Here is a 71,409-nt window from a genome sequence, read left to right as displayed (position 1 = left end):
GACCAAGAGATCTTGGACTCAGGGCAGCCAGCCCCCTTCCGGCTGCAAGGTGCTCACACCTGCATTTCCTGTCCTTCTCCGTTATCTGCCTTAACAAGCCGCTGGCACGTTCCCTGGTTTTCCAACAGGAGCCGCTTGACAAGAGTGGGCTGGACCCCAGGGGCAGGAGACACGGCTATGAAAAGAAATCAAAATAGATGCATTTCCTATCAGGTTATTTCTGCTCCCCCCACCCCACCGCCCCATAAACAACATCACTGCGCCTCCAGGTCCTGTGGAAAAGCTCCCTCCACGAGGAACGAGGTGTATGTTCACAGAAATGCCAATATCACAGCCAATTTCCAAAGAAAATTGCCTCTATCCATCAAAGCGGCCCCGAGCCAGACATGCATCGGCGGGGAAGACCCCCGCCAGCCCCTCCAGAGGGTCTTCTCCGAGGCCGTGGAAAGAGAGCCCACCCCGGGACGAAAGGAAACGGGGCACAGGAAGAAAAAGAACCGCCTGATTCCATGGGTGTCCCCCTTTGCCACCTTCACTGGCCCCAGGGCCAGGCAGCCTCGTGGAGTCCTGCAAATGAGCTGCCCACCACCTCCCCGGTAAGGCTCGGGGGCGGTGAGCTGGCCAGAGCTCGCGGGCTGCGTGACCCCGGCTGTGTGGCAGCCGTCCCCATCCCGCTGCTCTGCCCTCCCCTCCTGTCCGTCGGTCCTGGTGCTGGAGGCGAGCAGGGCCACCTGCCCTCGGGGAGATAGCAATGAAGAACTCGGCCACTGGACACATTGCAAGCGTCCCATCTGGCATTCCTCCAGGGTGATGGGAGAGCCCTCGGTCACTCCTGAGAGGGGGAGCTGGCAGGAGCAGCACCAGACCTGTGCCCCTCACGGGATTGCTGGCCTCTGTGGCCACGGAGGACACCCAGCACCGGTCACTGAGCACCACAGCCCCCGCCTTCATGGTCACGCTCGACCAGACGGGGGCTCACAGGCTGAGGACAGTGCCCACGGGCACGGGGTCAGAGGGGGCGGGGCCGGGGTTGAACCCAGGTCCCTGGACCTACCCTGCCTCCCCACTCTGCCTCCTGTCTGAGCCCAGGCCCCTCCTGCCACGGGTGGGCCGCAGGTGTGCCGAGACTGGTGCGGAGATCATGCAGGCAGCATCTGGCCGTGGGCACTGAGTCATGAGCACCTCGTCCCTGCTCTTGTCGGACCACCCAGCAGCCCCTCAGCGGCCCAGCCACCGGCACATGTGCCTCCCTGGGGGAAGCCGCTCCCTCCCTCCTTCCCGCTGCACCCTGCCGTCCGACTCCGGGCTCGCACAGGATGGGCGCAGATGCCGGGTGTCTGGGATTCAGCTGAACCCCCTGGTCCTAGGGTGAACGGGCAAGGCAGTGTGGCCACCATCCCCTCCCCTGAGGCTGATTCTCCCCGGCCCGGCAGGAAAACGGAAGGGTGAGGCCCAGAGAGCTCCTGCCCCCCAAAACAGTCAGCCCCCGGACCCTCGCCCTCCTTCCCCGCACTGGGCTTGCTCAGGCCGCCTGGCCACAGTGCAGGACACACCTCCTGTCTCTCCTGGGGTGGGGGGGGGGGAGGGAGAGGTCGTTCGGGGTTGGGCTGGAATCGGGGGCCTGCCCACCCACTCGGTCGTTCGGATGGAGGGTTTGGAACCCAGCGGCAAGGCCCTCGCAGGCCACCTCTCGGGCCGGTTGCGATCGGACGACTTCCAGAGGGAGTGTCCGCAATCGGTAGGTGATGGAGGCCAGGCGCTCCCGCCGCCACCCGGCAAAACAGCTGGAAGACGAGCAGCGGCATCAGGGTCCTCGGGGGCACAAGGCTCCGGGGGGGGCCGCGGCTGGGGTGCAGCTGCAAGGGTGGTGCTGGGGTCGGCGTGAGTTCCAGCCTCGCTCCTTGTAGTCTCGTGACCTCGGGCACCTCACTCCGACCCTCGGGCCGGCTCCCTCTGCGACCGAGTGAGCTGGGGGGTTCTGGGGTTGGCAGTCACGTGTGCCGTGTCACATGGCCCCACTGGACCAGACCGTGGTCAAACACCTGTCCTCACTCTGCTCTACAGGGCCGTGAGTCCCGTGCCCGAGGCAGGAGGGGATCCAGGTGGTTCTGCGGGAGCTGGTTTTATACAGCCGAGCACCCCACCCAGGCGTCTGTGCAGAAAGGGGGAGCCCCCTTGCTCCACAGGGGGCCGCCCCCCCCCAGGCCACTTCCGCCGACCGCCTCTCAGTTGCCTTCTCTCGTGCAGGCAAACCACACCTGTTTCAGGTGAGACACGTCTGGGTCCGGTTACTTCAGGGAGCTCTTTCGCTCGGAAACACTTAAAGCAGAAAAATCACTGGGAATACCAGAGCACACAGTAGGATGAGCCGTCTGCAGCTGGTAAGACAGTCAGTAACAGAGAGATAGTTTTCGGAAGTACACAGCCAACGTTTTGCAACAGTTGAGAAAACGTGGGAGTCGCACCAGCCCCTGGCCCTGGGGGGCGTGGAGGTGGGCACGCTTGCTCCCGCCCCTCTGCTGTTCTTCACGCAGCAACCTGACCAGGTGGGCCGTCCCGTAAGAGACAGAGCCTTCTCTGGGACAGCGCCGTGACGAGGCACCCAGGGGCACCAGACAGAGCTTGAGTGACACCCAGACCAGGGCTGAATCCAGGTCACGTCACATGAGGCGGGGTGGTTCAAGGTGAACCACCCGTCTATAAACGGGCGTGACCTTACCTACCTCCTAGGCCTGGGGAGAAAGTGTGAGGTAATACACCTAAAACACTCGACACACGGACGCTCTTAATCCGTGGTAATTATTCCTGCAGCCTGTTGGTGAGGACGCCTTCCAGGGGCTCAGTCTGCTGAGCTCTGCAGAGTGAGAAGTCGGATTCTGTCGGCCCGTGGAAAGCTTCAGCCACATCCCCCGAAACGGAAACATAAATCAAAATGCCAATCTCGTCATTTACATTGAGAAACCACTGCCACGCTGTATTAGCTCCCTGTTGCTGCTGTGACAAATCACCGCGGACTCCGGGGCGTGGGACAGCACGGATTTATCATCGCGCAGTCAGGCAGTCCCGCTGGGCTGGAACTGAGCCGTCTGCAGCCACGCTGCTTTGGGAGGCTCTCGCGCAGTGGAATCTGTCTCCGCGCCCGTTATAGCTCCTGGAGGCGGCTGCGTCCCTCGGCCTGCCACCCCCTCCCGCCGCCTGCAAAGCCGGCTGCACCGCGCTGAGTCCTCCTGTGTCTCCGCACACGGACCTCGCTCTTCATCCACCCCACTCTTCCTCTCCTCGCTGGGCCCACCCAGCTCGTCCAGGATCTACCCCCCCCTTTCTAAGGCCAACAGATGAGCACCTTCAGTGTCATTTGCAACCTTAACTTGCCTTTGCCAAGTAACACGGCTTTGTCACGGGTTCCAGGCATTGGACATGAACACTTGGGGCAGGCGGGGGGCATTCTTCTGCCTCTGGCACATGGGCACCGGAACACCGGAGTCCACAGAGCCGACACGCCGGCTCCCTGGAGGCAGGCCTCCCCCGCAGGCGTGGTGAGGGCAGAGCTGGTACCAAGTGACATGGGGACCACACGGCCCAATGTGCCCGCCCCCACAGAGGACGTGACTTACCCAGCAGACCCCAGGGCAGTAAGACGCCTTCCCTGATGAGAAGTGGGCTGGCCGTGGAGACGTTTGCCTCTGTGATGCCCCCTTCCAGTCCTCCACGGCCGAGTCCCCGCCACGGACCCCAGCCTCCAAGACCACCTGCTGACGGATCTTCCTGAGGGGGTAAAGCTTAGGTGGCCTGGTGCTAACACGCCACATTTAGCACCTTCCTTTTTTTTTTTTTTTGCAGTCTGATTTGTGTGGGACTGAAAGTTGAACCCTCGAGGTGTGAACTTACTTCTGAGTACTTGGGGAGCACAGAAGTGCCCCCTGAGAGCAGGGAGCCAGCCCTGTGGGCATGCGTGAGAGCCTCGTCCGTGTCATAGGTGGTGAGACCCTGCCTCGGCATCAGACGCGGCCCCAGCCCTCGGGGAGCTCGCCTGTCCTGAGCCGGACGAGTCGAGGGTGTGACTCGTCCCACCCGAGACCTCCGAGAGGGCTCGGGCTCCAGACGGGGGAGGCGTGTCTGGGCTGAGGGAGCAGGGCCCGGTGCTGCGGCACGGCCGTTGCGACACTAATTGAATCATTTGACTGTGGAAGGCTTTGTGCCATGACCCATTTTTATCGGGCCCAGACTTGATTGTGGGCAATGTTCCCTTGATTTTGAATGCCGACCCAAAGGAAAAGAACAAGTCGTTTGTTCTTATGATCACAAAGTAGGTATGAAACCATATGCTGCGTTTTTCAGCTGCCAAGATTCTTAATTAAATTCTGTAGGTTCTGCATGCTGATGAGTGTCTGCTGTGTCCTTTTAGAATCGCTAAGTAGGTGTGATCTTTTATCAGGTACCAACACCAGCCGATGTTTGCTGGGGGCTTCCGTCACGCCAGGCCCTGCGCCCGGCGCTGTGCGTGCCCCAGCCACTTGGCCCGCACAACCACGTTAGCAGGCAGGTGCTATTATTATCTTCGTTTTACAAACGAGGCAACCGCAGCTCGGGGGGAAGAAGTAACACCGCCGAGATCCCCCCACGGCGCCTGCACCACTGGTGGGGCCCGGAGGGGCGCCCAGCCAGGCTGCCGTCGGAGCCCGAGCGCGTGAAGACTTCGCAGCTTCACGCACACACCCTTCGCCCTTGATGGGAGCAGCCACGTCGCACGCAGACGAGAGAGTAATCACAGTCGTCTTTAAAACTGGGGTGAGGTACACACCCATGACGGGAGACGTACCGTCTTAACCGTTTCTAAGCGCACTGTTCGGGGCGGTCAGCACACTCACGTGGTTGGGCAACAGCCCCCAGCCTCCACCCCCAGACCTTTTTCATCCTCCCAAACTGACCCTCTGCACCGTCCACTGCGAACTCCCCACCCCCTCCCCCAGCCCGGGGCCGGCTGTCACCCCACAGTCTGTCTCTACGGGTCTGACTGTTCCAGGCGCCCCGCCCAAGCTGGCCCGTGCAGCCCTGGTCCTCTGGGACTTACATCACCCGGCATGACGTCCTCATGGACACGGCACTGAGAGCTGGTCCTGGGGCCTCGTGGACACTATAGAGGTGTGTGCCATGTTCTCTTTTTAAATGGTTAGCCAATGTAAAGATTATGTGAACAGAGTATTCGCATAAGGGGAAACTCTATTCCCCGAGACCAGGGATAAACACATCTTCTTTCTGCGCTTCCAAACCCTCGTAAACACAGGCATGGCAAATGCACGACTAAAACGCTTGCTGTGAAACATACAACCGAGAAAATGTCACATGGAGAGAAAAAAGAAATAAACAAGAAACAACACCCTGTTCGCAGTCAAGTCCCTTTATACGGTAAGCCTCAAAGAACAATCGTATATTATGGAGATTTCTTCTTCCTTCTGGAACTTACCATGGAGCCTTACTAACAAATTCTAGCCCTCGCCTTTTTACTTCCCGGGACGGTATTCCTTCAAGTGCAGGCTTTATAAATGCCTGCAACAGAGGGCATAATGGCCTGGACTTGACGAGTCAACGTGAGGACCTTGAACTTAGAGGGACGAGCAGGGGACCTGGAGTCAAGCTCCGCCTCCACTTCCTAAAGGACCCTGGAGGCCTGGCCTGCGCTGCTTGGGCCTCGGTTTCCCTGGTAGCATTAGCTGGCCCCACTGCACAAGATGGGAATGAGGACCGGAAGAGAAAGAGGGTGGGGAGGGGCTTTTTAAATGGCAGTATACCCGACCACTTGCATGGCGGGTGCAGGGGGAGCCCAGGTCGGAGAAGACACCCAACTGCTCACCCGGCGGTCCTCACACCGGAGCTCCGATGGGTCCCCTCCAGGGCTCGTTAAAACAGAAACAGTGGAGGCCGGGCCCCGAGTCTCTGATTCAGTAGGTAGGTATGGGTCGGGACTGGGGAACCCGTCCTTCTCTGCACGTCCCCAGGAAGGCTCGTGCTGCCAGGCGGGGACCTCACTGTGGAGACCATGGCTTTAAAGCTCCCTGGGTAGTTCTGCAGGCGGCCCGAGCTGAGAAACACGGCTCCCATCCCCGCCTCGCGCAACGGATGTCAAGGCCCGAGGCAGCTCTGCGGAGAGGGCATGGCGCCACGCCTGGGACCTGGTCCGAGTTTCACAGTGTCTGTGCCCTCCCCGGCACCCCATGGCACCTTGCAAACCTGAACAGCCTCTCAGGGGCCTCTGCGCCCCCCTCCCCTCCACGCAGTCCATTCCCACACACCCCTCCAGAAACACAGCCCCCGAGTACAAATCCAACGTCACTGCCCTCTCCAAAACACAGCCCTGCCTCCCCGATGCCTGTGGCATGGACTCCGAACGCAAGCCACGACACGGAGGGCTTTTCCCCACGTACTCCAATCTTTTTGCCTGCTTTTCTAGTCGCACCTCCTTCTAAGTAACCCCCCTCCCCAAAACCAGCCCTCTTTGGCTGGAAGAGACCTGTCAGGGTGCAGGGTGCGTGGAGCGCAAGGGTCACATGGTGTGGGGGGAGCAGTGGGGGCTCAGTGACTGGAGGTCTGGGCTCCAGGTCCCGGCTCTGCACCTCGCTAGCCCTGTAGCGAGGTCAGGCTACCTCCCAGGGCATTCCCCAGTCCTCAAGACTCAGGAAGGGAGAACCAGAGTAGTAGTCCTTTCCTCGGTGGGTTGTCAACTGAACTGCTCTGTGCAAAGCCCTCAGCACCGGACCCGGCGTGGGGAGGATTCAGCAGCTGGAAAAGGGAAAGGTAGAAAGGACCGCTGATCCCACCTGCACACTACAGGGGACAGCCAGAGGGGGTCGGGTGGCAACAACAGGACCCCTTGGCACGGACTAGGGCCCGCCCTTCTCTCAGCACCCTACACACACCCGTCCCGGGGAGCAACTGTCTTAGTACTCCTCTTCCCCCAGACCTTTCTCCCTTGCTGGACTGAGACCTCCCTGTGGGCGGGGACTGGGCCTTATTCGCCCCACGGAAGGAAAGCAGAGTCGCCATGGACGAGAGGGGGCGTTCTCAGTCTTGAGCTCCAAAGGCTAAGAATCAAGACGGTGGTCGTTAAGGGGAAAACCTAAGAAAAGCCAGCGTCAGCAAGCCCGGTCTCCTGTCCTAAGACCTGAGTGCCTCTTCTTCTTGGCCTCTATTCAAAGGGACCGCCCCCCCCGGGGACAAGTGTCCAGTTTGGAGCCTCCGGACAGGCTTGGTGCTCTTCCCAGCCAGGACTTCCCCCACTCCCTTCCCTCTCGGGCCCCTCCACCGCGTGCGTATTTACCCAGCTCCCCTCCTAGGTTTTAGACGCTGTTACGAGCCCGTGGGATCACGTTCCTCCATCCTTGTAACGGGGCCATACACAAACATGAAACAACAGTAAGCACCAGGGAACGAGAAGTGTCAGGGCTTCATTCAATGTAAGGCAAAGCTCGCCCGTTGCTAGCGCTTTCCAGGGAGGGAAGGGCGCCTCCCCTGCACGGAGGTTTGCAAACCGGCTCAGTGAGCGGCGACCGGGAAGGCGCAGCACCTTCTGGAGGAAGTCAGAGGTGAAGTTGGTGGGCACTGAAGGGGCTTCTCTGGGCTCTTCACAGCACAAAACTCTGGGTACCAGGGTGAATACATCCTTCATCGACATTCCAGTCCCTGTGTGTGTACAGAGGGAGGGACAGAAGCCTAGGAAACAGCCTCCCCAAGTCAGAGGGTCCCCAGCCTCGCCGCTCCACGGCCCCCAGACACTGCCCCGCTTGGGCCTGGCCGACCCGCTCCCGGGACGCCCTCCCGCGGCCCGCTCCGCAGCAACGCCAGGCAGGCAATCTCCTAATTGCAGACTTGGCAGGCACGGAGCAGGACGCGCTGGCTCCGCCGCCCAAGCCTGCGTGTGGGCAGGCAAGGCAGAGAGAGTCTCAGCCAGAGCAAAGGGGGCCGATTTCCACTTGGCAGGGTGGCGGCCACTTCAGAGGGGATTACAGGGCCATCCTAACCAGCTGCCACAAGGGGCGAGCGCTGTTGTAACCAGCTGCCCCTGTGCGAGCCCTCCTCTGCAGGCAGGCCGATCTTCCCGGTCCCCTGGCCACGCGGTGCTCGCCCCCTCCTCCGCCTCCCCCCGTGTACACGCTGTGCCCTCCCCGGAGGTGCACACACACAGCTCACAGCGCCCCCCACCCCTGCACCCTCCCCTGCCTCCAAGGTCCGACCGAAGCCCCTCTCCTTTCTGACACCTCCCCAGACCCCCGGACCACAGGGAGCTCAGCGACTCCAGAACCACCTACTGGTATTAGACTAATAACCACAAATGTCATTGGTTACGCTCAGGGACGTGGCTGGCACTGTGTGTATACATTGTGCTAACATTCTCCAAACAATGCTGCGCGGGAGGAAGGTGTTCTCACTCTAGCGACGTGGACCTCGAGACCTGGCACCATGTGTGAGGCTGGGGCACGGCGGGGCCGGGGCTGCCTGGCCCCAGATCCCGCGTGCTGTCCGAGCGGAAATCAATCGTGGCTGTTTTCTCATGGGCTCGCCTGGCCCCTGGAAACAGCCCGTGCTCCTCGGAGTCATGGACTGTGTCCCACAGTCCTACGCCCTCCGAAGTATTTACCCTAAGGTGTGAGCAAAACGCCTTCCGATAAATCCTCCCCGGTGCCCGCTCCATTTCAAACTGGGTTTCCGTCACTTGCCACGAAGGGAGTCCCAGAACACGCAGTTTGGGAATTCATCTCCTGCTGTACACTCGTAGGTCCTGGAGTGAGCTCCGGAGGTCAGCGGCCACCAGTGATGAAGATAAGATAAACCCCAGGCGTCCTCGTCCTCATTCCAGGGACTGGCTGTGACCGTGGTCTGTGAATGTCCAGCCGATTATTTTCAATGCTTTGGGGACATAAATGAAATTTCCCCAAACTCTTTTAGATAAGGTGTCCAGATGTAGATTTAAAAAGCGCATTGCCTAAGAACTCTCAGGGGAGCCGGACAATGAGAGGAAATTATTTCAGTGTTGTTCCGACTGTGACGGCTCCACCAGCCAGAAGAAGCCACCCCTGTGGTTGCTGCCACCTCCGCCCTCCCCTACGCCAGCCCCGCCCCGTGCTCACTCCACACCCAGGGTGCTCTGCAGGCGGAATGTTGCCCAAGATGCACACGAAGGGCCCAGCTCTGCACCCGACACAGAGCAGGGCCAGTCAGAGGACCTGTCGGCATGTTGTAAAAAGACCTTGGCCTACCTAGGACCAAGACCATGGACGCCGAGGCCCGCCGAGGCCCAGGGGACATAAGGAGGCACAAACAACAGCCACACAAGCTCCGTGCTGATGGGCGGCCGACCCCAGCCTCCGACGACATGGGGAGACCAAGGAGAGAGTGGGGGGCTGCCCAGGGACGGGTAGCCCTAGGGCTCTGTCCATCTGGCCCGGTCTGCCCGGTTGTTGCCAGGCGTGACTGTGTGGTTTATAATAAGAAATACGTATCTGGTCCTCATCTGTTTCTGGCACAGAGCTCCGAAAACTCTTGGCATTTCCTTAGCAACGATAGGATAAAGGTCTTTTGTTACACGAATGAGGTGACTTTTGGAAAGCACCTCAGGATGGGGGCTGGCTGCCAGGAGAGCCGACCCTGTGATGAGAGGGCCGGGGACTTTCTGCACCCCCACCCCAGCCCGCACCCCACCTCACCCTCCACCCTCCGGGGGAGGGAGAAGACTGGAGAGTGAATGACTCACCAATGGCCAGTGACTTGACTGAGCATGACTGTGTGATGAAGTCTCCATAAAAACCCAAAAGGACAGAATTTGGAGACCTTGTGGGCTAGAGATCCAGGGAGAGGACAGGGGCCCTTCCCATACACCTTGCCCTGTTCATCTCTGCCACCTGGCTGCTCCCGAGTTCTATCCATTTATAAGAAACCAGGAATCTAGGAAGTAAAATGTTTCCCTGAGTTGTGTAAGCAGCTCCAGCAAACTAATCAGATGCAAGGAGGCAGGTCATGAGAACCTCTAGTTTGTAGCCAGTTGGTCAGAAGCACAGGTGACAACCTGGGCTTGCAAGTGGTGTGTGAAGTGGGGGACTGGGGGGTCAGTCTTGTCGGACTGAGCCCTGGACCTGTGGAATCTGACGCTCTCTCTGGGTGGACAGGCATCAGAACATCTTTGAACCATAGGACCCCAGCTGTGTCTGGAGAATTGCTTGCTGGTGGCAGGGGGACACCTTCTACACCCACTGGAACTGAGTCTGGGATCCCAAATAACCAGGTCAAGTCGAGTCTGGGGTTATTGGCCCTCCCCAATTTTTCAGAGAAGCCATAAATCCTTACTCTTCTGTGAAATCAACCCATTTTTAAATATTGGCATCTTATAAACTGTTTTTAAACATTTGCCTGGATCAACAATCCCAGGTGCAGGCTGGATCCTGCCCACAGAGGGCCAGTCTAGGGTCATCCCATAGAAGCTGGACCTGGGTCCAGAGAAGCAAGGCCACCTGCCAAGGGCACATGACTTGCTGGTGGCAGAGACAGTGCAGGGGCTGGACCTCCTAGTGGCCAGGCCGGGGCTCTTTCCGCTCCAGCCCTCCACCTACAGTGTCTCAGCGGGCGGGAACCCCCCTCCCCCAGGGATACTCTGATGGGACACACCTGCATAGTCGTGAAGAGGCCACACTTTGACCAGTGTCCCCGCACGTCACGGCCACGTTCACCCCCCTAACCCATGGGTCTTCAGTGACTCCCAGTTGCTTCTTGGACTCCTTCTCTCCTTTCCACTGTGCTTCTTTCAACATCATTCTCGGCGCTTTGGGATTTGACTCATGCATTCACCTACCTGTCCCGAACACCCACTGCACAGGGCATGGCATTCAGCCCTGGGGACATTAGTCAAATTTTATGTGTCAACTTGGCTTGGCCCTGGTGCCCAGGCATTTGGTCCAACACCAGTCTACATGTTGCTCTGAAGATATTTTTTAGATGTGACTAACATTTAAGTCAGCAAATTTGGAGTAAAGTAGACGGCCCTCCATAATGTTAGTGGGCCTGTCTCATCTTGTTTAAGGCTCTAGGAGAAAAGGCTGAGGTCCCTGGAGGGAGAGATGATTTGGCCTTTGGACCCAAGTGCAATGCCGATTCTTCCCTGTGTCTCCAGCCTGCCTCCTGTCCTGCAGGTTTTGAACTTGCCAGCCTCCAATCCCATGAGTCAGTTCCTTGCTTCTCTCTCCCTCTCCCTCCCTCTCTCTCTCTCTCTCTCTGTCTTTTTCACACACACACACAAGCCATGGACCATAGTCAACACAGGAACCTACAGTCTCGTGAGAAATGTACCGGCTACAGCTCCCTTTCATCACACTGAGTTCACTGCGGACGTGAGGGCACAGGGAAAGTGGGGGAGGGTAAGTTCTCCCCAGACATGTAAGCAACATCCTGCGTATCTGTGCCATATGTATTTTTTGGAGAAAAGCAGTGAAGAATTTTGGACCCACCCCCACCCAAAACTCAAGAGCCACCCCACGTCCTGGCCTTGGACAGCCCTCCCAGCCTGATATTCCACAATTCAGCAGGACATAAGACGCTTCTGCCAGCCTGATATTCCGCAATGCAGTGGGACGTAAGGCGCTTCTGTGGTTGGTTTTGCTCTCACTGACCAGGGTCCCAGAAAGCTTTTGGTGCCCATTCCGTATGAAACCACCAAGGAACGACAGAAAGTGCCCCAAATCTGGAATCAGACACTGGTGGGGTCAAACTCTGTCTCTGCCACTTACCAGCTCGATGACTTAATCTCTCTGAGCCTCGATTTCCTCAACCGCAGAGTGGAAAGAGAGCACCCCAGGGTGGAAAGAGAGCACCCCAGAGAGAAATGTGAGTGCTCGGCACAGGGCCTGACCCCCCGCGGGTGCTCTGCACACGACCCCTTACTCAGTCAACCACACGGATGCGCCCGAGTCCTGGGGGGCCACCACCCAGGGCTTGCAGACTTCGGCACAAGCCAACCAACCCCCAGCTGCTTTCCCTTCAGCCTCGAACACACTCGCGTGCTCAGGGGGTTCGAGCCAAACCACAGGAGAGAAACGTGGCAGGCCTGCTCCTGTAAATTCAAGTTGCCGGGACGGGACAGGTGCTGTTCCCCCATAGAGGTAGCCTCGCTTCTCTCAGCTACCAGCTGGGGATAAGGGCGCCTCCCTGAAAGAATTATCACACTGCCAGGATGTGAGCGCTTTACTAAGTGCCTGGGTCTCCCCTTTCTCAGATGTAAGAGACAGAAACATGTGAAGGCCCAGAGTCTGGGCTCCGGAGCCAGCGAGACCAACCCTCCCGTCCTGCCTGAGACCCCCTGGTCTCGGGGCTCTGCAGTGCCCAGTATGTGATGAGGTTGCTAAACCTGGGCACCTCATAGTCTGCAAGGACTTAGTGACACATGTCCTCCTACAAGGCTGGAGCGCCCTGTCTGGTAGGGACCGGCAGCAAGTAGCAGTATTATTTCAATCACCCTTTTTCAGGGAAAGGTGGTCACTGACGTGCCCACTGTAGATTTCTCCTTGGCCTGACCTTTTTTGAACGGGCTTTCGCTCTATCACCTGCCACCAAAAGAACCCTGGCAAATAAATGCCTTTTGGAAATGTACTTCTCCCTTGACATCTAGGTGTTGAGCTGGGCAGGCTGTTAGCTCTCCTCCCGCTGTCCAGAAGGGACCGCTGAGGTCGGAGCGGAGCAGCCGACCGCCCGGTGGGCCACGGCTGAGAGGCAGTGGCACCCGGCCATTCCAGACCGTTCCTGCACCATCTTACTGGCTGCCTGAGGGTCAGAGGTCGATACAGCAGCCAAGAGTTTCTTGGCAAGAGCTTCTTGGTCAGGGGTCACGGCGCAGTGGAAAGCATGGGAATTCTATCCCTTGTTATGTCCTGTTGAACTTGGCCCTCCCTGGATCCCTCCGGCCAGAAAGCCGACTGCCAGCAGAGCTCTTGCGCTTGGGTGGCCGTGGGGAGTTCTGACTTCTAATTCGGGCTGATTACTCTGGACAAGTTGCCCAGTCTCTCTGTTCTTATCTTCGCGTTTATAAGTCTGGGATAATAATAGCTTCCTCTCTTTGGGAAACATTTCAATGGCTTTTTCTTTTTTAGCAGGGTTACATCATGTGTCCCCTTCCTTTGCTTTGTTTGAGTAGGCAGGAGATTATTTTGAGCCAGCGGCCAGTAATCACTAATCACACTGACCATTCGTAACAAATGAACTGCCAAGTGTAGTTCAAGAGTAGGTCTCTATTTCCTAACGAAACATTCCCCTGGCAGCGGGTTGTAGCCGGAGTCCAGGCACCGCGTGACTCTGGTTAGAGGCCGGACCAGGAGGGAAGAGCGGTGGGCCGAGAATTAGAGCCCCAGGTGGACCTGGGGGACCCTGGGGACGTCACGTCGCCTGTCTGAGTCTCCGATTCTTCAAACATAAAATGAGCACGTCGCAGTCAGAGACCTTCAGGGTCCTCTCCTCCAGCGGTGCTCTCTGACTCCGCCTGTGACGATCATTGAGCAAAAATAGCTCCCAGTCACCCTGGGCCCCCCCAAGCGTCCCCCTTCCCCTGCTGCACCCACCCACCCTCCAGACAGCCACCAGCGTAAATTGAATCATGTCCTTGCCTGGGTGAGGTTCCCGTGACAACAGTGAAGCAGACATGAAGATCACGGTGTCTCGCGCAAAGATATAACATGCAGTCGTCTAAAATGATGTATGAAGAGGAGCTTTTAATAACAAGAGGAAAGGAAGAGCTTAGGTGAGAAAGGTGGGCGGCAAAGTTACGTAATAACATCCCCAATAACTAAAAATGTCTAGGACAAAGACTAGGAAGGAATATCTCAGGATGTTAACAGTGGTTAAGTGACTCGGCCTACTAAGCGCCAGAGCCAGGACTGCAACCCGGGTGGGGAGGCTGCGGGCGAGATGGTAGAGAAGTAGAACGCAGTGATAGACATCAAGCACTTGGAAGCGGTCAAAGACAAAAGAGTGCTGGAATTGCAACGTGCTGACCATGAACTTTACCACGGATCATAATCAGAAAAAGTTAGCGAATTCATTTTTTCCAGATCATTCATTTCGTTTATTTCCTTCAGCAAATTTCCGCACACATTAAGAAGGCGTGTTTGTTCATCCTTCAGATCCGTCCTCCAAACACCCGCGGAGGCTGGGCAATAAATCTCCGGCACCTTAAGCAGTGAATCATTTTATTTACCCCATCAGATCACCATTAGAGATCCTAGGTTATTAAATAGCTAAGTTCCTTGACAGCTCAGACAAAAATGCTGTCCCTTTTCACTGGGCGGGACCACTGCCTTGGAAATCACATTCTCTTTAAAAAGGTGAGTCATGCCCTGGCTGGCATAGCTCGGTGGATTGAGTGCGCGGGCTGCGAACCAAAGTGTCACAGGTTCGATTCCCAGTCAGGGCACATGCCTGGGTTGCTGGCCATGACCGCCAGCAACCACACATTGATGTTCCTCTCTCTCTCTCTCTTTCTCCCTCCCTTCTCTCTCTAAAACTAAATAAATAAAATCTTTTTTTTTAAAAAGTGAGTCATTTGTCCTGTCTTAGCATCTTGGGACCCCCGAGGTGCTCCAGAGCACCAAAGCTAACAACCCCCCTCCCACCAGTCCCCAGCCCCCTGGACATCACCCTAATTGTCACTCTCACTGAATGTCCAGCCCAGGCAGACACATGCCCTGGGCTGAGGGTCACTCCTGGGATGACAGGCAGCAACAGGAGCTGGATAAGCACAAGCCGAAAAGGCAGGTGAAAATTGCTGGTTGTATGATTTCCTTAAATAAAAGGCTCAGCTATCAGTAAAAACTGCCCTGCTTCATGAGATGATGAGGCACAAGGGCCTTGACATTGGAAAACAGCTCTACCTACATGATGGTGGGGGAACTGTTCATTCGAGTAAACTGGTATTTGGTGGGGCCAGTCTTTCAAAACAGGAAAACATGTATAAGATGAGACATCCGGCAGCATTTCCACAGAAATGGCATCGTGCTTGGAATTGGGCAGCCAGGATCCAAATCCCAAGCTGTTACATTTCCTTTGTGGGTTCTCAGGCCACCGTAAGCTTCATTATTACCATCCCCCAAAATGTAGCTAGGAGATACAGCACATGCCTGGCATTTCAGGAAGTGCAAGAGAACATAAACTTACACATTGAAGGGAGAAAATCAATAGCCCTGCTGAGACACAGAAATCTTTTTAAAACAGGACGGCGAGGAACACCGTGCTGCCCATCACGGCACACAGACCACCCATCGGTGCTGGGAGGCAGCGCAGAGCTCAGGAGCGTGGTTTCGACCTGGAGCCACGCACCTCCAGGGCCGTGACTTGCACCCTGTGCGCCCCCAGAATGTTCTCCGCACGCGATATCTGACTGCCCAGCCGAGGCACTGACCTCTTTCCCCTTCGATGGTCAAACTTTTTAAAAAATGACAACAGCCAACACAACAATAAGCTGTCTGATGTGAATGAACCAAAATTATACCTATTTTTTTGTCAGATCAGAAAAAAATACATGTTCCGGTGTGCCGCAGAATTTCAGTGATCGGTGTATGTGCCGGGAGGTAGAACAGGTTGAAAGTGGCCGCTCTCGGGGCCCCACAGGTACACGGCCATCACAGGTAAGATGGCTGTCAGGGGTCTGCCTTCCCAGCATCCACGGCCACAGCTCATGGTGACGACACCCTAATTTTCTTTTGGGAAGCCACCCCATCACTCCACACAGTTCAGGTAGGGCCAACCCACCCCTCATTACAGGGCCAGGCACACAGCTAATCCAGCCTCCATCCCGCAACCCGTAGGGATGGCGTCAGGCCTGGGCGGGACTCTCCCAGGAACCGGGAGAGAGCTGGGCTCTTCGGGTCAGGTTTGTGCTGCGGGTGGAATGCCAGCCTGTGTGGCTGAGGAGCCTGTTTGCAATCACTTGCAGAGACCCTTCCTGAAAAGACAGCCTGCAGCTCAGAGGGCACTGCCCAGACATAGAAAGATACGGGCTCCTGACAGCAACCTTTGGGCTCCTGGATCCAGCCATACCTAAAGCTGCAGCTTCTTCAAACCTTTTGAGGACCATGAACTATTATGTTGCCGTTTGTTATATGCCAATTTGAGCTGAGTCTGCATCACCTGTAGCCACAAAAGCATCCTTACCAATATAAGAGAATGCATGAATTCCTTGAAACGGTATACAAATTTTGTATGAATATGCATAGGTGTATTTTCCCACAGAGAGGATTAGCATTCTTAATGGGTTCCTGAACTACAGTGGTGAAACATTTTCATCCAATGCTCACACCTCACAGGTGAGAAAGTCGGGACCCCAGTCCGGAGAGTAACGTGCCCCAGGTCACGCAGCCGGCCGGGACTGGCGGGGACATCGAGAGGGCATGATCACTGGCTGACCTGTGAGCAGGACCTGCGCAGGCGGAGGCTCCTCGCTCCCGCCCCGTCCCTGGAAGGTGCACACCACCTGCCCTCCCCGCACCGGAAGCTACCCAACAGCACAACCTTGAGACAGCGAGGTGCGGCTGAGACCATCTGGATGGCCTCTGTGACTAAACCCAGCTGGGACCGCTGCGCAGACTTTGAAGATTCTGGTCAAGATCTGCGGACACCGACTTACCCCTGGCCCAAGCCAAGCCTTATAAGGAAGCTCCCTTTATTCTGTCACCCGCCACCTGCCAGTCCGGAGTGGCCCGCCTTTCCACGGTTTCTGTTCACCCTCTGGGTAAGGGCCCCATGTGCAAGCCAACACAGGGGGCGACGGGACAGACAGACCAGAATCCAGTCCTGCTGAGTCTTCCCAGCCCTGCATCTCCATCCTCACCAGGAGCCCACCTCTGGCCACTCAGAATCACCGGGCTGCTGCTAACCATCACCAGGGGCGGGGTCTCCCCCAGCCCGAGGGAAGCAGAATGACTGGGGGTGAAGGTCCCGGCACCGATGGGAGAGTCTCGTGTGCAGTTAGGATGGGCGTCCCCACCTTACCACGTGCAAACAGTGATGAAGAAACACGCACCACCCAACTGTCCAATATTTACTCATAAACGTTAAATAAATACCTCACTAACATGAAATTGAGAGTCTTACTCCGCCCAGGCACCTTGTGTGAGGGGTCGAGGTGCAAAAATTGGAAAAAAAGGCAGGCAAAACACTTCATCTCTTGTGTAAAAGAAAGTAAGAACCATCTACCAAGAAAATGGGCCACTTTCAATCCTCAGAAGAACAGAATTCTTGGCAGCTCTGTCTTCAAATTCTTAGCCACCCAACTCTCTCAGTCTCTCAACTTGAGTAAACAGTTCCTTAAGAAAATACAGTCGAGTGTTTGCGTCTGTTTGAAACAGCCCCACTTAGGGAGCGTGTGGTATTTGAGCATATTTACCAAAATTCTCTTCCAGGGTAGAGTTTGTGCGCGATCGAAGTTGAGTTGCTGTCGGCATAAGAACAGACCGCTGCACCGGTCAGACGCAGCCTGCAAGCCCCACAGGGATGACAGAGGAAAACCCTCCCGCACACTCACCAAGGGTGGCGGCAGCGAGGAGGGAACCAAAGTGTGCCACCGTGGGCAACCCCGGTTCACAAGGGAAGGCAGCAAGACGGCAGGAGCAGGGAAATACTAGGGAACCAGAAAACAGTGAATGCACAAGAGAGCATGAGGAAGTCCTTACCTATCAATACTCACTCTAAACACGAGTAAGTTGGAAGTTTCCTATCAAAGGACATGGAAGGCTGGCTGGATTAAAAAAAAAAAAAAAAAAAAACAAGAACAAGACCCAGATCCCCGCTGCCGAGAGGAGACTCGCGTCAGCGTTAGGAGCACACGTGGGCTCACGGCGAAGGGTGGGAAGAAACTGTGGCGTCCCGCGGAAACCGAAAGAGAACGGGGTCACCTGCGTTCGCACCGTGCAGAGCAGACCTGAAGCTACACACGGTGACGACAGACAAGGCCAGCGTACAATGGTAAAGGAGTCCATTCACCGAGACGATACAACGTATACGTGTACCAAATCCGCACGCTGTGTGCTTTAACCTTATGCAATGCTATGTGTCGGTTTACCTCAATAATGCTGAAAAATTATCTTCGTTGTTCAATTCCCTTTCAAGAGTACAGTCTGTAGGTGAGTGTACCCCCTATATTTTTCTAAAGGCACCTCCCAACTTTCAGTAGAGTTGTCTTCATGACCCCCTGCACACGGACCCACCACACCCCCTCCCCCTCTCATCCCATGAGTGGCCGCCAGCCACGCTGGCCCGTGCAGGTGCACGCCACTCCCATCGCCGCAGAAAGCGCCGCCGCACGTTGCCGACCGTGGAGGAAGCGAGAGGACAGAGAGGCGAGTGGTTTGTCTCCGAGGGTCCGGCGGGGCTCAGCGCACTCAGCCAGCCCACGGCGGGAAAAGGGAAGCAGGAAAGAGAGACACAAAAACCAGTCTAGGCGCGTCAACCCACCGCGAAGCCCCCCAGTAATGGACGGAGCCCAGCCTCGTCGGCGCTTCAGGCACAGCGCCCCCTCGAGGTGAAAGGGAGGTGGGACAGAGGAGCAAAAGCCCCCCTCTGCTTTCGAGGTGCGCATAGCAGCCTCCTATTAACCAAAAGTAAAATTTTTTAAAAAGGAGGACTCCATAGCCCGGAGTAAGTCCCCTTGCTAGTCAGAATACATATGACATCCCAGCGAAGGGCCGACTGGGCCAGTTAGCGTCCGGCGCCCACCCTTGGGTCCCTCCAGCAGAGGTTACCAGAGACGGCAGCCCAAGGAGGGAACGTGGCATGGGAGCAGGACCGCTGCTCACGCAGGTCCCACTACTCCAGGCAGACAGAAAGGCAGGGTTCCGCGACACTGCGGGGGCGGAGGGGGGCTCCCTTATTTCACTGCTCACCCCGTTCAGCCAGTCTGAGCTTGCTTGTTCCTGATTTTCGAGGACAAGGATCCCGTGTCCTCCCCTACGGCCAGCAAAGCATCTGCTTCGCGGTTTCCTCCTGATTCTCAATAAACGCTGAACTGGATGGTGGCAGAGGGCTTTCCGAGCCCTGCCTTGGGCCGGAAACAATGCTACTGTCTGACGCGTGACCTCACTCAAGCAGCACAGCAACCCGAGGTGATGGATTTTATTCACCCCGTTTTTCAGACGAAGAAACTGAGTCTCCTCAAGGAAAAACAACTTGCTGAAAAGTGCTAGATGTGAATCCAAACTCCTGTTGATATGGCCTTTCATAATGCTAAATATTTAAAGTGAATGAGGGAATGCTAATGAAACTGATTCACTTAAATACCAAAAACTACTCACAAGATAATTGTCTAAAATTGAATCCTATTAAAATGCAGATGTGTCAAAGGCCACATGCAAGATGCCTTCTGAGTATTACAACTGATGTTTCCCACGAAGACAAAGACACATTGGAACCATATTTAAGGAACAAGAATGTTAGCTGGCATTGTGTGAAAACACAGCTTAAATAATAAGGGTGTTCTTTTTTTTTAAGATTTTATTTATTTATTTTTAGAGAGGGAAGGGAGGGAGATAGAGAGAGAGAGAAACATCAATGTGCGGTTGCTGGGGGTTATGGCCTGCAACCCAGGCATGTACCCTGGCTGGGAATCGAACCTGCGACACTTTGGTTCACAGCCCGTGCTCAATCCACTGAGCTACGCCAGCCAGGGAATAATAAGGGTGTTCTAAATGGAAACAATGAAATTATGAATGAAGCTGCCTTCCAGCCCTTCCACTCGGCACAGCCAGCCTACTCCTACGCCTCTACCCACTTCCATTCCGCAGCTGACCTCTGACTGGCAATGGCTTACAGTCTGTAACTGATACACAATGAGTACCCAGGGTGCCCTCTTGCTTATATTTCGTTGCTGGAGTCAGTAGCTAAAGAGTAAAGCCAGTCCTACCTTCCTCAATTCCTTATTTTCTAACTCAAATACTTTTTGGGTGTTTGCCTCTCGATACTCTTCCAGTGGCCAACCCTCTAGCCTGTTCCCTGGTCCTAGGACAGGCCTTACACATCCCTCCTTCGTACCCTTGCCTGTGCTGTTCCGGCAGGGGGTTGTTTTCTCACCCCACGTAGGACTTGTTCAGCCCCAGGCTTTCAAAAAGACCAATGAAACCCATGCAAAGTGAGGGTGAACAATTTAAATGTTTCTCTGCCTTCGCTGCCATAGGAGACATTTAGAATTTGGCATAGGAAGAGCCAAGGTGCTGCAAAATGGAGCTCCGTTTTCAAGCCAGGCTTTGTATCAGTCAGTTTTTGCTGTGTAACAAGTAAGAACAAAAAAATCTTGCTGTCATGTGACAGTAAGCTTATAGTATAAGCTGCATCTACAAGACAGCTGGAGTTTCCTTGATCTAGGCTGAGCTCTTTTAGGTTTAATAATTCCAAGTGCAAGTTAGATTCAGGTATGCTCTATATGACAAAGCTATCAAAAATTGTAAGTTTAATCTCTTCATGCTAATCTATACATCTTCTGTAGGGTAGGAGATTCTTAAGGCAGGTTATTCTCAGGGCAAAGGTCAGAGCCATGGAGATTAAGATTGCAACTGTGCAAGCATTTCCCAAGCTTCTGTTCACAGCACATCTGCTAACCTCCTATTGGCCGAAGCTTGACATGGCCAAGGACAAAGTCAGGGAGCAGAGACAGCGCTTTCCTTTTGTGGGGATGGAGACAGGAAGTGAGTATTTGCTGAACCATAAACAATCTCTGCAGACACTGCTACACAGTTAAAATGCCCCTTCTGGGCTGGAAAGAAGTACTCGAAGTCATGAAAGGCAAGGACCTACATCCAAGATTGCTCTATCCAGCAAAGCTTTCATTTAGAATGGAAGGGCAGATAAAGTGCTTCCCAGATAAGGCCAAGTTAAAGGATTTCATCATCACCAAGCCCTTATTGTATGAAATGTTAAAGGACTTATCTAAGAAAAAGAAGATCAAAATCTATGAACAGTAAAATGACAACAAACTCACAACTATCAACAACTGAACCTAAAAAAAACAAAAACTAAGCAAACAACTAGAACAGGAACAGAATCGCAGAAATGGAGATCACATGGAGGGTTATCAGTGGGGAGGAAGAAGGGGAAAACAGGGGGATAAGGTACAGGGAATAAGAAGCATAATTGGTAGGTACAAAATAGACAGGGGGAGGTTAAGAATAGGACGGGAAATGGAGACGCCAAAAAACTTGTATGTATGACCCACAGACATGAAGCAAGCAGGGAGGGGGGTACTGGAGGGGGGGATGAGGCATGGAAGAGGTAGATAAAGGGGAGAAATAATTGGGACAACTGTAATAGCATGATCAATAAAATATACTTTAAAAATAAAGTAGAACAATAAGTAAATAAGATGCCCCCTCTTTAGGCGAACCAGGCCGGAGAATATAACCTAGATAAAGAGGGAGCGCACCCCTCTGGAGCAGGCAGGTGGCGCGGACATGGGGCACAGCTGTAGCGCCCCCAGCCTCTCCTTGGGCCCTGCAGGAAGCAGATGAGCCCTTGGGAGCCCAGTCGGGGTGGCAGCAAAGGGTTCTCAGCAAGGACGTGTTGCTGGCCGGGACTCACAGGGAACCCCACTCTGGCGTCATCACACACAGTTGACAGGACCACGAACCGATGGAAACGTTCTACAGAGGTATTTGTCAGCACGCATCACACTTTGTAAATCACGTGGCCTTTGACCCATGTGCATCTGCCCTGCTAAGGATATGCTCTATGGAGAGAATCTAACAAGCACACACAGATCATACTCATTTGTTTGTCACAGCAAAAACAATTTAAAAATAAAGAAGGGAAGAAACAGAGAAAAATTGAGTGTCCATCTCCTAAGGTCTGATAAGTGAGTTATGGTACAGCTGTATGGCGTGTTATAAAGCTACTAAAATCAATAAGTTAAATCTATATGTAGATTTCTATGCGTGCCAATCCACTCATTCACAAAAACTGTTTGTCGTGAGTCTGCCGTGTGCTAAACCCTGTTCTCGGCACTGGAGACACAGCAGAAAATGGGACGTGGAGGGTGTCTCTCCTCGAGGAGAAAGAGTGGGGGGAGGCGACTAAAAAGCCAGCAAGTAAATAAGACAGGCTCAAGAAGTGATCATACTACATGAAGACGTGCTGGAGGGGGTGGGGGAGGGACCACCTTTGACGGGTGTCCCTGGAAGTGCCTTTCGAGGAAGCGATGTTTGAGCTGAGACCGCAATGACAAGAAGGAGCCAGCCCCTTCTTGAAGAACAGGAAGATGTGGGCCAGAACCCTGCAGGGAGAGGAAACAGCAGGGGCAAAGGCCCCGAGGCAGGAAAATGCTTGGCTTATTCAAGGGAAGGACCAAATGCCGGTGTGCTTACCGCAGAGTGAGTGCAGCCAACGGCGGAACCAGCGGAGGGCGGAGAAACGCTGGGGACCTGCGCTTCTTCTGTTCCGCCTCTTACGCTTGTGTCCTCCATTTCTCCATCGGCAAAATGGAGTTACTAGTCGCGGACAGCTTTTCCCTCCTAGGATCTCTGCAAGGAGTCTGTGCCACAGGCCAGACAGGCATTAGCATCCCCCGCTTTGCAGGTGAGGAAACAGACTCGAAATGTCCAGTGACTTAGCCCCAGATCACCCCTTTGTAGTCACCGGCGCCAGGTCTCAAATTCCGGTCTCCTGGTTGCCATCACATACCCCTTCCCCAGCACCGCACCTCCTCTCCTCCTGTGCACATCAGTAAGGGCAACCCCGCACTCTGGAGTGCGTCTTCCTGACCTCCGGTGCTTTTTAGAGGGCTTTAGTCCCAGTGATGTGGATAAACTGAGTTTCCCAGTCTGCAGCTCAAGGCCACCACGGGTTTTATTTTCAATATAAGTTATTGCTTACATTTTTCTCTTTCCTACTAGAATGCGAGAGGGCAACATGTCAGAGCCCTCCTTGGCGCAGAGCTCGGGCAGGCAGAAAAGTTAGAGGTGGGATACGCAGTGAGGGAAACCAGCAGCGTCCACTTGACATCCGCCGTCATACAGCTTGTGACCTACGAGACCAGGATTTGAACAGTATCTGTCCAAGTCACAAGTGCGTGCTCTCCCCAGCAATCAGGTGGCGCGTGGGAAGGGCCAAGCAGAGCGCCTGACTCGTGGTAACAGCTCCATTAGCTTCGGCTGCTGTGCCGTGTCGTACACTGTGTTTCTAGAAGGGTCTCTCCCTCGTCATCTGGGCTAATGTCGAAGAACCCACCCAGAGAGCCATGGAATTAGACAGTTCGTGTTGTGAGGATTTCAGATGATTCCATGTCACGAATCCTCCCTGCATAATGCGTGTAACAACCCGGTGGTCTCACTCCATTTCTCGGATCGGAGTCTGCAGGGGCCGGGGAGGTGACCCAGACTTCATTAACTCTGTGGGGTACACCGTAGCCTGTTTACCCGTGCACCCGGAGGCGTTATCACAAACCACCAGGATTCAAGCCCGCCTGCCCGAGCAGAGGCACAGCCTGCTGTCGGGCCCTGGCAGCAGACGGCCACGGCGTCAGTGGCTTCGCAGCGGCTTCACTGCCTTCCGAGCCTTCCTGGGCCCAGCAGGCCCAGCTGCGCAGTGCTCCTGTCCGATCGTTACCAGGGTCGTGACCATTAGCCCCGCAGTCCTAAAGGGGTTCGGGGCCCTGTGTGCACTTTTGCTCTCAATAAGTACAGGCTAAGCTGCGTTCAGGAGAGATCAGAAGGCTGAGAGGCGATGATTTGGTTTTCGAGCCACAACTGCTTAAGTCAGAGCCTGAATAGGCCTTAGAGATGCAGAAAGGATTAGTCAAGTGTCCAAGGTCACACAGTCATTAAGAGCAGACCCGGGACCAGAACTCAGGACTCTTATTCTCAGTCCAGTGCTCTTTCCACTCCAATGCCTCTGCCTCAGGGCGTTCGGTGGATTAGAATACATTCAAATCTGTGTACTCCCTCCCGGGAAAGTCCACTGCTTTCCTGGGTTTGGGTCACGAGACTTCCCTCGGCCATGGAATAGAGTAAACCCTTTGCAAACAGGGCTGAAATGTGCTTGCACAGTTGGGCATGCTCCGCCTTCAGCATGAGGACTGTACCCGGACGAGTTCATGGGTCCAAGGGAGACGAGAGACCTGTGCAGCAGACCGTGACCCAGCCAGCAGCTTAGCCTAGATCAGCCGGTCCCCGGCTGATGCAGAGACGCCGGAGTGAAATAGTGACCATTTCTGCATCAGCTACAGTAGTTGGCTGTTTCAGGGCTCAGCCCGCAAACAAATGTACAAGCCCAGTGATGCAGAATAATGCCCTGGAAGGATCCTGAGCTTCGACGGAATTCATTTGAATCCTGGTTTGCGCATTTAGTTATTTTGGGATTCCCTAGAAGGTCATTAAAATTCTGACACATGATTTCCTGAACTCTAAAATAAAAATAATCATACTTACCTGTAGGGGGATACTATGGACTGAATTAGGATCCCCCCCAAAAATCGTACATTGAAGCCCTACTCCCCAGGAGTGAGCCCGTATTTGGAGATGGAGCTGATAAGGAGGAGGCCGTTAAGGTTAAATAAGGTCATAAGGGTGGGGTCCTGATCAGATAGGATTACTGTCCTCCTAAGAGACACCAAAGTGTCTCTCCCCCTCTCCCCTCCAGCCCCCAATCCACAATGTGAGGACAGAGCAAGAAGGTAGCTGCCCACAACTGCTGATCTTAGACTTCGCAGCCTCCAGAAGTGTGAGAAATAAATTTCTGTTGTTTAAGCCACCCAGTCTGCGGTGTTAGGTTATAGCAGCCTGAGCAGACTAATACGGAAAAATTCAGAATTTATACTAATTGCCTAGCACACAATGGGATTGGGATTGCAAACCTCCGGCTAGAGAGTGGAGGAAAAGTAGGTCATCACTACTTGAGAATCAGTAGTGTTAGAATACATTCTTCTCTAATGTGCTCATGAAACCCTGATTTTTAGCTGGACAAAGGACACCCAGAATAAAAACTATACCTCCCAGATTTCTTCGCAGCTAGTTCCAATTGGCTGTGCAACAAAGTTATGCCCAAGAAGATAAAATTGGAAGTGCCATATACAACTTCTGGGACATGTCCTTGAAAAGAGAGAGGACATTGTCCTGACTAGTGTGGCTCAGTGGATTGGGTGCTGTTCTGCAAGGCAAAAGGCCACTGGTTCAATTCCCAGTCAGGGCACATGCCTGGGTTGGGGGTTCAATCCCTGGTTGGGGTTAATATGAGAGACAATAGATCAATGTTTCTCTCCTTCTCTTTCTCCCTCTCTTCCCCTCTCTCTAAAAATAAAAATAAATAAAAAGAGAGAGGACAGCCCTCTGGCCCCCACTTCCTCACTCTTACTTGCTTGAATGTGGACATGATGGCCGGAGCTCCAGCAACTATTTTGGAAGAGGAAATTTCATGCCGCGTATGGCAGCAAGGAGACACAGGAGCCCAGGTTCTGACATCATGGTACCAGTCCTGGACCACCTGCCCACGGACTTCTACAACATAAGAGAAAAATTAGCTCTTAACTTGATTAAGCCACCCACCACCATTTGGTGCAGCCCTACTCAGTACCACGTGGGGACTTGAAAGAAATGCAAATTCTCAGTCCCCACTACAGGCCTCCCAAACCAGAATCTCTGGTCCAACAAGCTCTCCAGGAGGTTCTCCGCTCAGTAAAGCTTGAAAGGCATTGATTCGGGGGATTTCCACTATCTCCGCCTAACCGGGTAGCTGAGAGAGTGGCCCGCAGCTGCGGGTCTTGTCCAGGACTCGGCGGAAGACAGAAAGCCTGGAAGGGCGGGGAAGCCAGTGACTGACGGTGTCGCGATCTAAAGCGGTTTTGACCGAGTGGAACGCTGGACCGGAGCCAAGCAGATGAATGTAGTGGGGATGTAGAAAAAGCAAATCAAAATGTTCTTTTTTTAATGTCCTTACATTAAAAAGAAATGTAAAATTACATATTGTAAAATACAGCAAATAAAGCCATAAATCAATGCCAGTTACGGCCTTTGGAAGGAACAAAGGACAGAGAGAGGACCAGGAAAGGGAACACAAGCAGAACCCAAAGGGATAAGGAGGCCTGGAGTCAGGGGTGGAAAAGGAGAGGTGAGGACCCGGTGCAGGACCCGGCAGTAGGTGGTGCTCAGATGGTCCCTGCAACTGGAGGTCAGCGTGATGATGACTGCAGCGGGTTGTACTGAAACCCACCAGGGGCCAAGCCATGCGTTGTAAGTGCTGTGCGGATGTATCCTATCAGGAGCACTTTGGGGTAAGATCCATTAAGATCACTGCTTCTCAGACGTAAAACCTGAGGCACAGAGAGGGCTAAGTGTCCCGAGGACACACAGCCAGCATGGCTGGAAGCAGGATATGCACCTGGGTGGCTGGAGCTCAGGGCTGTGACCCTTGGCCACCCCAGCATCCTCTACCCCGAGGTGCCACCCCACTCCTGTGACTGATCAGTTTCCACTCATTAGAAGCCTGGCATAATATTAAGGAAATCCATCACCTCCGATAACTATAAGTGCAGAGATCGGGTGGGTTCCAGGTACAGTGGGATTGTCAGCCCAAAGACATCATCAGAGACACAAGTTCTGTCCATTCCTGGGCGCCACTGTCCTCAGCACCTGGCTGCACCCTGAGGCTGACTCTGCTCACGGTTCCAAGGTGGCAGCCAGCAGTCCTGAGGCTTTGTGCTTTCTCCCTCGTGGCCAGCAAGGGAGGCGAGTCTTCACCCCAAACGTGGAATACACTGCAAACTGTATTCTTGACCTCAGCTTTAGTGTACCAATTTACGCAAACGACAATTCTTAGACCACAGGGGTCATCAGTGGGAATGCCGTGAGTTAACTGTGATAGGTTACTCGGGACCAAGCCCTGAAATCAGGGATGGGATCACTAAATCAGGGTTTTGTGGCACCCAGGACAAGTAGGCTCCACTACCAGTTGCTGTGATTCTTTTTTCCTCTAAAGCACAGGTGGCACACACAAGGCCCGTGGCTGAATTCAGTCCTCCACCGTGTTTCATCCGGCCCAGCACCTTGTTTCTACCCAGCGGCAGCACCAAGCTCCTTGCCCCTAGTTAAGGAGTAGTCACATTTACACAGTCCTGAAATTACACTTGGCCCTTTGAAGGCCACCAGGAGGCGGATGTGGGCCCCCGTGAAGATGAGTTTGACACCCCTGCTCTAAAGCAAATCAAGTTTCCTCATTTGTTTGAATCCTAGCAAAATAATAAACACTGAGAAAATCACAAAGTATTTATTAGAAGGACCTTGGGTATAAAACAATAAATCCCTCTCCCCAGCGCTTCAACAGCCTTGCTAACCTCCAGAAGCACCGGGGGAGGGTCCTTGTGGGAAGTAACCTTCCCGCCGCCCTCTGGCAGGGAAAAACCACATTCCGTAGGGAGAGGCCAGCACGTGCGGGTGGTAGCAGGTGCTTTAGGAGGAGGTGGGGATCCTGCGTTTATTGACTGTCTAGGTGCTGAGAACGATGACTCACACTTTATTATTTATTTATTTTAATCATTATAAGGAGGTAACATGACCCTCATTCTCTGGATGGGCGAGCCGAGGCCCAGCAGGGCCGCGCAATTGGCTCAGCACCACTCAGCTGGTCACATTGGCGAGGCGGGTCTCAAACTCGTCTATCCAATTCTACCCACGTCCTTCCCAGCACACCGTGCTGACCCAGCCCCGGACCATTTCCATGTGCTGAAATTATTATCATCGAACCTTTCAACTGAGGTTTCCTGGCCTGCTCTTACCTGCTCTGGCCCGTGTTAGTTGAGAGAACTACTCTCAATTTATAAGAGACTTCATGCAAATTTCTATTTATTAAACACTTGCTTTGTGCCGAGAATTTTATGTGTACAATCACAGTTTGTCCTGCTGATAACCCTGTGATACAGTTGTTTTTGGTTTTGTTTTTGTTTTTTATGCAGAATGCTTTAGTACCTAGTGACAGAATCCCAAGTCAACCATGTGCCAGTGGCCGCATCCACAGTTGCTTTCTGCTTTTGGCTGCCTAGACTTAACTTCAGGTATCTTGAATGTATCGGGCTTCAGGGGGAAGATCACACTTAGAATCTCTTTTCCTGAGAGCCACTTTGTCCAACTTAAAAGATTTAACTGGCACCACCTTAATCAGTTCAGAAGGTTGAAAAGAAGAATCATACCTTCTATTGGGCCTCGCCACAAGGCTGAATTTTAACCAGCCTTTGTCCCTGAAAGGTCTGCTTTATCTTTTATTGTCTGGAAATCAGAGTCAATTACATCCTCTAGTCCTTTCAGTCCTCAATTTTCTGGACATTTCTACTCTCTGCCATCTCTCCAAAATGGACAATTCTTTGTTAAATTCAACTTTCTCTTACAGTAAGTCCTTCATTATGTATAGACCTTAGCACCTCAGGCATGTAAGTGACATCCTGTTCGTGAACTCTTTGCCTAAAACCACAAGCTCATTCAGGACATAGCTATCTTCCCAGTGATCACATGTGACCGTTTTACTGAATGCATCACCACTAGGTAACATGAGTTGCCATTTCTCTATTCTGCAATAGCAATTTTTATTTTGCTTCCTACCCCATAACTTAGGTTTTCTGTTATGGCAACACTTCAATTACAGGTGCCAATTATTGTAGCATCTGCCCAACCTAATCAATGCTGGAGTAACAACAAACCCTACATGTTTATAAAAGGAAAGATGAATTCCTTGCTTACGTCCATGGTCTTTGCAGTCTGGCTAAGGTTTTGCTTCCTGTCCTCTTTTTTTTTTTTTTAAACATGTGCCCTGGCTGGGACTTGAACCTGCAATGCTTTGGTTCGCAGCCTGCGCTCAATCCACTGAACTATGCCAGCCAGCGCTAGCTTCCTGTCCTCTTAATTCAAGGACTCAGACTGAAGATGCAGCCCCTGTCTGGGACATACCTGCTTGTGGGAAAAGAAAAACCAGCACATGCGCCCCTGCTTAGAAATGGCACGTATACCCCTGGTCACATTCCATTGACCAAGCAAGTCACATGGTCAAGCCGAACTTCAATATCCTCCTCTCACAGAGAAGGGCAGCACAGAGACACACAGTGAAGAGAGCAGGTAGTTTTGGGCAAAGAACACAATCTATGCGGCGGTATGCTGGTAAATGTTTAACAACTGCCTCTTGGGGAATAAAAGCCCTGGTTTGCGGCACTTGCCGATTTCCATGGTGTAAACCCACTCGCAATGGCCAATGTCAAGCTACCAATGCGATGTCACGGAATGCAGAATGGGAGAGAGGTGTGTGGTCAGCTCTCGCGAGCCGGCGTGAGCAGGCTACAGCACAGCACTGAACACATCCCGTTCCAACTCAGTCCATTACTGAGCACAAATGCAGCATGAGCTGTTGCACCGTGTGCATATGAAATCTTGCTGTGGATGGAGCAATAGAGGCGAGGGAGGGTGATACTATTCAGTTTCACTCAGCATCAGCCTACCTTAAGCCTAAACTAGGATTTGCAGCAGGGATGAGGAAGACTTAGACAACCCCAAATTAAGCCTTCACGTTATTTGCTATTCCTGTATTAACTGGCAAATTCAAGTGGAGAGGAAGAATGTGAGATTGAAATAAAAATCATTTTTGTCTCTATAAATAAGATTCAGCCCCAGGTTCCTCCTTTGCAGGAATTCTTATTAAGAACTTGGCTCCCCTCCAAGAAAAATAAAGTAGAGATCATTCAAAACCCTCTGATTCCAAATTATTCCTGATGGGAGTCATTGGTGAGTGTACCTGTTTCACATTAACTTTTTTTAGTAAAAATTTACTTAAAATAGCCATGATCTGAAATTAGCTCTCACATACATGTCTTATTTTTTCAGAGCACTCTTTAAGCACGGTGACATCACCACTGTGGTGACGTTGAATGAGACGCTTACATGCCCTGAATTTGCTTCCTCATCTACAAGATAACAATTCCTTATGCATTTCTACTCCTTATAAACTTGCAAGGCTGTTATGAGGCTTAAATATCTGGCATGTAAAAGCACCAAGGTTGTTATGAGGCTTAAATAGCAAGCATAGAGAAGCACCTTGAATGTGGAGGTTACTCAATAAATAATCATTACCATGCATTACTGAGAAAGCTGATAAAGAACCTTCATGGTTATTATTGAGGCACAGAGCTAGAGGGTTTGTTGCTATCTAAAACAGGACAGGGCAGCCCTAGCCAGGTAGCTCAGTTGATTACAGCAGGGTCCCAATATACCAAGGTTGCAGGATCGATCCCAGGACAGGGCACATACATACAAGAAGCAACCAATGAATACATAAATAAGTGGAGGAACAAATCAATGTTTACCTCTCCCTGCAACTCCCTATCTAAAACCATCAATAAAAAAAATAGCACAAGGCTGTATTCGGTAGCCCCAGAGCATTTGGCAGGAGCGATATGGCTGTTGATTTTAAGTACATCTGATAAGAATGACTTTTGCAGCTCCCCTAGAAGCATAGATTTTTATCATAACTTAACAAAACTGACCTCTGGTTGTTACTGCATTATGCCTCTTGGCCTCTAGTTTGGTTAAAACTGTCAGCCCGACAGAAAAGACTGGACGGTTTGCCCCAGGGCAAAATCTGGGCCTCAGGGGCTGGGCCCTGAGCCTCATCCTCAGGGAGAATGGAAAGCTCACTCAGTCATGCTGCAGTTCTTCATACTGATTCTTACTTAAAATATCAACAGGAAATTCCATCTCTACAGTAATGCTGGAGGAACTGGAGGGCCATTCACACACAGATGCCTGGCCTGGCGCTGCACGCCACATAAGGTCAGAGGCCAAGCCTCACGGAGCCATCGTGGTGACTCATAAGAGGAACAGCCCGCCCCCTTCCTAGGGACCGCTCATTTCTCCTTCCCGAGGTCCTGAAATAGCCCAGACGATCCTTTCAGACTCTTTTACGCTTTTTCACTTAAAACACGGTGGTGAGGAAGATCCTGATTTGATCACGATAATAGCAAAAATAGTGAAAGCTGCTTGAGACTCTGTATCTTCTCTGTAACGGGCACATATGTTTGTACGTTTGCACACAGGTATGACCCTATGTATTCTGTGTGTATTGGTTCCTTCTGGCGGCTTTTAAAAAGCTGTCCACTTCTGGAACTGCACATAATTTCCCAGCGGCGACAGTGACTACTACGTGTATGGTCAGGCCATCAAACACTTGGAATAAAACTCCTTTTTGGGGTTTTCCAAAATTGAGACTTTCAGCCTACTTGTAGGAGCAACCTCGCAAATTTGAGGGTATAAATATGGTCATACTGTTTACTTTTCCAGTTAATCCGCTGAAGAAGGCTTACTTCTCGAGCAAATAACCTCCCAAATTTTCATTTCTTTCTCGCTCAGATCGCAGTCCAAGTCAAATGTTTGCACACGGAGGCCAGCCCTCCCCCACAGGGCGACCCCGGGCCCAAGCCTGCGCACACCCTTCCCCGGACAAGCGAGCCGTGGGCTCGCTCTGCTAACGGCGGTTTCCCCGGCACCCCTGGGAGACCCCTAGAGCAGCCCACCGAACCTGCTGGCACCTCTCCTAGCAGAGCCAGGAGGGGAAAAAACAAAGGAAAAGGGTATAGAAAAAGCCTTATATTCGGGAGCATCCTGGTATATTGGACTGTTCGAAACGGATGAACCAGCTGTCACCTCCAGGTTTTAGTGGATAAGCGTCTATCAAATAAAGAGGATTTGGAGAACAGCTTCATACAAAAAATGGCATAAGTGAACTGAAAAAAGCATACGCTTTCACTGTGTAAGAAATCAGTGAATAGTTTTTCTAAAATCTGTAGTTACTGTTTAATACGTTTGTTGAACCCCGCCTTTTGAATCGTGCGTAGAACTTAGATGCTCAATTGTTGTTTACTGGAATAATAAATCTACGAATGGTAGTGATATCAGTCTAATTCAGCACTTTGAAATATGCTCAAGTCTTTAGAGAGAACTTCATACAATAGAATTCAATGAAGTTTTCAGGGGTCACCGGTGGCATTCTATGTGTCAATTTGTATCATCAGACGTATAATCAGGATCACGCAAGTTGCCACAGTAGACAGAGATGTGCCTTGGACACATCACTGAGTACTGCTACGTGTCTCCACAGGTTGGGCACTGCACGGCCCTGGAGGACATCATTCACACAGATGCCCTGGGAAATAGCTCCCCCTAGGGTTGTGCAGAGCACAGCCTGCCCACAGCTTGCTGGCTTCGATGCGTCAGCCTTAACAGGCTATGAAGGCGGAATGGTTGATTCCCCTTCAACAGTAAGGCTCATCCCCAGGACTGATGGAGCGGGCCTGGTTAGCTGGGTGAGTGTGGGCTCTCTCCTGCCCACTTCCTCCTCATTCACCACCTCCCCCTACAGGTTTACGTTCTGATGAAAGATGTTGACCTTCCCAGACAGAGGCGAGTGCCCTCCAGTCAAGGGTATGCTTGGAAGTCTGCTGGAGCCCCCCCTGGAACTCCAGGGGCCTCTCCGTGGTTCTGGGGCAAAGAGCCCCTCCTTCTCTCCACAGAGAACTGAACATTCTTCCCCTCTTCCTAGTGAGGCACTTCTGCAAACACTCACACGTGGCTTTGTTAACCCCACTCCTTAAGCTTTGCCTTTTAAACGCCAAGATTCACCTGAGCTCAACTGACAGCGTCACCAATTCAAAAACGTTCTCACTTTCTCTAGCCTCCAAAAAGGCCCTCAGCTGGGTCCTTCAGGTTCCATGAGGCCAATTCTAACTATCCTAGCCTTACGTGTACAACCGTGGTATTCTAAAACTAAGCAATCATTATTTCTTATAGAAAAATAATTGTTTAAAAAGAAAAACACAACCGCTCACGCAGCCGGATGTGTGCACCCTCACTACACGTGACACAATCGTATTTCCCCCGTCGAAGCACAGGGGGCCCTGACGTTTCCCTGACGCAAAGCAGAAGCCCACGGCCATGTCACAACGAGGGAGGACACGAGGAAATGCACAAGGCAGGAGCGGCAGCAGGGTGCTTGCCCTGATAGTCCATTTCCAAACTAGGGGGACTTGTCATCAGACCGGACTTGGCCAACAACTAACAGTGTGACCTTGGCCCAGTCCGGTTCCCTTCTTGAGCTTTGGTTTCCTTATTTGCACCCATGCCAACAGTATAGAGTTGACAGGGGATTGATTAACTGAGCTAATGAATGGAAAGTATTAAGTTCCTGATATGTGGTAGGTTTTTCATACCTCATTACTACCCTTTCATTCATTTGCTGTTATTTCAAGTGCCTACTTACTACTGGCATAATACTGGGTATGGCCTTGTGAGAATCAGAGAAATGTAATTGTTTTTTCCCTTCATGAATCTTATAATACATTCATTCATTCAATAAGCAATGATCGAGTGTCCATTTTGTGTCAGACACCCTCGCAGGTGTTAGAGTTACAAACATGAATAAAATAAGCCGAGGCCCCAGCCTTCAAGTGGCTCACATTCTGGTGGAGAAGATCAGACATGTAATCACATACAGTGTATGTACAACACGGTAAGAAAAGCCACACCACAGGTATGTAGCATGAGTGTTCTCTCAGACCTAAAACGCATACATCGGATTAACCTGGGAGGAAGACCCTGCGCAGAGAATTCTGGGTAGGTGTGCATAGAAAATGTGACATGCATGAGGTTTCTGCAAGTTTTGAACATCCGTGGAGCAAAATTGTGCTTGTAAAAGTCACGGAAAACATGGCTGAAGAAAGTAGTTGAGAAGCCAGTGAAGAAGTTTGGTCTCTTTTCTGAGAAGGTGAGGGGCCATGATGACTTTCAAGCTGTTCGGGGTGGGTCAATTTTCTGCCTTTCGGGCAGTCCCTCTGGAGGCTGTGGTATGATGGAAGTCGGGCCGGACGGGCCCGAGAGGAGGTAAAAAGAACAATTGGGTTTTTGTTCAGATGAGAGAGAAGGAAGACTCACGCTAAGGCAGTGGCAGCGGAGGGTGGGGAACGGTTTCGGCTACACCATCATGCACGGGGAAGACGTTATGGGCCTCGGTGACTGGCAGGACGGAGCTGGGGAGAAGCTGAGGCTGACTCGTGCTACCGGGTGCTTGGCAGCACCCTTAACAGGATCAGGAACAAGGGGACTAGGCTTGGGGAGGACACGCACACGCACAGTGACTTATTTAGCCCATCAGAAGAGCAGTACGGCACACCAGTACACCGCTGGGCTTTGGATTACTGTGCCAGATTAGACAGAGGAGCAAACGCCGTCACTCCAGAGGAAGCCAGCACGGCTTGGTCTTTTCAACATTCCTCTTTATATAATTTTCCCCTTTTTCCAGGAGCAACCTCACTGATACATCTTGGAGTAATGTGCCTACTATCAGATGCCTTGGCATCTGAGAATCACTCATTCCAGGGCCCCAACAGCAGTTAAGAAGTGACTGCCTCTTCTTCCCTGCACCTCATACTCCTTGGGCTGCTCAGCACCTTGGGCTACCAACAAGGGCTTCTTTCACGGCAGGAGCATGACCGTGTAATTGCTGGTGCATTTTAAAGTAGTGGAGAACTCCCAACTTCCCCAAAAATCTTTGGTTCAGAAACTGTATGAACAAAGTAAAGTCTATTGCGAACAAGTTTATGTAATAGGCAGGGAGCCTATTGTTCAGGAGGGTTGTGGTACGGAGGAAGGTGCTGGAAATGCAAAGTGGAATGAACATGATTCCTCCCATTAAAGTTTTACGGTCTGATGGAGAAGGCAAATCAAGCCTTAAAGGGCTGCTGCGTTACACCACACAATGCTAGGGGAGCAAGGAAAGGGAACGACCAACCTATTCATGGATGTTCACGGCGGCTTTCCGTGGGTGACATGTGTATAAACCACAGAACACAAAGTCTACCAGAAGCTGCGTCCCAAGCAAGGTACATGCTAAGTGCTCTGGAAAGGGCTCTTTCACTCCAACTGAGTAGGTCCAGCAAGACTTTTTGGAAGAGGCTACGTGTTAGCTGGAACTTCAAAGGGTCAAATGAACAAATTCCTGAAAAAAAAAAAAAGTGGAAAACCTAAGGGCATGTTTGAAGAACGGGCTTTCCCAGGATCAGGTTTAGGTTTGGGGCTACAAGACACGGAGGGAGACAGACATGGAATACTCTGTAAAAGTTAACAGCAAATCTAGAGTTAAATTGTACCACAACATTCAAGAAATACCCAGAGGCAGCAAGTGATTAAGAGGTATGTTAGGGGCAGGAGCCGCATGCACAAGTCAGAGGAATGATGAGGTCACCCGTGCACCTGAATCCTAAGGTGCCTACAATCTCAAGGCCACAGGCTCCTTTTGGTCTGGAGAGGCGCTCTTGCCTGCCCAGCGGGCGCTGGATAAATGTTGGTTCACTGAGTTAATCTTTCCCCAGCTAGCTAGAAATGGTAGAGGACCTGGAGCTCCCTGTTCCTGTGTTTAAACTTTAACCAATAAACTGTAGTGGAAATGTAGGCGCCCCAGAGGAACTTAGGAAAGCACCATCCTCTCCCTTGCCCAGAAGCCAGCGAAGAAGCCAGACAATTGCCCTCCAAAAGTTGCACCAAGGCTGTGCAGCCCCGAGGCCCCGAGGCCCCGAGGCCCCGAGTTCTAGTTTTGTAGGAACGGAAGAGGGGTGGGGAAGGACCAAGAAAAGATCCACAGACAGCAAAGGGAGCCGGCTCACTAAGGTACTCCTGGAATGTTTTCCCTCCCCGAGGGACGGCCAGGTAGGGCAAAGAGTATGGCGCTTGGAGCCGGGGTCTCTGCCACGACCTGGCAGCGAACGAGTCACTTAATCTTTTCCATCTGTGTCCTGTGTCCCCATTTGTAGAAGAAGGTGGTTGTGGAGCCCACACCAAGTATGTAAGCTCTACCACGTGCCAAGTGAGACGTTTCCCACCTTCCGTTAACCCTCACAAGCACCGTGGGGGGTATTACTAACCCCCTTTAACTCAAGGCATTCGATTCAGAGCACTGAAGCAACACGTCCAAGGTCACCCTGCATGAGTGGCAGGGCGACACTGCAACATGAGGTGGACTCGCGGTCCCCGTTGGATATGGGTTAACCTCCCTAAACGAGGGTCTCGGGCTCCCATTCCTCAACTACCCGACCGGCACCCCCTCCTCCTCCCGAAGCTCCCGGGCAACCCACCCCCTCCACCCCCCAGTGTGCTGTGGAAGGGCTGTCGCTCAGACTCCAGAAATTTTTCACGCCACTCTGCCAGCGGAGCCCGACCCGCCCACGGCTCTTCCTCCCAGGATTGGTCGAATTCAGGGAGGCAACTACTAGGCCCAGAGAGCCTGCCACCCCCAATCCCTCCCAGCGCTCTGGGCGCACGCGCTCCGAGCGTGCGTGCGTGCGTGCGTGCGTGCGTGCGTGCAAAGGAGCACGTGAGGTCCCGGAACGTGCACAGGGGGAGGAGGCAGGAAATGGGAGGCGAGGGGCGGGGCTGCCGTTGCCATGACAGTGACGTCAGGCGTCGGGGAGCGAACCCGGCCCCTTCCCCACGCGCGCGCGCGCGCACACGGACATGCACACGCGCGCGCACCGCCGCTCTCCCTCCGACACACTGGAGGGAAAGGTCAAACTAAAGGCGAGGGAGCGGGGAGGCCGGAGGAGCTGCCGCTGCCGCGCGCCATGACGGACGCGGCCGAGTCAGCTTTCTCTCCGCCGACGCGGCCGAGCCGTTGCTCTCGTCGCGCCCCCCGCCCCCGCCCCCATGTCCGTTCTCCCCCTGTCCCCTACCCCCGGCGCTCGCGCGTCCACGCGTCCCCTCCCCCCGGCTCCTCAGGCGCGCGTCGGGCCTGGGGCGCGCGCCGGCCGGGAACGGGAGCGGGCGCCACAGGGTGGGGGCTGCGGCGGACGATCGGGCGGCCTCCCCGCGCGACCCCCGGCGCCCTCGGCGAGGGCCCGCCAGGTGAGTGCGGTTGGTGGGGAGAGGACGTCAGAGGACGAGGCGCCCGGCGAGCTCAGCCCCCTGCCCTACCCCTTCCGGGGGCGCTGACAGGCGCTCGGGACCCGGCCTCTTGGGGGCGTCGCGGGGTCATCCTGCCGCGGGGCCTTTTTTGGCGCCTCTGGCCCTTTGGGGTCGGGCCCCGGAGTGGTGGGGGTTTGGGGCAGGGGGCGTGCAGTCGCTGACCCGGAGTTGGCAGGGCCACCCGGGCGTGGGGACAGACGACGGGAGGCAGGTGGGCCCCTCTCTGGGGCTTGGTGAAGTGCAGGGAGGGGGCGAGGGGCGGAGGGGCCGGGCCAGGTGCGCGCCGGGGCCCGCAGGAAGCTCTCCAGAAATGTTTGTTGGGCAGTTGGGAGAAACTCTGCCCTCGGGACGAGGTGCCTTGCTTCTGCCCCAGCCAGCGAAAGTGGCGGATTTCAGCGAAACTCGGGGGCAGCAGGCAGGGCAGGGTGGGAGGGCGAGGGCCCGGGAAGACCCGTCTGGATGGGAACCGGAGCTGAACGGATCCGGCTAGGGCATGATGTGTGGACGTTGCCATGCCAGTGTTCGATGTCGGCTGCTCGTGGTTATTTTGGGACCAAAGGGTAAAAAAGTTACTCGGGAGAGAGAGGACTGCTTGAATGGTCAGAAGTCCTTCCCTGTTGATGCAGGAAATGGGTTAATCTTTCACACACACGCCCCCTCCCCCCCCATTGAATCTACACCCGGTGGACTTTAAAAATACTAAATACAAACTCTGAAGCCCCAAACAAGGTAATGTTTGTCTGATGAGTTTCAGGTGTCAGGCTCCGCGTTCCCTGGGAGAAAAACAGGAGGACAGCGAAGTACTTGATATGCTGTAGCAGTCGCCTTTTTGTAATGAGCTTTGGAGCCTATCAAAGCGGAGTGGAGCTCTAACAGCCAGGGTTAAATAATCACATTGACCCAGCGCCACCCACCAATCAGGAGCTTCCCTGGAAGTAACTGGGAAGACTGCTCGCAGCCCAGCACCCTGCTGATGGTGAAAAACCGGTGCTTCTGCTGATTGTTTTTCCTCTTTAATTTTCCACTGCTGTAGCGCACGCTACCTATTTACCAGACGTTGGGAGGAATGATCCCCGGTTAAACTGCTCTCCTCTGAGTCACTTTTAAATGATCAAGCACTAGTTCTCCCAGGTCTTTTTTCACAGGGAAAGTTACTTGGAAATTTCAAATAGAGTAGTTTCAAACGGATAAGGTTTTTGGATTTAGCTTAAACAGATTATACCAAGTGGGTCGCGTGTTTAAAATTTAAATCTCAGCCAAGAACATGTCTGGTCCGTGAAAGGTTCGGGGTTGTGACAGCGGAGGAAATGTCTGAAGGCGTCTGTGGGGAAGGATCAGGGAGCAGCCGGGACCCCCTTCCTGGAGAGTTGAACGTGAACCGGAGGATTCAGCACATGCAGATTCGTTCCTTACCTGGGAGCCTTTCTGACCTGTGTGTGTGGGGGGGGGACTGCTGTCATGAAGCATCTCTGGTTATTTGTCTCTTTCAAAAAGTTGTGTGTCCACAGAGAACCCTCATTTTGAAATTGAGTCGTGGTGGCACGCAGCCAGGACACCCAGGGCTCACAGTGCGAGGTGTGAGGGAGGGTTATGCAGGTCGGGGCCTTGTGAACCCTCTCTGCGCCCGCCGCAGTCTCTGTGCCTGGTTCTGGTCCGCGGTGCCCCTGTTGGCCGTTGGCCACACACGTCTGTAAGGGGCTCTGTCCCGGGGTACTCGAATGTTACAACCTGAAACATCCTTTCCCGTGATATGTTGATATATATTTATTTATGATTTTTCCCTTCCTTCTCTTTGTAGAGGAAACCCCAGAACCGGGCAAACCAGCACTTACTCAGCATATCCCCCTCCCGTAGGACTCATTGACCTTGGTGGCACCATGGAGGTCAGTGTTCATGAAGATAAAAGGTTCTTGCTTTCTGCCAAGTGATAGAGATACATGGGAAAGTGGTCTAAGATATGTATATTTTGATTTTTGAAAAAATAATTTTTAGTGGGCATTATTGTGATTACCAAAAATAGTTTATTGACTCCCTCTTGGGACTACTTTTACATTTCTGTTTTACGTGAAAAACATAATCACTCAATTTCTTTTTTTTTTTTTCAACTTTTCTAGTATTGCTTGTACACCCTACCACAGACGAACAGCTGGTTCTGGATGACGGTTTCAGAGTGTGGGAACCGGGCAGAAGGGCAGTGGCGCCGGGACGAAGTTAGCCCGGGAGAGCAGCAGCGCTGCCTTGAAGAAACCTGGTATTTACAAGGATAAGATTACACAATAAATTAAATAGTGGTTAGCTACGTTATTACGTGAGAATTCCGTATTTTACAAAGAGGGCTCACTGAAAGTTTCCTTCCAGTAAGTAATGCCTTTTTTATGATACTTATAAAATGTGATTTGACTTAACAAAAAAGCGGTTGGCACACAGCAATTTCGGAACATATTTTTGGCATATTGCATGATTTATTAATGTGTTTCTTGAATTATCTTTTTCCCAAAAGCGTTTGGGGGCAAAATTATAGTATTAATGGACTTCGTAAAAGCAAAGTTCTGTTACTTATGTGCGACCTATTAATGTTTTAACTGAATGGGAAAATTATCATCTGATTTGTGCTTTACCATTTAAGGAGTACATTGAAACCTAATTAAAATGCCAGAATTTTATGGCCAAGTTTGTCTGGAAACCCATCCGAGGTAGTTGAGTTACTGAGGTATCAAAAGCACCTTGTTACAAGATACTCTCGCTAGGATGGTGGTCCTGCAGCATAGGCCGGCAAGGGGCTGTGCCCAGACTACAGCAAATTTAAAGTAAATAGATTTGGTCCAAAGTCCACATGTAATGCAAACCATTACCTTGAATTTTCCTCTAGGTGCAGATTATTCTCCAGAATTAAAGGCTTGATTTTCCTGAGGTGCAGTTCTATTTGGGTCACTTGTGGAAGATTCTATTTTGATAAAAGAACAACTGCATACTCTTTAAACCTTCAGGGAGGCTTTTTATTTTTTTACTTCTTGTTAGTGCATTTGAGCTTATTTGGAATCACAAGAGATGTTGAATGAAATACCTGGGGAGTTTTCATTCTGAAGTCGTTCTGCTTTGGTGAGTGTGAGTTAACATGAGAACCTGCTAACAGGGCAGCTCAAACTTCGCTGGGATGAGGGAGAGAGGGAGGAACCAGACGCAGGCTTCATTGGGATAATTCATCAGGTGTGCCCTGCTCTGTGCTGTTCATGCCTGGCTTCCCCAGAGTGACAGCTCTCCTCCTCACTTTCAGAGGAGCTTCTTTTTTTTTTTTTAAGATTTTTGTTTATTTATTTATTTATTTTTAGGGGGGGGGGAGACAGACACCAGTGTGCGGTTGCTGGGGGTCATGGCCTGCAACCCAGGCATGTGCCCTGACTGGGAATCGAACCTGCGACACCTTGGTTTGCAGCCCACACTCAATCCAATGAGCTACGCCAGCCAGGGCTAGGAGCCGTATTCTTAAAGAAGGGATTGAAAAGACAAGAGCTAAACATACAGGTATGTGAGCATTCTACTATCTTTTGAGAAGTTTAATCATTTTTTGTTTTGTTTTATGCATTAGAAAGAAAGTGATTTCTGTGCTGACTGTGGACTGAGAGCCCAGCTCTAGGATAATGGGCACTGTTTTATCCGTGTATAACTGAATATTATAAAAATGGAAGGAACGGCTTGAATGATGCCACTGATGTTTTAGAACAGGCTCTTAGTTCCTGCGCTGAACAGATGAATAAGAATGAAGATTGATGGTGTGATATTAGAGAAGTATTTAATTTTTTTTTAAACCCCAAGGGACTGTCCCCAAGGATTGCTAATGTAGAGCGTGGTGAGGTAGATAAGTTCATTACTTAGGTTTATCATTAATGAGGATATGTAATTTAAAAAGTGTTCAAATACATGCAAAAAATAATAGTAATGATTAGACTGCATTTAAAAGGTATTTGTGCCTGGATCTGGGAGAAAAGAGGTACTGGTCAGAAATTTTCATCGGAATTGAAGGCTGAGTGATGGTCTGCGTGTCATTACTTAGCCCGCTGCTGCCCCTTCAAATGTCACTTCACGTTTCCGTCCCCAGTTTTCTTTCCTGGGAAACGCGGTCAGTAGTGCGACATGCATTGTGTGAGCTGGGTTCTGAAACAATGTTTGCTGGACTTCTTAAGCATAAAAATAATACTACCAAAGTGGGATTTTAAAATGTTTATACCTTGCATAATGTGAAGAAATTTGGGCAAAAGTTTTAAAAAGAAGAAAGGCTGAGTTCAGAATGTTAGTCACAGGTGATTGATTGTACATTGCATTTTCTTCATTCTCCTTAAAGGACTTTCTCTCACTGTTGCATATTTGTATTTTCCGTACTCCTGTTGTGCTGGTTTTAGTGTTGGGGCGTCTTACCTGTAGCATCAACATAAAGTTCAGAGTTATGGAACTTCTCTGTGTTTCCCCCCAGCTGCCCCCTCTGGGAGACTGTTTCAATTTCAGTGTCCCAGACTACACTGAATGTGGTCTAATCAGAAGTTATTCTAAATAGAAAGGTTATTGCAGTTTTCACAAACTAGAGGAAAATAAAAATATATCTTGAAATAGTTTTGAACATTTTTGTATTACTGTGTGGACAATTAAACATGGTGTGTATAATTCAGATTTTCTATTATTAACATTTAAGTTAACTTTATTTGGTGTATTGTTAAATTCAACATAATAATTGCATAGTCTCTTAATATATATTGATGGAATATTTTTCAGAAAACCTGCACTTAAATGGGCAAGAGATAGAAATTTTACTCTGAAACCTTCTAATTGAATATATAGTTAAATGTATATGGTTAAATGTTTGATATTGGGTATTGTTTTGATTGGTATTTTTATGTATGAGGATTTTTTGTGTGTTTTTATGGGATTGCTTTCAAGTATATATTTATAAACAGAAGCTTTCCTTTATAAAAAGTCCTTTGTGTGTAATGATTATTTGATAGTGCTCAGACTTTTATATTTGAAGTAAGTGGAAATGAATAATTTATTAAGCTGCTGTCCCAAGATGTGCTAATTTGGGTGGGACATGTGATACAATTTATTTTTCTACAATGTACAGTTATTTTTATCTCCCCCAAATTTATAGCAGAATAGTTGGCTATTTTTGCAAATTTAGGAGTGTAGACTATGCCCAGAAATGATCCATTGAATGCTAAGTGTTGAACTGAGTGTACAATATTATTTGGGATAGTGTTTTCCTTATAATGACATTTATATCGTTTCTGTTAAAGTACCATCTCTTGAGCATGCCTGTAAGTGAACATATTGTACACGTGGGTCAGACGATGTATGGAAGGACTAAATTTCCATCCTCTGCTCCTCTCCCCGCCTCCTCCCCTTCCTAGTCTGGCAGTAGTTGGCCCTCACACCCTGGCCGGGAGCCTCAGTGTGCGACGGGTGGCACCGGGTGGTTGTTGGCTGGTGTTTTCCGAGTGTGTGTTATCTGATGGAGAAAAGTGAGACTGTTCTGTAACTCTTACTCCGTGTTAAGCATTGCTTTGACAATTGGTTTTTAATTAATTTATTTGTAAAGGGGATGACACTTCAGAAATACTTGAGACCGTTGGAGTGGTTATGTTCCCCAAAAGTATCCGAGTGAGGAACGGGGAGGGTAAAGGCAGAGAGGACAGTAGGGTTGGGTCAGATGGTGTAAAGTAAATGCAGTTGTTTGCTATCCAACATTCAATTACTAAGCAGCTCTTCTGTAGGGTTGTAACCTTGCTGTCTCATTGGCACTTCTCATCGTGGAGTCCGGAGTATTAAGTTGTCGGGAACGGCAAACGCACACCTCCAGTTAGTTTTACGCATTGTTGCTGGGAACGGGCGAGATGGCTGCGCGAGGGGCGGGCGACCTCGCCGTGGTGGTCGTTTCCAGTGACCACGTTTAGAACTCCCAACATTGTAAGGTGGGGAAACGGGTACTCGGGCCATAGGTGGGGAAGGATTTTCATGTACAAAGTCGTTGTTAAGGAAATTCAGGTACACCAATCTTGAAAAAAATCACATCACACCAGTGACCGTCACAGCCTGTGTCTCGAACATTCCCTGGCCGTCTGTGTCTGACCGTAAGTTCTAACTCTCGGGTTAGAAGATGTGGTCACTTAAATTACAGTTTCACTCAAGAATGCAAAAGCTGCTGATGAGTCTTTACCTTCCTTTTTCTGTATTAAACATTTTGTCGTTAATTCCGAAGACCTAACCCTGTCTGCTTAGTTCTGAGTGTGGCTAGTCCTGTGAGTGAAGAGAAGCTGCCTTCCAGAGTGAACCCTTGCGCCTGGGAAGGTGGAGGCACATCAGGAGGGGTGTGAAGTGTGTACAGACGTGATTGTGGAGATATACAGTTTTTCTTTCTGAAGCGGTAGGTTTTTGGAAAAGAGTATTAGTATGAGAGAGACAAGAGAGACCGATGTGTTGTTCCACTTATTTACACATTCATTGCTTGCTTCTTGTATGTGCCTTGATCAGGAATTGAACCCGCAACCTTGACATTTAACAACTGATCATCCCAGCCAGGGCCTAAAGCAGTGGTTTTGAAATTGTTCTGTAAAGGCTTCTGGAGGAAGTCAAGCAGGTTCATTCCAATTTCAACCAGTCCAGTTTTACTGTGATCAACTTTAAGCCTGGAAGTTTGCATAAGATTTCATTCGAGTGCAGGGTTTCGTTGTTGAAAATAGAAAGCGTGGTAGCCACTGTTGGTGGCATATTTGATCTCATCGCTGTCCTGCTTAAATCCTTGCAGTGGCTGGGTATTTTTGTTACGGCCCTGGGACTTTGCTTATCTAGCTCCGGCTTCATTCTTCATCTCGTGTCGCCGTTTCCCTTGCTTTCCGTGCCCCTGCATTCTAGTTCTGCTTCAGCTGCTTGGTGTTCCCTCAGAGGAAAATGCCACTGCACCGTGCCTTTGCGCGAGGAACTGCCATCACTCGTGCCGTGCCAGGTGGAACTCGGTTCCCCGGGGACCGCGGTCACGGCTCCGTAAAAGCACTTCATTGTTTTGTAACTGCGCCCCTTGAGAGCCGAGACCATCTAACTGACCTTCATGTCCATACCACTTGGTGTCATTAAGTAGTCAAATGGCGGTGGAATAACTGCATTTAGAACTTGAGAAGTAGTAGCATTGCCTTAATGCACACTCTTTTGAATAAAACATCCCAGATCTAGCCTGTGCGAAGTATTTATAGTGACATGGTGTCAGGCATTATGCTAAGTGTGTGAAAGGCACTCGGTTACACTTACCATGAAGTATAATAACGCCAAACTGTATCGTACATGGAAAGATTAGATTAGGTTGCATTAGGTGCTGTTGGCTTAAATGAGGTGATGGATTGGACTCAGTCATCTGATCTTAAAAGCTGGTTGCGAAAGCATTTAATAATAGTTCTATAGTCTTGACTGCCCGTGAAAGAATTTCTTCGTATATGATTAAAGCTCACAGACTCAGACCTTCAGATGCCCACCCACGAAGGTGAAAGAGTGGGCCCTGGAGCTGTCCCGCGTGAATTCACATTCTTCCCCACCTGTCCCTAGCCGTTGATCCTGTGCAAGTTACTTACCATTCAGTGCCTCCTTTTCTTACCTGTAAAATAGGGGTGTTGATAGTACTACTTTAAATGGCTATGATGAAGGATATACATGAGTTAATGTACGTTGAGCACTTAAAAATGTCCAACACAGAGAAAACACACAGTACATGTTAGCTATAATTAATCTATAGTGGCTTCTTATTTAAACAAATGTTTATTGTGTGTCATTTCCATCAGATAGTTGCTTTAGGTACACAAGTACCTAATTTAAAAGAAAAATAACATTCGTATTTGGTTACTATATTCTAAAACTGGTAACTGTTTTTCGTCTCCTCGCTGGCTCCTTCCCCCACCCCCGGTGGAGCGCGGACTGTTTGGTCTGAGCGTGGACACGCGAGCTGTGGAGCTGGGTTCTCCTGACTCTGCAGCAGACCATTCTGTTCCCATGACCTTTGTGATTCCCAGTCGTGCCCACAGGAGAGGGGAGCGAGAGAAAAGTGGGGGGGGATCCAGTGACAAATTGAACAGCCTTCACCTATTCCAAATAAGCCCTAAATTTCCATGCCCTTTAGTAGCGAAAGGTGTTCAGCCTTTTTGCTCTTCACCGTTTCCTCCACCTTTTTTGGCTTGAGTAGATTTTTAAAAACCTGAATGAACATTCATTCTGGAAAGACACATACACATTTTCTTAAATAAGTCAGTGAACATGTTTTTTAAGCTCATATTTTATCTAAATACCTGCAGCGAGGGCAGTAAGTAGGGCGTTAGTGATTTATGTCAGTACAGGGAAATCCTGTTAAGTGTGCCCATTTAGGATGCAGAGAAACATTTAAGGGAAAAAAGAAATTTGTATCCCAAGACATTTTACAGAGAGTGGTTATAATTACAAATGAATAACACGTAATACCCCATACGTGTCCATAGCCTGCTTTGACTTTCTCCTGTGTGGCAATTAAAATACAGTGAGAAATTAGTGGGTAACTCTAAAAAATACTCCACTAAAGGAAGGATTTTAAAAAACAATTTTGAGTTTACTGTGCCCCTTGAGTGGTTTGAAGATGAGGGCCTCGGACGCAAGGGTGTGTCGGGCGTTTACGCACCACGAACCGCCTACTGGGGAGCCCGCGGTGCGCAGAGAAGGCCTGGGGGTGGAAGCTGGGAACGAGAGTGGGAAAGGGCTGGATTTTGAAGAGAGCTGGGAAACCAAGTAAGACATTAGCACAGGACCGTTTGTACGTGCCACCGTTTGTACATGCCAGGGGCACGTGGGTAATAGTCTGCCGTGGGAATGTGAACACTGACTCGAGTCGACCGATGTACTCGGGTTGTCTTGTAATTACATTGGTTAAATGTTAGCGAATGTTTGCTTGATTGCCATTGTAGGAGCTCATAAAATATTTTCTGCACCTCCTGGGAGATTATAGGAGTTAAGTCATACCAGGAAAAACAACCTCTAGAATAAATACAGTTTTGAGTAAGCCTGTTTCCTCTGTACAGATCAAGGCACTGTGTCCGCGTCCCTGTTTCATGTTATCGAGCTTGAAATTTCATTTCCCTTCAGCAGCATGACTCTGTTAGGCCAAGCAACTTCTTGTTTTACTTTTTAATTCAGTTCTTGTTTCTTGTTGTTGTTGTTGTTAGTAGTATTAATGTTATTAAACCAGAAAAGAGAGATGCTGGTTGGGCATTTTCAAGGTCTCAGAGATGTTTAGTTGTACGGAGGAGCGAGGGAGGCTTGTTCAGCTCACGGCCGTGCAGGCCCTCACCCAGCAGCGTCCCCACCGCGTTGTCTGCCATCCGCCCTTGTTGTTTTGGACGGTGTCCAGTTGTCAGAAATAACTTCTCTTCGAGCTGGGTCTGTTTCCCTAACGTCCACTTGCTGGGATGAGAAACGTATTCTTCTCACACACAGTGACTCTTACTGGAGTCCTGGCCAATGACTGTCAAATCCTGCTCAGGCCTTTCTGCCGCGCTGAGGAGAGAAAGCCCTGGTTCTCAAACTGTACACACAGGGCGTGCTTGACGGCCCCCTCTCGTCCGCATCAATCAACTCACGGCAGGGTCTGTTTGTCAGTGAGCCTCTTAAAACACGGTGGCCGGGACTGAACTGCCTCCGTCAGACGTGGTCGGGTGATTGCTGGGTACAATGAAGCTATTATCTGGCTACTGTACTTCTGCTAATGCTGCCTGAAATTTGCATTACGCGTTTTGGCAGCCACATTACCCTTTGATCACACTGAGCTTATGGTCAGCTAAAACCGTGTCTCTTTCATGTGAACCGCTTTGTCTGATCTTTGTTATTCTTCTCTTGCCAGTTGATGCTTTGAAAGGAATTGCAGGATATTATGTATTGCGTTACTATAAAAGTTTAAATGAATTTATCTTTATTAAATTTCATCCCATTGCACTATCCGCAGGTCTCGGCTAACATTTGCATAATATGGTAGAGTTTTCATGGAGCTTTCACAGATATTTTAATTTAATCTTTACAACAACCATCCAGGAGTCAAAAGAGAAAGATGACTTTCCACTGTCAGGAACTGGCAGACGTGATACTCTGGTTGCGGGTTTTTGGTTCCAGATCCCGCACTCATCCTGTCACTGGTCACTGTGTGAGCGCTGAGCCTGTCCCCTACTGTGCGGCCAGCACCACGCGGCCGGTGCACCCCGTGAGCAGGACGGGCGGCGGGCCCTGCCCTGGCATGTAAGTAATGGCCTCCGGTTACCGAGCCCCTTCTGCTGGGAAGGTGCTGTGGTGACCTGCAGTGTGGGTCGGAGCACTTGTGGCCCCTCTCTCCCAGGCCCTCCCTGTGGGGAACTGGACTTCCCATTCTGTTGGCTTCGGGTGTGGGCATTGGCTTTCCTCGACCAGTGACCGTGTTAGAGGAAGTGACACGTCCCACGTCTGAGCAGATGTTTTGAATTCCGTCTCATGGTTCTGCCTCTCCTACGACCAGCTGCTGCGGCTCGGGCCGGTCCCCGGACCGTGGAGCCCCGCGGAAGCCCACGCGTGGCAGGTGCTCCGTGGGAGTGAGCAGTGAGCGCCTGGGCTGTGGCCCCGTGGCACAGCGTAGCCGAGTCAGTGTGCGCCCTGACCACCCTGCAGGCGCTCCGCGGAGGCGGGGACTCGTCCTCCATCCCTCTGCCTCTTCTCCGGTTTACTGCAGCCATCCACCAGAAATGGCGGTGTCTCTTTAAGAGTCCTCTCTTACCTCATTGGGTCATCTTCGTTATTTTTTTGTCATAGGCTTATAACACTTCTTAAATATTTTAGAAGTTAAAAATGTGGGCAGAGTTAGAGTCGAGAACCCAGATAATTGGCGGAGTGGAGGCGCTGGCGCCTGAGAAAGAAACAGGTTTGGGAGTGAAGATGCAAGTTCGTGTGTTAGGCATCACCTTTATGCCATTCTCTCTCTTCGATCGAGTCGCCCGCGTTGAGCCTCCCTTCTGCTCCGGTGTGCGGAGTGGAGCCCTCGCAGAGTGGAGCCCTCGCAGAGTGAAGTGAGGGGTGAGCAAGGTCCCCGCCCTCCTGAGGCCTCCGTCCCGGAGGGGGCGACACGGGAGGCAGACGGGAGCCAACGGAATGAACACGCTGCGTGGCTTCAGGTCCTGGTAAGACCCACGGAGAGCATCAAGGAGGGGGCGGGGAGAGGGAGTTGCAGGGCCGGGGGCCCCTCCCTGGGCAGGCAGAGAGGGCCTCTTCGAGGGGCGCCGTGGGAGCGGCCGGAGGGCTGGCAGGAGCCAGGCACAGGGAGACCACCGTGGGGCGAGTTGTCCGGCAGCGAGGAGCCTGGAGGCTGGCGGCCAGTGCTGGGGAGGTCTGGGCTCTCGCAAGGAAATGCTGTTTTGTTTTATATCTTTTACATTTTACTAACGCTTGTGCACTTGTATGTATTTTCAGAATGGTTTCTTATTTATAGTTACGTACTTGTATGATACATACTTGTCCATATTTTCAAAAATGGTGTTTTGTGGGTTTTTTCCTTATGTGGCAGTTGACTAGCACCGCAGTGGGACACAACTTTGATCGCAGTTATGAGCGTGATTGTTGGCCACACGGAAGCACCCAGTGAGGACCAACAGACCTTCATCACTGGGATGCAGTGCGGTGCAGGGTCTGGAATTACTGAGCAGCATGGACTTTCAGAATCACCGTCTTGTCTTTTTCCTTCTACGGAAGAACCGATTTAGATCCAAAGAGGTTAGGTGGCTCACATTGTATACACATAAAAAATAAAGTAGGCCTGGTTTTTATGGTCCTCCCAGTTGTAGGAAGAAAGGCTTTTGAGGCAAAACACGGAAACCTGGGAGAAGACAGTGGCACCAGTCGGCTTCGTGTGTGCCGCCGTCTGTGTCTCTCATCCGCGTGCCACCCGTGGCATTTACACTCAGTCCCGAGGGTGCACTCAGCTGAGGGTGTGGGGGTGGGTCAGACGCCCCTCCCTTAGCGCGCAGACAGGCACGTGAGCGAACAGCTGCCGCGAAGGCTGAGCGCGTGGCAGAGGCGAGCGCAGTGTGCGGTGGCGCACGCGGTGGTGCACGTGGTGGTGCATGCGGTGGCCGCGGCTGGTCCGTGGCCTCCGGGGCGGAGTCTGTCCGCCTGCGGAGTCGGACGGGCTTGGCCCTTCGCTCCAGGGAGTCTGCCCTGTGAAGCCTCAGCCCTTCAGCCTTTCCTGCACCTTTTGCCTCCCCGCTGTAGCCCTGGGCCAGCCACGAGCAAATCGGAAGTCCCCCCCGTTAGGCGGTCTCTGACCAGTCCCTGTGTGCCCGGGGCAGCTCGTGTGGACAGCCCTCTCTGCTCCTGCTGCTTCGGAGCCCTGGGGCCTCGGCATGCGCCCAGGGCCCGTGAGGAGCCACCTCGGCATCGCATCGTCTTATTTTAAATTGAATTGCGTTTAGAGACTTTTAAATCTGCATAGTTGATGCAGATTTTATTAATACTTCATGTTTGAGAAATTTTTAAACTGGGAAATGATGTTTTTTCTTTATGTTGGCTCATTTGCCCCCCACACACACACACACACGTATACGTGCAGCCATTCAAGAAAACTAGCACATGAAGTCCGTTGTCGATGTGCTGACATGTTCCGAACCTTAAAATAAGGTACCAGAAATGCATTCGGAGAACAGGTAGACAAAGGAGCACTGCTATAATCATGGAGAAACAGCAGTTACTTGTTAAGCCTTCCTCTTTCAAGAGCTTATAATTTTATGTGTAACCCAAGCATTATCCCTTGGGCAGGCATGCTTTATTCTTGCTCTTGGTTCTGTGTTACAAGGTTTGGTTAAAAAGGGAAGATACTAACTTTGTGTCTTTCACACTTAGTATGCTCACATTTCTGAGGTTTTTTTTTATAAGGTTCAGTTCGATACTCCTACTCCTACTTTCATTAGAAAATAGTGTCTTTTTCTACGAGGCGTATCTCTGACGTTGTTTCTGCGCATAAAATCCAACCCCGCCAGCACAGCACACCTCGTCTGCAGTGCTGGACGGCCGGTCCCTGGCGACCGTGCTGTGCTTGCACGGAGCGCCGGAGGACGACTTGTCCCGGCGGCCTGAGGTAGTGGGAGACCAGGCGTTCTCCCTCTCTTGGGTCACGCGAGGGTGAAATGACCCATCTCCGGGCCAGGTGGGGAAGGAATTGGGGGTTGAGAAGTATTTTCTATGAAGGGTGAATACGGCATCCATAGTGAACGACTTGAGCACGCACAGAGCACATCCTCAGCGTTGCTGAGTGTAGCGCCGTCATCTCTCGGGAGGTCTCTGCGGTGAGTGTGCACCCTTCTCTGTCGGCAGTGGAGGCCTGCGGCACAGGCGCGAGCAGGCTTGGGAGCCCGGCCTCGGGGGCCAGGGCCCGGTCTGCCGGCCCCCGTGCGGCTCCTGTGCGGCTCCGGGCAGACTGCTTTCCGTCTGGTGCTCGTCGTTACAAAGAAAGGGTAGTGCTGGTACCCACCTGGCAGGGCTGTTGCGAGGAGCAGATGAGGTACACTGACACACTCAGAACACTGCCTCAAACGTAGTGAGCACGAGGTGGAGTTTGATCGTATTATTGACGAGTATCTGTAAAACACTTTTAGTGGCTGGTTTCACTGGTGAAACTTTCATAGAGAATTTGGCATTTGAACTTGAAGGATAAGCAGGATGTATAAAAATCAAATTGAAAATAGGAAAAGCGCCTTGGGTGGTATGGCTCAGTGAATTGAGCACCGGCCTGCAAACCAAAGGGTTGCTGGTTCAATTCCCAGTCAGGGCACATGCCTGGGTTGCAGGCCAAGTCCCCAATAGGGGGCGCATGAGAGGTAACCGCACACTGATGTTTCTCTCCCTCTCTTTCTCCCTCCCTCTCAGTCTAAAAATACAATAAATATCTTTATAAAAAAGAAAATACGAAAGCTATGTGAACACAGTTGGAAAGAGGAAGCAAAGAACCATCTTCCCTCCTTTTCTCCCGTCATTTATCACACTGTCCCTGTGCCTGCCGCTGAGCTCCGCGTGTGACGGGCGTTACCTTCCTACTCAGTCCTCGCAGTAACCCGACAGGACGAGTATCTTACATTCTCACGTTACAGAAGGAGCCATGGAGAAGTAAAGTCACTTTCCCAAAGTCACAAAGTTACATGTCGGCCTACTTCTGACTGACTGTAAAGCTCAGGTTCTTGCTTACGCAATTCTGCCTTCAGAAAAGTTGACTGTCAGAAACCGATTCCAGGAAATCTCCTAAGGGGGGCCACTGGGTGGCTGGAGCCCTGCACACTAGCAGCATCGCGGTGTGGAGAGTGCGTGTGGGCACTCGGTCCCGGCGAGAGGCCCCGGGCGCCGCGTGCCGGTCGTTCAGAGGCTGCGGCGAGGCGTGCGTGCCGGGCCCCCCCGGGTGTGCCGTTGCTGTCGCCCGTGTCACCCTGGCTGGGCGGGCGTGCTGCTTTCTCTGAGCTGAGAAAGACGGTGTTTCGTTTGTTGAGGTTTTTATTGTTTTTAGTGGAAACTGTGCACTTCTCCCCAGCGGCATCCTCACTGACTGGTGTGGACGTCAGTGCTGCCCACTCACCTGGGCGGCCTGGGGCTGACCACTGCCGGAGGCTTTCCAGCCCCTCCCCGGGGCGGGGGCGGGGGCGGGCGGGTGGGCGGTCTGCACCTCCGCAGGCTGACCCTGGGCGTGTGTGGTTCTGTCTGTGAGCTTTCTGCGGTGCACGATTAGAATGTTACTGTCTGTTCCTTCCATCTTCTCGCTACTTCGTCACGCTTTTTTGTAACTTGAAGGGCATGTTGTTGGAACCGAGGTGCACGCCTACACAGATCGGTGGTCATGAGAACCGCGTGTGCGTCAGAATCACCTGGAAGGCCTGTTAGGCGCGTTGCTGGGTCTGGTCCCCTCGTTCCTGCTCCAGGGGGCCTGGGGCCGCAGCCCGAGAGCTGCTTTGCCAGGTGTCCTCGGCCGTGCTGGTGCTGCTGGCGTAGGGGCCGCGTGTCCTGGGGGTGTGGGGGGGGCGGTTTGTTCGGGTCCGAGGGAGGGCGGCCTGTTTCTCTGCCTTACAAGCCTCAGCTCTGACTACCCAAAAGGGCGCTTTCCCTGCAGCCCCCTCCCCCCCTTGATTGTGTTCAGGTGACCTCAGGGCCCAGGCGTCCTGGCACAACTCCTCCCTGTGACTTTTGTCGCCGCCTCACAGACTTCGGTTTGCCGGGCTGATTTGTCGTCAGAGGAGGTCGCCGGGTGGGTAGGCGGTTCCCAGGTGTAGTGGCTCGCGGTCCCCAGTGGCTGAGCTGGGTCAGATCGCTTCTCCAGGGTGTGCCCTCTTCCTCATGGGTGGGGTGGGTTCACCCTCCTCTGCTGCTGGTCTTGACACTGGCCTTGAAGCTGAGGCGGGAGAATGTGTGGGAGCACGGGGGAGCCCTTGTGACGGGGAGCAGTTAGCAGTGAGGAGTCAACAAGCCTCCAAGAACAGGAGGCATGCTCTCGTCATTCCTGAGCATTTTGCTACGTCACAGGTTTTTCAGACGAAGTGAGCCTATTGCCTTGCCAGGTCGAGTGGCAGACACTTCCAGTCTCCGCACGGCAGCGCTGGTCCAGCTAGCAGCTCGGTGACGGCCCATTTCTGTCTGGACAGAAGGTTGCATGTATGTGATGTACAGTTTGTCTAGTTTTACCGAAGCTTGTAAACACAGAGGCACTAGCCTAGTAGTAAGATGGGTAACTCTCAAGTGTGCAGGACGTTGTGACAGAGGTAGAGTCATTCACCGTGCCAAAAACGGTGCATCTTTAGCCTCAGCTACAGCCTCATTACATGTGAGCTGTTTTACAGCGCATTGGATTATGAATAAAAGAACAAAATTAAAGAACATTTGTGAAAAATAGAGTATATGTTATAATTAAAAATTGTCTAAAAGATATTTGTAATCATAGAAGATATTTTATAATCGATTTTTGTAACATATTTAGCTTCTGTACATTTAATTTTCAACTATCTTTAAGAATACAATATATACAAATACACAGCATTTGACAAAATTCCCTAATAACCTTGAAAAGAGTCTATGTATGGTATGTGTCAGTAACTATAGTCACTGATAAAAATTTCATTTTTGATCACCCCTTTAAAAAATTAAACTGAGAACAGAGGGAAATTGAAGGAGAGAATTGTAATTTCTGGTTCATTGCAACTTAATATTCGACATCCTAATTAGTTAAGCATCATGTACCTACCTAGGCATGAAATAGCTATTTTTTTTTCTAATTTAAATCAGAAATTTTCAGTTGTAGAACAACTTGAATAGCCTTGCTGTAAATAGCCACTGGACTTTTAGAGTATTTGTCTTCAGAAACAATGAAGGTCACTGTGTGTGCATAGAGACCACATGCACTTTTTTATTATTTCCAGCCGGATTTCTGTAATGGGTAAAGTTACTTAAAACATTTAAACCAAAAAAATATTTTAGAAAGTATCCCTGAAATATTATCACAGGGTAAAGGGCAATGACTGAAATCCCTCACTTCGTAGTTTCTAAAAAAAAAATTGATATTAGAAAATTAGTAGCCTTTCGAAATTGTGCATATTGGTGGTTTGGGCAGTTATCCGGTAGGGTGTGTACATATGGTACACATGCTTGTGAATATATGTGTGTATGTACACATGCTCATTTCTTGGAAGTGTCTGATTTGTTTGTTTAAGGAACAGCAACAACTTTACATGATTGAGATGAAAGCAAATCTCGGTTTCAGCCGAAAGCGGATTTACTGTATTTTGCCTAGTCTTCCTCTCTTTTAGGCAAATGGTGTGAGAAACAAAATGGTCTCAGTGTATCACTTTGTAAACAAACCCAAGGTCATGAGTTTGTTCCTTTTATTATTGACTTTGCTTTGTTCTTTTCCACGCGCTCTGTGTCCCTGGCCGAGGCCCGCTGGAGACGGGGAGGAAATGGTAGGCCCCTGCTCAGCCTGGCCCCGCCCGCAGCGCCGCCCGCTGTCGCCGCGATCTGAACGGGACGCTTTTCATTGAAACGAGTCACTTTTGATAATAGCAGGACAACAGGAATAAAGCTGGACTTCGGGAGCAGGTGTGCGGTCACTGAGCTTTCGGGTTGTCATTCTAGTGTGTTTATTGTTTTAAATCTCAAGATTTAGGGAGAAAAGGACTCACTGTTGCGCGTAGTAAATAGAAAAATGTATCTTCATGTGAGACAACTGGGTGATACTTGAATGCTGCGTATCTGCCAACATAAATTTATCATGCAAGTTTTTAATTAAAATATATAGGCAAATATGATGAGTCACTTGCTACCTTGAGAACAGCGTTGACTTACTGTTTCTGTTCCAAGATGCCGCGGGAGCCACTCAGCACTAAAGAAGCCACGAACCACCAGATGCAAGCGGGCCGGCTGCCTCTGGGCCCGCGCCTCCGCGTGTCGTGTGTCGTTGGGAAAGCCTGTGGCTGTAAACATCCCCGACTGGAAGCTGTAAGACACAGCCGAGCTTTCAGTCAGATGTTTGCTGCCCCCGGCTCTTCACAGACGTCGTGGGGCACTCTGCTGCCTGGGTGTGGGGGTGGGGGCTGCGGAGTGTGCGGGACCCCGGAGGCCTTCAGACCCGCCTGTGAGCGCCGACTGCGGACACTGTCCTGGCGGGGGACATCCTGTCGCAGGCGCCCTCCAGTCCCCCAACTTCACTCGCCGCCTCTGGGACTCGGAGAACCTACTTGCCCCCACCGTGGGCTCCCATTCTGTTTCTGCCCTCTGGGTGGAACTTCATTTCCGCTGCCTTTCCCAGTGGCCGCAGGTACACTGCGGTCCCGGAGACGGCCTCTTCCCTTGGAAACGCCGGGGACGATCTGGAGGGCCCGCTCCCCGCCACCGCCCAGCAGCCCCGCAGCCTCGGGGTTTCGGTCTTCTCCGGACAGGAGGGGTGCGGTGGCCAGTCTCCCTGCTCTCGGCGCCACCCGCAGCTGCTTGCCCTCACCCCAGTGATGTCACAGCTCCTCATCAGAACTCTTGCAAAAAATTACACGACTTCAAACCACCGAGCCTGCTCACGACGTTTATCGTTGGTTCTTTTGACTGTGTTTATTAAGTGTATTTTCCCAAATGTTCCAGGGTACGGCTTGCCTTTCCTGTCCTCAGTAGAGTGTGGGCGCTTGGTGAGCAGGTGCGCTGTGTCTGTGTCTCGCGTTCCTGCTCAGAGCTGAGGGACACAGCGCTTCTCCGGAGGTGACATTCGGTGCGGACAAATGGGCAGTGTGTGATTTTATAACAGCTTTCTTTCCTGAGTTTTAAAAATGCTTTATTTCTATTTGTCTTTTAGACACTGTGAAACATTTCTATTCTATTCTAATTTTTCTTTAGTAAAGCACTGATACTTTCATAACTTATTATTATTAAATTGCTAAGCCTTCTGTGTTAGGTTCAGTGCATAATTAAAGGAAAAGGTAAAGTTTTTGCTAATTTAATTTTAAACACTTCTCTTCCTTGATTAGATTACAAGCTTTTTTAAGGGCATGGACGTAAATAAAGCGCCTTGCACGTAGAGGACTCTGGTAACAATTTAATTTTATTGTGGCAGTGTCTACTGTTTCTTTTTATTTTTTATCCAGATGAGCAAATGGCAGTTTGAGTCATAATGTAGCTACTCTGAATGTATCTGGGCTACAGCATTGATTTTTAAATGTTCCTTTGTTCGAGTGGCAGCTTGAAGACAGACTTGGCCGAGAGTGGACGGGAGGCGGGGGCAGCTGCTTCAGGCACAGGTAGCTTTGCGCCTGGTGAGTGCGGCCTCTGTGCCTGCCGATGGGCGTGCGGCAGGTGCCCCTCCCACTGAACTCCTGATAAGACAGATTTACTGTGCTTCTGGGAAGCCTCACATTCCAGATAGGGCACGGATAGAGCCATTTCTGAGAGCCCAAGAAATGTTTCCTGGCAAAGGAAGAGAAGAGTTTTCTGGTTATAGGATTATTTTGTTAGACTGGGTGACATTTTTTATTTCCTATGAAAAAGTTGGTTACATAGCTCTCAAATTCAGTACGATGGATGAAAACCTCCTACTTTAATAATTTACACAGCTAAATTAGAAAGGTAGCCCAAATCTAAGCTAAAAATGGGGTAGCCTTCTGAGTGAAGCTGTTACGCAACTAGTCCAGTTGTCCCTGCATGCTGCGGGATTACGGGGACCATCTGTGTCATGTGACATTTGTTCCACGTCGTTCAGCCCTGATGCGGTGGGTCGGGGACCATGTCAGCTTTAACTCCAGTGGTGCCCTTGCTTCACTGCACTTGAGTCGTACAGCTTTTTAGTCGTTTGCAGATGACTTCTGTGTGTTTTAATTTTCAAGCATCACAGACTTCCCATTGGCTTGATGATTTAGCAATTGGCTGTTGAGAACTGACACCTCAAAATGTTGGGTCCCCAGCATTCACTCACCAGTAACCTGGAACAGCTGAACAACCCGAAACAACCTGTAGCAGCTCGTGCCCCGCCCTCTGTCCGTATTTAGGGAGAGGCGTGTGGTCTCTACCGACGGGTCACAGAAACCTCAGAGATTCGTTACTGTTTAAGGAGATCTTTTAAATCTGATACTAAATTATTTTTAGTTGCTGAGCATCATTCTGAAAATGACTTTTTTTTCTTAGTATTTGCTTTGAAATTACTTAGGGATTACTTTTTTGAGAAAACCACTAAAATTGTGTCTCCAGGTTCATTTCCAATTAGATATGCTTGTGTTCAGATACTCCTGGTTAAAGTTGCATTGTTGGAGGGGCCCTCATTGGTCTCAGCGCCTGCGGCTTTTCTGCGCAGTCAAGGCTGGGGGTGACCGGAAGCGGACAGGGAGCCTTGAACCCTGACCTGCCTTGCTCGTTGCACGTAGCCCACTCTGACTCCCTTCCACTCCCCTGGTTAAAACTGCATTCACTGAAAGAACCAATGTGTCTTTATTTTCTGTGCATATTCAGGAAAAAATTGTTAAGTTGAAATATCAGCCTGAGCTTGATTACTTTTTACGGTTACGCTGTTTCAGATTGTCTCTGCCGCAGCTGCCCAGCCTGGGTAACTATAGGCAGACAGGTGGCACACGTTCTGACAGTGCCTTTTTAGAAAACCTGCCAGACCTCCCGGTGACCGAATGTGTGTTGCTATCTTTGCTTTGGCTTTCAACATATTTGGTGAAACAGCCCACTGGTTTTTCAAATATTAGTGTGCATCGCAGTTAGTTGGAGGGCTTCATTCAAACCCAGAGTGCTGGGCCCCGCGAGAGTTTCTGATTCTGCCATAGGCCTGGGGCCGGGCTTGAGAATGGGCGTGTTTCCCCCTCAGTTCCCATGGCCCGCTGGTGGCCACTCCGAATCCGTGTTGTCCGAACCCCAGGACTCGTCTCCAGGTTTTCCCCTGCCCAGTGTCCAGTTAGTGATGAAGAAAAATACGTAAAATCCCAACTTAAAATACATAGTAATATGGAAGTTTGAGTTTTATGATGATGTGTCTTGCCAGTGATATCTCGGACAAGGGTTTGATCTCCAAAATATATAAAAACTCACATGACTCCACTCCAGGAAGACAAATAATCCAATTTTAAAAAGTGGGCAAAGAACCTGAACAGACACTTCTCCAAGGAGGACGGACATACAGGGGGCCCAGAGACATACTAAAAGGATGCTCAGCATCACTAGCCATCAGAGAGATGCAAATTAAAACTGCAATGAGATACCACCTCACACCGGTCAGAATGGCCATCATAAACACATCAACAAACAAGTGCTAGTGGGGTTGTGGAGAAAAGGGAACGCAGACTGGTACAGCCACTGTGGAAAACAGTATGAAATTGCCTCAAAAAGCTAAAAATGGAAGTAGCTTTTGACCCAGCAATTCCACTGCTGGGACTCTATCCTAAGAACCCTGAAACACCAATACAAAAGAACCTATGCACCCCAATGTTCATAGCAGCACAATTTACAATAGCTAGGTGCTGGAAGCAACCAAGATGCCCATCAGTAAATGAATGGATCAAAAAACTATGGTATATTTACACAATGGAATTCTATGCAGCAGAAAGAAAGAGGGAGCTCCTGCCCTCTGCAACAGCTTGGATGGAGCTGGAGAGCATTGTGCTAAGTGAAATAAGCCAGGCGGTGAGGGACAAATACCACATGATCTCACCTTTAACAGGGACCTACTCAACAAAACTAAGAAACAACCAAAATATAACCAGAGACACTGAAATAAAGAACACATGGACAGTACCCAGAGAGGAGGGGGAGGGAGAGAACGGGAAAGAAGGGAAGGGTCATCAAGGAGCGTGTGTAAGGAGCCCATGGACAAAGCCGAAGGCGGGAAGGGTGGGGGTCGGGGTGGTGGCGGGAAAATGGAGACAACTGTCTTCAAACAAAATTTTTTTTTAAAAGATTGATGTTTTAAAAGATTTGTTGGAAGCCTGAGACCTGTTTTTCTCCCAGGCAAAGTATCACTTTAATTGTCTAGCACCCAAAAACCTTTTTGAATATATTTGCCAAGCAAAGCAGAAGAGAAAATACTGCTGCTGCGGGAGAAGCGGCGACAGAAAAACAGTGCGCTCGCTGAGGGCGGAGGAAGGCGTGGGTTCTGGTCTCCAGAGCTGATGCTTCAGGAGGGGTGGGCAGGCAGGCGGGCACGCGAGGCCGGGTTTCGGAGGGGCGGGGTGCCTGCGGCATTCCAGAGATTTTTAGCGTTTTCTGGCAGTGGTTCGCACAGTTCATTTTACTTCCAAATGTGAGGGTTTCCTCCTTCACGCAAGTGTCTTGGGAGGGCCACTTGCGGTGCCTAGCAGCGGTGCCGTGTCACCGCGTTTGGATCGGATCGGACGAGCGCGGTTCCTGCCGGCAGCTGAGGGCGCTGGGGGCCGTGGGAGGTGGTGGGAGGTGGAGAGGTCGGTGTGCGGGGAGGGTGTGCCCGAGGTGCAGCCATCTGAACCGAGCGTGTGGGGGCAGACACGGGGAGAGGCAGCCGGAGGGGAGGAGGAGCGGGCAAAAGGCCACGGCGAAGCCTGGAGCTCCTCGGAGGTGTTTCATTAACCTTGTCTTCTACCCGAAACAAGAATCTCCTTAATGAGGAAGAGTGGCTGATCGGGGCGCCGCACAGGCCGTCAGAGGAGTCCTTTACGCTCGCTCGGGGTTTTGGGGAGAGGGGTGCCGGCGGAGGAGAGGCTGGGAAGGCAGCCCCTGCGGATCGGGAACACGTGCAGACGTGTGCACGTGTTGCCGGAAGTGACGGCGGCGGAACGAATGTCACTTCCGCCTGCTCCGCGGATTCCCAGTGTTGTCTTCCACCTCGACTCGTGCCTCGTCCATGCGAGTCACGGTAACTGCTCTTTTCTCAGCGGATTCTGAGAAGTCACGTTTCTCCAAGAGAGGCGTTCGTCGTGTGCGCCTTCCCGGGAGCGCGAGTCCCGGGAGCAGACCACCGGTGTAGACGCCGCGGCGGCGCGGCCGAGCCCGCTCCTGTAAACATCCTACACTCAGCTGTGGCGCACGCGCGGGCTGGGCGGCGGGTGTTTACGGCAGCTGTCTCGGGGTACCAGCCGGCCGCGGCCCGCGCTGCCCTCGGCCAGGCCAGTGTGCGGGGGCCGGGTTTTTCAGTGGGGTTGCTCTGAGTTTAAGCTGCCGTCCTGTCTTTCCGTCTGTGTTTTCCCACCTCGGACGTGACGCGACGGTGCGCGCTGAGACCACAGTGTCCTGTGATGTTGGGTCAGATTTGTGCGTGTCCCGGGGCGCTGCCTGGCTGTGACGGCGCAGCCGTCTGGGCTGCCCAGTGAGGCTGCTGCGTGTCGGGGAGGGGAAACGGGGCTGCTCCTCCCCCACTTCGGTGCTTTTCTCGTGACAGCACAGGCACAGCACCCACCTCGGCTGTCAGGATGAGCCTACGCCGCGACGGGAGAGGGGCTCGAGGCAGCGCGTCCCACCCAGTGCTCGGGAAGGCCTGGCTGTGGCTGGTGCTCGCGCGCTCGCGGCAGGGCCCCGCACAGCGCGGCACCCAGTTCAGGTGCGCGGTGCGTCGTCACTGGTGCGTCCCCGGGAGACGCAGCTGTGTTCATTGTAGCGATAAAGAGGATGTCAGCGTTCTGATTCAGCAGAAATGTTTGGGATCCTGGACACCGCTGGAACTCGGTGACAAAGAGATTTGAAGCCCAGCTTCTTCGACTCATGTTCTGGTTCTGCCACTTACCGGCTGCGTGACTTTGGGGACGTCATCAGCCTCCCCGTGCCTCAGCTGCCACGGCCTGCTGATGCGGGATGGCGACACCGCCTACCTGATAGGGTTGCTGCTAGGAAGTGGAGTTGGCTGGTGCCAGCAGTGTGTTGGAATAATTCCTGTGCACGCGAAGGTCTTGCTAAGTGGCAGCTGCTATTATTATTATTATTATTATTATTATTATTATTATTATTATTATTATTTTAACACATGTTTGTCATCTGTTGGGTTTTCCCAGAGTAAAGTAGTCATCTATTTCTAAATAATTTAAAGATAATACCTGATGATTAGTTCTAGATATGTATTGCTTGGTTTAAATGACATTTTCATACTTTGTGCTCTTACTGAAGATACTTAAAATTTTCTTTAGCTTTGTATTTCTGCTCCATGAAATCAGCTTTTCATTTTTTAGTAGCATAACCGTATTCTGGGTAGGTTAAAAAACAAAACAACTACCACAAAACCCAAATCACTTAAGTACACATTATTCTAGCAGCTTGGAAGGGGACTCTAAGTGCTTATTTGTGCCAAATCCAGGATTGGAACTTACATTTGATGCTTCCCCTATGGAAGATGTATACGGGTATGAGAAATTCCCGTGATAACCATGTGAGATGCAGGCACGGAGACTTGTTCTGGGAAAGGGGAGTGCCGTCTTTCTGGTTCTGTTTGCTCAGTGAACTCATTTTTCATTATTTTCTTTGTTATTAAATGGGAGCTGTTCTGCTATGTTCTTGGATGCAAAACGTGTATTTCAGTGAGTTCCGCATGTTCATTTGAAACTTGTCAAGCATTTAAACTATAATTTATAACGCTTCAAGAAAAGTATCATAATGCATTAGGGAAGCATCATAAAATCAAAAGGTGGTCTTATGAAATGTATTTTTCAAATTAAGCATATTTGGGAGTTCCCATCAACTTACCTTAGAACCTCAGTGAATAAAATAACAAATTTTCTTTCAAATTCTCCAGTATAAAAAATATTGGCATATTGTGTGGTTTAAGCTATCAAATGGCCTATAGGCCTGATTCTAGTGTTTTTTACTTCATCACTTTTTTCTTCTGTTTAGTGGTCAGGCGTTTACGTCTTTATGTTACCTGCTTTCCTGGCGACATAAACGGGTCTTCGATGATGTGGGTTGTCAGCCTCGTCTCCCTTTGTAACTCAGAAAAGGCTGTACATTAAAGTTGAGTTGTAGTTAAGTGAAAAATTGGAGTGTTTATCTTGTTTTAATTAATACAGGGAAACATTCTAAGGTATACCAGCTATTTCCACCCTTATGGGAAAATATAGATCTTGAGATCTTTAAAAACTGTACATTTATTAGAAATATAAAGGAAACTTATTTTCTGATAATATGTGCTTATCAGTTTTAAATGTTACAAAATTTTCCTAAGGTGGTGGAGGAGTAAGTGGAAGCCACACTAACCTCCTCCCAGGGTAACTGTTGAAAGGTTCCCATGTCTCCCAATTGCCATTTGTTGTTTGATTGATAGAGAACAATATCAAGTTGGATTTCTTCAGTATTTGGGTGTGTTCTGAAATTAAACTATTTTCTCTCATCTGAAGGTTTACTGTTTCTTCTTACCCTACTTTTGTCAGCATTTGGCATGTGTTATTTAACTTGTCCCAGTTTTATTATATCTTGCTCATCTCACTCAGTCCCAATAGTAGAATTTTGTAGTTCCAAATAAATGCTTCCTACAGACTTCAGTAATTAAAAATGTGGGTTAAAACAGGGAATCTGTGATACATGAGAATTCACCTTTTATTTCTGTTCGTGTCGGTGATTCTGATTTTTCATAAAGGTCACAGTGGTATTCAGGGCAATTATCATAAGCAACTACATGATCTTTTATTGTTAATTGCCTGATGTTAAGATTTTTTAAAAAGTAGAAATATGCTGGTATCAAATTCTGGATGAAAATGAAGGGGTGGTTTCAAAAATAAAATGAAAAGTGGGCTTTTTTTCACTTTTAAATCTTCATGGAGCCACCAGTCAGTACATTATGAAACCAACAGCAGCTTCACATTTAGCATTTTTATATGTATATAAACTAGGGTTACTTTTTTTATTAGCCTTAACTTCCTTTAATTCTATGGAAAAGAAGCAGTCCCAGAGGCCTTTTTATGATTTAATACTCATTATTCCTCTGAGGCTGCGTCACCGTTTCATGAATCCAGCCCTTACCTGCAGAACCCGTTCCGCCACCTCATGGCCCAGGGCCTGACCGGTGCGGCTGGAGCTGGTGTGGAAGGAAGTGCCGGCTTCCCGTGCTCGTGCGGAGTGGGTCTCCAAAAACTCTGCAGCTGCGTGTTCACTGTTGCTCCTTCTGTCTAAAAAGATTTAAGCCCTCACTGGCATAGCTCAGTGGATTGAGCACGGGCTGCGAACCAGGCATCGCAGGTTCGATTCCCAGTCAGGGCACCTGCCTAGGTTGCAGGCCATGACCCCCAGCAACCGCACATTGATGTTTCTCTCTCTCTTTCTCTCTTTCTCTCTCTCTCCCTCCCCCACTTCCCTCTCTAAAAATAAATAAATAAAATCTTAAAAATAAATAAAGAGAACCATTAGTATAAAAAAAGATTTAAAAACCGGATTTGGGTTGTTCGTTTTGTTTTGTTTTCAAACTACTTTGAGAGGGCTCCTTTGCTGCTTGTTCTCCACGCAAATTTGTAAGAGCTCAAGTTCCCCAGAAGAAAGGATTTTGCAAGGTTTCTTTGATTGGAAAAAGTATCAGAGGTCCCTAAAGGTATACAGTTGCCTTAAGTTTGACATTGGAAGTTTTCCTTACTCCGTGGGTTATCTGTGGAAACATTTGTTTTGGGTATCCTGTGTGTATTTAATGATCACTTGCTTAAAACTCGCTTCCGTGTGTGGTCAGCAGCCCAGACAGACTCCGTGTTAACCAGAGCACGGGGTTACTTTTGAGTAAAGGTGTGAGTGGGAATGAGAAACGGAGTTTGGGGGCTGGGGACTGGGAAGCCCTTCATTTTCAGATAGCGTTCTAAAAGCTGGGGCATTTGCTCTGTACCATTTAGAGTGAAACGTGCCCCTTCTCTCCTCCCATTCACGTCCCACCGCCCTCCCTTCCGTTACACGGAATTGTAGACGGTGGTACACCTTCCCAATCTTTGTGTTTGCACACAGATACCCGGCTGATATGGGTGGTGTTTTCGGTGTCGTCACGAAATCACGCTGTGTGTATCTTGTCCTCTTTCATGCATTTTGGAGAACTCTCCGTATTTGTGTATCACATTTTAAAGATCTTTGTATAAATGCACCATGACCTAGTTCCTTCCCTCTTGGTAGATTTGGAGGTGGCTCCAGTCTTTCACTATTATAGGCAGTCCTGCAAAATACAAATATGTGATTTCATGCATAGGTGTGACTGTTTTTACAGGACAGTTTATAAAGGCATGACTGCTGTGTCAAGGAACACGGCTGTTTAAAATATGGGTAGACACTGCTAAATCAGTCTCGAGGAGTCAGTGCCAGTTTGTGCTTTGAGTCACCGTAAGGAAAGTCTGTTTCCTCGCGTCCTCGCCAGGGCGCGCTCAGCCTTGTTCGCACTGTGCTCACCCCAGGGGTTTGAAGTAGTGTATCTTTTTTATTGCCTTCCCTTGCGTGGCGGTCCAGTTAGCGTGTTTTCATGGATTTATTGGCTTCTTTCTTTCATTGTTTTTATTGCATGTTCATACCCTTTGCCCATGTTTCTCTAAGCTTGTTCTTACTGCTTTCTAGTAACGACGTATTTTCTCTTATATGTGTTACTAGTATTTCCTCCTAATCTGTGATGTGTTTTTTAACTTTATTTAAAACTGTTACGTAATCTTTTGTGACTTCTGGAATCTTTGTAGGAATGCCTTTTCTACCCTCAATATTATACACACATGATCCTAAATACATTATCTTTCAATGTTTTAAAACAGTACTTCATCAATGCTCAGAAATGCCACTGATTATTTTATATACTGAAGAAGAAAAACTAGAGAAACAGAGTGCTCTCTAACCATTTCAGGTTTGATTTTATAGTTAAAGAGCTGTATTAGACATTTATTCAGACATATCAGTTTTTTAAATGATAAAACATATAAAAAGGAAAGTACTTTATCAAATCTAAACCTTCGCATTAGTAATCCTCGGTCCCTGGGTGTTCCTCTGAATGTGTCACGCATCTGAACACATCTTTCCTCATTAGCCTCTGAACACCGATGAGTGCGACAATGTACGCGGAGCACCTGTTATGGTGCAGGTGCTGCCTGGGTACCTGCGTGCACATCCTCATATAACCCGTGCAGCAGCTCTCTAGGGCGACCGCTTTGCGTACATTTTACAGGGCAGGGGTCTGTGCCTCGGAGAAGTGAGGCCGCTCGGAGTCGCCGAGCAGTTCAAGTGTCGGAGACCTCTGACTCCACAGCCGGGGCCTGGACACCGCCGGTGGTTCGGGACCGGGGTCTGGGTCTGAGTCGCGTGTGGAGATTAAAAAGTTAATACGTGGGGAAGTCTGCCCTTGTGTAGTCGTTCTAGAATGGGCCATCTGTAACTTTTCAAAAGTGTGTGATTAAATGCGTGATTCTGGTCTTCATGCCTTCTCAGAAGCAGCATACGCTTTGCTTCCACGTAAATGTGTGTTTATTGCTAAGTCCGATATTTTTTGTCTCCTGTCAGTTTTCATGTTGAGAGCTTTAGAATCAGTCGGATGTTTAATGGGTCTTCACTTGAAGGTGGGAAATGACCACAGGGATTCCAAGGACAGTGCATAGGACTCTTCCCATGCGTGTGTCAAACCTGAACCAGAACAGCAGGCTGTAGCTGCACCCCGGCCTTGAGCAAGGTCATCCGTGATAGAACCCTAGTCTGCGCTCCTAGTCGCCCGCCTCGAACCTGTAAAGTCTGCAAAACTGCATGCCCAGTAAGAATGACTGGGTTTTTATTATGACCCTAAGGAAGTCAAACTGATTTTCACATAAGCATTGAAACATTTAGCCTCCCACTGAGCAAACAAGGTAAACAGTTTGCACTCTTTGCTCATGTGTAAAACATGACTGGCCACGTGCCAGGCAGCTCAGACAGGGCAGGCGGAGGACGACCGAGGGCTGACATGGGAACCGCGCATCGGAGCGCTCAGAGAATGTGCTGTAGCCGTGCCCCTCAGGGCCGTGTGGCTAAGGGCCGGAGAGGGCGCTCCGGGCAGGCCCGGGCACTGATCTCTGCTGCAGCTGTGCCGGCAGCCTGGGGCCGGGGCGCACGCCCGCGCACACGTCCGTGCGGCTGGCTCAGTGTGTGAGCGGCAGTGCCCCTGAAAGCTGGCAGATCTGTGCTACTTGTTTCTCGGCCTTGCGGATCATTGTTTATAAAACACTGGCGTTTACAGTAAACACCTCGTTTTAAATACAGGCTGGCCCTGTGAAGTCCACTGCCCTTGTGCTGCCCTCCGCCAGCAGCTCCCCCTCCAGGGAGCTGGCACGTGCCCCGAGGTGCTCTCGGTGCCAGCGGAGTGCTGGGAGGGGCTAAAGGGAAAAGCAGGAAGAGAGTCACGTTTTCGGGAAAAGGCGATCACGCAGCAGACAGGCCCTTGAGAGAAGAAAGGATATCTCTGTCTTTTTATGTGACCTTCGGCTCGTTCCTGGAGCCTGCCGACCTCATACTCCTTTTACGTAAATGGGAACATTGTAGTCTCAACGGTCCCTTTACCTCTGTGACTCCATCCAGTGACCTAGAAGTTCTTGTGTGCTGGTATTTATTTGTGTGTGGCATGGAGCACATTATTTAGCAGCATGAGTTCAGGTTGAACTGCTTGGACTCATCTGTAAAATGGGCTTCCTAGCCCCTCAGTTGTAGTGAGGATTGAATCAGGTGATCCAGATGGTGGGCGCTTGGCACACCACCTGGCACACACTAAGCGCTCCGGAAATACGCCATTCTTCAAAGCTCAGTTCTGATGTCAAGTCTCACTGTCTGGATAGCTCTGTGAGCTCGAGCTGCAAGCCACTCGGGGCGGGGGCCGGTGTTCTGGGCGCAGAGCCTCACGGGCAGGCGGACGGGGGACTCCGAGAGTAAGAGCCGTGGCTGGCGGAACGCAGGGAAGCCCGGTGGAGGCCTCTGCCCGGGTGAACCCAAGGCCCTGGCAGGCCCCGCGGCCTCGGGGAGGGGAGCAGAGCCCCGCGCAGCAGCTGCCAGGGAGGGGCAGGGCACCCCCGAGAAGGAGCTGAGTGCACGCTGCAGCCTTTCCTAACGCGGCATCCACGCCGCGCTAAAACTACTGCGAGCTGCCCTGGCCGGGGCTCGGTTGCCTGGGTGCTGTCCCGCACCCAGAGAGCTGCGGGTTTGGCCCCTGGTCAGGACACACGCCTCGGTCGCCAGATTGATCCAGGTCGGGTGGTGTGCTGGAGGCCAGCCGTCAGTGTTTCTCTCTCACATCAACGTTTCTCCCCCTTCCTTTCTCTCTGAGATCGATAGACATACCCTCGGGTAAGGAGTTGAAAAGGTTATCCCGAGCACCTCCTTCGTGTGCCAGCACAAGACGCAGCCCCTGAGAAAGAGCCGAGGTGACGCCGCGGTCTCTCGCGGTGTCCGTGCTCACCGCAGCCGCTCGGAGAGCGGGGAGCCGCCCAGACGTTACTGCCCTCTCCGGCCCGTGCAGGAAAACTCGACTCGTGCAGATCAGACACACCCGAGGACAGTGTTTGCAATGCCGTTTAGGAGTAAGCTAGAAACAGTCTTAACTCCAGCTAGAAGGTAGTTCGATGCTGGTTTTAAATTCAGCTGCCTCCGAAGACAGCAGTACGGGTTTGTGAACCACGCTGTCCCCCGCATCGGTCATATTGTGGCTCTCCAGTTATCTGAGGCTTATTTCATAACCCGACATCCCCGCACACAAAGGTTGCAGCCCATATTAGGAGAAAGTATGTGCAATGAAGCGGTCTGACAAAACGTTCCCTTCTCTGTGCGCGTCACGGCAGAAAAACAGCAGAGCAGTTTGTTGCCGATGATAAAATATATATAACACAGAGCTGTAGTGTTTCTTGAGGCCTCTGCTTTCATCGACTGGTATCTAACAGGTTTTATATTCAGTTCACTAGTTTGTAAATGCAGTTTCCTTATTGAGAAAGGCTGACATGTTGTATTCTTACATCTAAACCGTGTTTAAGTCTCAGTGATTAGCATTAGAGATTGGTTTTCTTTTAAAAAGGGTGACGCATCTCACACACGTCTGACTTCCCGTTTCCATTTCCGAAGGGCGGACGTGTGTCGTCATCCCCACGATGCCGTGTGAGCGCCTGCCACAGGCCGTGTGTGAGAGAACAGAGGAGGCGGTGGCGACTGCGCGCCCCCAGCGCTGGGGTCTCCGGCACTTGGGGTCTCTGGCACCATTCCGTCCGTCTGTGGCCCGGGAACCGGAACGGCCTCGGCGCGCGTGCAGGGCAGGACTGACGCGGCAGGGCCGGCTGCTCGCCTCCTGCACGTTCCGGGAGCGGTCTGGCCCTCGGCCAGCTTCTGAGAGGTGACCTCTCCACTCGGCACGGCCTGCCTCGGATGAGCGAGCGCGTTCCTCTCCTGGGGCCTTGAGCAGCACCGGACAGGTATGCTGACCACGGGGTGCGGCGGGGCCCGCACCACGCAGGACCGGCCGACCCCTGGAGGGGCTGGACCCTGAGTGAGGCGGGCCCCGTGGGTGTTCCGGGCCCACAGCCCCAGGAGAAACCTTGGACGTGAGGTCTCAGGTGAGTCTCCCTGGCTGGCAGCACTCCCTCCGTGCGTGTCCCCGCGCACGGTCCGTGGGAGAGCTAAATGCCACGTCCTCACGGAGAGGACGGCCGGAAGCTGGCCTCTGCCCCCCGGACTCTGCCCTTCCTGTGTGCCTGTCACCTCTGTGGATTTTAGACTGTGTCTGTTTTTGCTACAATAAATTGCGACTCAGCATAGCCATTTTTCTGAGTTCTGTGAGTCACTGCACGAACTACAAGGCGGTCTTGGGCACCCCACACCACGTGCGGGAAGGATCATGTCTCACCGAGCGGTAGGGCCCCGCTGAGTGTCCTGCAGAGCCTGCTTGCCCTCCGGCCCTTTACCGAAAACATCGGTCGGCTCGTGCAGAAGTGCAGTAAATCAATCACCTGTGTGGTTTCACACGTTGAAACCCTAACAGGAAGAATGGATGAGTAGCAATATAAATAATCTCAAATTGTGTGAAATGAAAAAAGTGACAGAAGGATAATACATCACCACACTGTTTATGTTGCGTATAAATGTACACGTTACCCACAAAGACCCCATCAGGAGGGTGTCCACAGATTCAGAATAGTGGTGGACTCGGGGGGCAGGGGCGGGTCTAATGGGAGGTGGGACTGAACTACCGTATCGTTCTTAAAGAGAGATTCGGGGGGATCAGATCTTGTAAAACAAATGAAAATGCGGTTTTATTTGGTCACATTTCTCATTTATTTCCTTAAAGCAGCTTAGCTCGGAAGTAGAAAACGGTTGTCCTGAAGACCTCTGCTGCTTCGGGCTCCTCAAGTTCTATGTGAGAAACCAGCCTCCGTGGTGAGGTGCCCGAGGTCCTGCTGCATCCTCACTGGTTCGGGGGCCGCTTCAGAGGCCGTGCGTCCGCCGGGGCAGGCGCGCTGCACATCTGACCGCAGAGACGCGACGGCCCTGCCCGCGGCACCTCGCATTGTCGTTCCGTGTCGGGGACCTGCACACTGAAGACCGTCGAGAGGTGAGGTCAGTCAGGGAAAACAGAAACTTTCTGAAAATCCATCAGCTGTCTCTACAAATAATAAAGCACCGCCTTCTCAGAGGTTAATTTCCTTTCCGCTGGGGCCTCGAACCCCAGCGTGGGTTCACAGTGGGAGCAGCGTACTTAACTCGTTTTTAATTACGTTCTCTTTGGGGCCGTCATAGAGATGGTGCCAAGTTTCGTACCCATCGATAGCTAGGAGATTTTAAGGGTATCAGAATTTAGGGACTGTAAGGATCTTGAGTTATGAAATAAGAAACTTTTTTTAATGATTTATAGACTGTTAATTAGGGTAAAAGTGCTACTACTAATATTAACCACACCGAACTAAGATTCCTAGTACGTAACATTTAATGACACCTTTCCTACCTACATTCCGGGAGTCACTGGAAAAATCAAATGAGACAATAACCTTAACCCCAAAAATGCTCTTTATAAATGTTAAAATACTATGTAAATGAGTTGTATTAAAAGCATTGCTGTCACCCTGCCTGTGATGACACTCACGTGGGCTCAATATAGCGGTGAGGAGGGAAAATCACATGCTCTCCCTGGTTTCCTGAGGCCGAAGGTGAGTTGTGTCAGCTGTAAATAAAGAAAAGTAACTACCACTCATCTGGTTTTTTTCTTTGTAGTCTATATCGGGTTATATGAATCATTTATTGAGCACCTACTATGTGTTAGGTGGAGGGAAGCTAAATGCTTCATGAATTGTGCTCACATTTGCCTGACAAGATATTACCCTTGTTTCTCTGTGGAAAATGCTCAGGTAAGTAACTTAAAACCTGATAGACGCAGAGCTAGCATTTGAACCCGCTATTTCTCACTTCAAAACATACACTTCGCAAAGCAACCGACAATACAGAAAGCCAGGATCTGAGTGTTAAAAAGTCTGGCACAGAGAAATGACAATATAGGAGGCAGTGGAAGAAGACACTGGTGTGAGAGGAGCCAGGTGGGCGAGGCTTCTGGGAACAGGTGGGACTTGAAGGAGACCTGGAACCCGGCAGGGGAAGACGAGCCTTCTTAGCATGGGGAGGCCAGGACTGTGCCCCCCGCCCCCCGGGTCCCCTGCCTCCTGGCGCTGAGCACTGCGGCTCGGAGAGGGAACGCCCACACTGACCGAGCCGCCTCTGGCGGTCCTTGGGTCCCGGGACAAGGCGGGTGAGTGGGGTGTTCCTGAGACCGCGTGGGGAGTCGGAGACACCTGAGGGTGATGAAGGAGTCCACTCATTCCAGAACTCGGGAACAGGGCCAACCCCAAGGTCAGGATAAAGGCTGTGATATCATATCCATACTCTTTTGTAAGCACACTGTATCAGAGGACTATTTAAATGTTTTGTGGACAGCGACTGATACTTTAGGATCCTTTTTAAAATAGGCATTAAGGTGGTGCGACGGGTTGGTGGGTGGAAACCCTGGGGTAGGGTAGGCCTGGATTCTGCCTCGTCCGTGTGCACAGTTCCCTGATCATTCGCATTTATGTGAGTGTGTCAGGCCTCAGTCACCACATTCATCCTACCTTCGGGGCCGTGAGTACAAAGTAATCAATACAAAAATACTCTGGAAAAGATGGAGATGGGTGTCAATGGCAAGTGTCATTTTAAAGCAGCAGTGATCTTTACTGCAGAAGTGATTGTGTAGGGATGTCATCCTTACATGCTCTAATATGGTTTTAAAGGCTTTCCCCCAGCTGTAACAGGCTTATAAAGTAGGTATTTACGTGTGTTCTTATTTCTGTTGGCAATGATTTTTAGAGAGGACTCAAGCACGTCCCTGTAGCCAGACCTCCCTAAGGGAAGCGGTAACCAGAGCCCAGGGAAGCCTCGCTTTGGACTCGAGGTCATTGTGAGCGTTGTAACTGCTGAATTTCCACGTGTTCAGTAACCGAATAAAAAGTACTGACGGAGGACTCCCCTGCTTGCACGTTCTCTGCCGGAGTCCGGAGGGCGTGCGAGCCACCACGTGAGTGCGTCCCTGCACCCTCGGCGTGTCCCACGCCGCATGCGTTGAGCTGCACGGCAGTGTGTTTGCAGCAGGTTAACCCACGTTCCACCAGCCAACGTCATCAGATTCCCTTCCTTAGCGTTAGCGTTGGTTCCAACAGTTGCCAGGTTTTTTACCACCGGAGCTCCCGTGGAGACGCGCCGTCCTTGGGGAGTAAGGCGGAAACAAGGCGTTCTATCACTCCATCTGAAGATAAGGCTCGAATTCCTCGTCTGAGCACAGACACGTCAGCATCCAGATGGGTGGTTTTAGAGTACTGTTCATGATGGGACTCGCGCTTTAAAGAGAAGTCTTCCACTGAAGCCCAGTGTTCAGGGCCCACGCAAGCCCACCTGCTAAGCCGCGTCCCCAGTCTCCCCCGGTGGCAGGTGAGGGGCGCGGCTCGGAGGCCAGTGGTGTGAGCCTGCCTTC

The 71,409-nt window shown here is 51.0% G+C and overlaps 1 long non-coding RNA gene across 1 annotated transcript; it reads left to right on the top strand.

Annotated features, from left to right (window-relative positions):
- The first annotated feature begins 36,583 nt into the window (after positions 1 to 36,583).
- On the top strand, positions 36,584 to 39,827 carry LOC123833315. Its single transcript, XR_006788207.1, has 3 exons — positions 36,584 to 36,911; positions 38,770 to 38,854; positions 39,086 to 39,827. It is a non-coding gene; the product is annotated as an uncharacterized LOC123833315 (long non-coding RNA).
- The last annotated feature ends 31,582 nt before the right edge of the window (positions 39,828 to 71,409 follow it).

This window comes from Phyllostomus hastatus, unplaced genomic scaffold (genome assembly GCF_019186645.2).
Source record: "Phyllostomus hastatus isolate PE091 unplaced genomic scaffold, TTU_PhHast_1.1 phas_scaffold_21, whole genome shotgun sequence".
Classification (NCBI taxonomy): domain Eukaryota; kingdom Metazoa; phylum Chordata; class Mammalia; order Chiroptera; family Phyllostomidae; genus Phyllostomus; species Phyllostomus hastatus.
The sequence above is the reverse complement of the archived record's forward strand: the minus strand, read 5'-3'. Positions and strand labels throughout refer to the sequence as shown.